Here is a 68,989-nt window from a genome sequence, read left to right as displayed (position 1 = left end):
TGTTATCTTTTTAGCATCGGTTGTAATGCCAGCGGTGAGCTCCTTGACGTTTCTTTCCAGAGCCAGTGAATTATTTGTTTCTCCTGTAATTTTTAAACTGGGGCTGTTTTCTAGTTTTTTTTAGCTAGGGCTTTCTTTGAAGAGACTAAGTTTCCTGTGGGGTTGCCAAAAACTGCAGTGGCTTTACTGAAATAACGAACATGCGCTGCAGTGTTTTATTTGGGATGCTAAGCTCTTTCTCCCTCCAACTATTAAGACTTGGCAATCTGTCTAGCAAGAGACAAAGATCCTTGGCTTTTTCATTTCCACGGTATTGTTCCCTGCCCACATTACATCAGTCACAAGATGAGCTATGCTGTATTCTGTTTCATCTGATCGTGTTGAGAGATAGTACAAAAAGGGTCATTATAACTATCGGGACAAAAGGGAGGTTTTTCTTGTGAATGCTGCCCTAAATTACTGAATAGGCGTTAGTATGGTTTCCCAGCAGACAGTGATAAAAGTATATTCTGGTGGAAGTCTCTGGAGAAAATTTGGAATTATGGTGGAAAGCATGTGTTTTGGTGGGAAGTCAGCCAGTTTTGGCTTCTAGGGATTTCCTATAATGTCTAGATTGAAAAGTCTGTTTCAGTGCCCTGAAGTGTGTTGACCTCACAGAAGATGTTGTCATGGTCCTTTACACACGTAATGGGCATTTTTTGTTGTTTATGTTTTTGGGGTATCTAAGTTATTCTGCTTCTTCGTGACTTGCTCTGCTTCATATATCTATATGTAGGAAATAGAGTGACCGGTCTTTCTGGGCTTTGTCCCCAGCCTGGTAGCAGTGAAGCTCTGTGTGTATGTGAGCATTAGGCATGTGTATTTTGGGAGGGAAGAATCAACGAATACCGTGTTAATGACCAGGAATTTGAATGCATATGGAAATAATTATTAATAAGGAAATGAAGATGAACCTATGTTGACAACCCTTCCTTCCCCAAGTATGAAATGTAATAATTGACAAAAACTTTGTTTTTATGACAAACTACTTTTCCACGTAGCGACTGGTTTAGGATGTTTTCCATTTGTACTGTTTGATACGGATTGTACTTGGTGATGGTGAATTTTCCGTACGTATGTCGTCTTGAAAGTCCAACCTAATTTAGCACATTTTGTCCTGTACAAATGAGAGAAGAGCCCCTCTTGAGGCGTTCATGGCCTTCTGGGAAAAGGAACAGACAAAACGGTCAAGGTGATCTATTGTATTTATTCCTTTTCTGCGTGGTCTCCAGAGCAGGTGGCACATGAAGCGTATACAAGCTTATCAAATTAAATATGGCATTGACATTTAAGTTGTCTTTTTTTCCAAACTTTCAAGCTTCTCAATGGATTCCTTGTTTCCTGACCAATGTGCTGCAAGTATATTAGTGAGTTCACAGAGAGGTGCTTGAATAACTTGTAAAAAAGTGAAAGCTGTATGTATGCTTGACCAAATAGTATTTCCTTTCAGTAAACCAGAGAAATCAGCTTATGCATTAATAAAAGGGAATTAGGCTATTTCAGTGAGGAAATCTTTGCCGCTATCAGACAGCTGATTAGCATACGGCTATGTTTTGCTGTCCTTACCCTGTTTTTCCTTTCCCTGAGGTCTCCTACAGATAATAGGATATGAATGTCTACCAGACCTGCAGTCATGGGCTGTGTAAGTGGTGGATTAAGAAGCATCGCCAGTGAGATTAATGGTTCTGTGCAACTTGTGAACTTAATTTCACTTTGCACGTCTCCTCTAAGACTCCTAGTATTTCAGTTCCATTGCTGTTCAGAGAGGTCTGAACCCTTACCAGTCTGTCCTTTTCAGTCTTCTGCTCGGAATAGCTTTGAGCAATGGGAGTAAAGCTGGAGATGTGTATTAGCAAACTCAAGAAGCTGGTCTGTAGAGCCAGCATTTTATGGTTAAGACACACCTGGCAGATTTTCTTAAAAAATGTAAGGTCTTGAAAATTGAATTCACACTTATAGGTTAAAAGTGAAATGATTTATGCCTAAGACATTTTAGGCTTATTCTTTCATCAAGGGAGGTGTTTTACATGGGGAACACAGGTGAGACAAATGCAAGCTACATTAGACATAGTATTTAATTGTGATAATGCTAAGCAGGTAAATATTTATATTTTTTAATATATTACGTGAAGTTTCAGTTTAATGTTTTCATTAAAGTTTCACTGAATGGGTTCAAAATGGGCTTTGTGTTGCCTTTTTTAAAAAAAAACAAACCAAAAAACAACCCAAAGTGGTACTGGAAATGACATCAAGAATTCTGATCTACTCCTCTCAGCCCCAGGAAGGATAAATTATACGTACAGTATTATTAGCAGATGTTTGTCTAATCTGTTTGCTTAATCTGTTTTTTAAGATACACTATTATGAGATGTGGTGAGCTGACATAACGCATTATTGCTGAAGGTTAAAGTCCTGACACTGGGCATGTGTTATTACTACTTCCTTTATGCCATCCCTGATGCTTGTCAGGTGTTTGCTGATTCAGTTCACTAAAACAGCAGAAAACTAAATATATGAAGGAAACTGGGTAGCCTGGGTAGCCATCTCTCTGAATAAAATAGGCTTAGTGAAGTTTGTCAGAACTGTTTTAAGGGAAGTGACGGTACCACTAGGCTTTTGAAACCCATAAAAGCCTCAGATAATAGACATTAGGCAATCTCACAAGGCAACTTAACTGTTAATAGTGCTTAACTGTTCATGTCCTACGAGTTTTTCCTGGTACTGAATATAGAGCTTCCTTGTGGCGATTTACACCTATTACTATCCCCAGTAATTGTAGAGAAAAGCTTACTCGTTTTCTCTGCAGTTTCTTTTATGTATGAATTGTTTCCTTGTAGTTGTCTTTAATTTGAAGGTATTAACAGCAAAAATAGTGAAAGTGACATCTATTACCTGGAGTTTATTTGTGATATTTATTGCTCACGTCTGATTGGGTGAAAAGCTGCTATGGAATGGGTTTATACAATTGTTTGAGTTAATAATTGTCTTTGAACATGAAATAATTTTAAATGCTAGTGTTAGAAGCTGTTTTTAAGGGCGCTTGAACGGCTAACTGTTGAAATGACTAGGACATTTCACACTGGTGAGATTGAGTTTAGGTTTGCTGTGAGATCAATTGGGTGTTAAGTAGTACCTCGGATCATCTCCAGTGTGTTCATTGAAAATATTACAAAGTAATGTTTTTAAAATTAACCTGAACTTTCAGAGGATGGTTTTGGATTCTTTGCCTCATCTGGTTTTTAACTTGTGTTGTTAATAGTAATAAAAAAGTTTCTAAAACTGTACTTTAGTATAAAAAATTTTAGTCTGTTTTTTTTTTAAACGAATAAGGATTTATAGTGAAAACCACTTCACAAACATAGCTGCAAGCACTTCTAGGTTACGTGTATTGTGTTGCAGTCCTCCCCACCACCTCCCCCTAGAAGTTGAATTGGCAAACATATCACACGTGAGTAGAGAAACTTCATAACCTGCTGTTTTGACTCCTTTCTATCCTTCTACCTTGTAACTGGTTCTGCGCTCTCTTCCGTGCCTCTCAAAATCAGTGTATCGGTGCTATATAGTAGCAGAATACAAACAGAAGGTCGTTTTGGCCTTTCTGACCTTTAATGTTTGAGATTGATGATGATGAAGGAAGGTATCTCCAAAGGATGAAATTGCATGACAAGGGAGCAGAGCAAATAATAGAAGACTGCCATTTGAATATTGGAAATGTGGGCACTAAGCCTCTACTTCAAGTACCGAGTATTACCGTGTACCAGGTTGTACCATGTACTGCTACCAGATATTTGATCATCTAGTGCGTGATGCCTCTTTATTGCATCTCCATTTCATGCATTTAAGCAATACAGCACCGTGCTTTGTGACTCTCCACGTTACATACACCTGAACAGTGGACTGCAGGTCATGCACGTGGAATCCTAGGTTTGACTTAAAGAAGATGCAGTGGAGGAGGAAAAAGTCGCTAAAAGCAGCCTGGAAATGTACTGCGCTGGTGGGTTCTTCAGTGAATCTCTGAAAAATGTATTCCCCAATGTCAGCTGAGTGCTTTGGCCACCTTCTGCTATGTAACCCCTCCTCCCGGTGTTTGTCACCCAGAGCGATCCAAACACGTTTCGCTCTGCGTGAAGCGTTACGAGACATGGCTGAGAGGTGTATTTTTGTAGTCTGAACATAGGTATTGGTCTGTAGTGCCACAGTTGCACCTTTTTGCTGGGAAAAGTGTTGGCATGACCTATTTTCCCCCTGCAGTTTCTCATTTCTGCTCCTGCCTTTTCCTTTTAGTTGTGTCAGCTTCTTTTATTTTTTTTTTTTTTTTAATCAGGTTATTTTTCAGCTCTGGCTGATTCATAGTACAGTATCACAAATGATTGTGCCTGTTAGTTAGAAGGAAGCAGTACACCACAGTGCTAGGCTAGGGGTAATGACGGGTGAGAAAACAGAAAGAATGCCTTAGGTTGGCCCTGATATTGAATGTGGAACCTTGCCCTAAACCCCTTCCTTTCCTCATCCACTCGTCTTTCATACCTTTTCTTTTATATCTCACTAATCCTCTCTATCAGTGTTTCTCAGTTGCTTCCTCTTTTATTAGCTTTCTCCTGCCATTTCCCATATCTCTGCTGCATGAATAATTAACAAGTTAAAATAATGAAATAATTTCTATGATGTGATTCCTAGCCTCTGGAATTAATTCTGTGTGTTGTTGCTATGCTTGCCATTCCCTTCATCTTGTATTTATTGTGTCTGGTTGCTGAGATTGCATCTATTCATATGAGAGGCAAAGACTGACTCTGACTCTCAGCACAGCACGGACAAGTTCTGATTGGGGATTTCATGCACTACAGTAATTTTATGTGGCAGCTCATTTTTAAAATGCTCTCTGAGTTTTATGACCAATTAACTCTTTCATGTGTTGTAGCATAAAGCAACATTGGTACTTTCATTCTGCAAAAGGTCATAGCAGCTTATTTCATAACCTATAATTGCCTGTGTAAGATCTAAGCAGAATAATGGTTTAAAGTCCCCATTAATTAGATTGTCTTAAATCACCAGAAGTCGATTCTTCTTTGTCCAGATTGTGTAACAGTATGGCTTGTGCTTTGCATGAACCTCAATTTTCTGATGCTATCTTTAAAGAGAAATTGGTTTGAAAAGAGAGATTGTAGCTATGTGCCCCTTAAGTTGTGAAATACTGAATTTTAACCATAAAACAATTCAACAAGAAGTCAGCATTAGTATATGAATGTTCAACATTGTGTATGAACGAATAATGTAGTAGCGTAATGCAAATACAGGTTGTTGGAATTAGAAGTGTTTTGTATGGGATGTCTGTTTCAGTAGCTTTTCCTAAAAAAAGCAAACCAAACAACCCCCAAATAAGTCAGTCTGTTTTTCTAGGTTACTTGGGAAAACCAACAGTATTCAAGTTGTGTTAAGTCTGAGTCAATCTGGTAATATGCTCAATTATGAGAGGAAATAAAGTATAAAATTCAGGTACTTTTCTGACATTTCTGTTGTTCTACTGTTTTGGCACGTGGAAAACAATGTTGAGGACAATCTGCAGTTTGAATCCTTATTTCTTCAGTTCTTTTATTTTCTGGAAAGCCTGTGGGGAGGGAAAAAGCCCTGGTAATAGAATGGTGATTTGTTAGAGCAGTTCTCCATCATGTCAGTGACCATCGACTTCTTGTGTTCTTGTTTCCCTCATCACTCAGTGTCTACAAGTTTCCATTTGTTTTCTGCTAAAATTATAGGTTTCTAAATATACTCAGTCATTTTCTAGCATGGAGGATCTCAGATTCATGACTGTATTCCCAGGTTCTGCCAGGTTATGGCTCAAATGTAAGAAAAACAACAGTTTTAGTGCAATCCAAAAGGTGTTGGCCTTTTTTAAAAATTCAGCTGAATCTGCATAGAAAAAGTGATTAATTTGACAGCTCAAATAGGATTATTTTTTCTTCCCAGAAGTGTGAAACCAAAGTAACTTGGTTGTCCTTTACAGTGTAAATCTTTATCACACATCTGTACTTTCCACATGTGAATTTATACAGGTGGTTGTCTGAGATGTAAATTCATGTATCTCAGGATATGATTAAAGGAATGTATTGTGTTCTGTTAGTTACAAGGAAAGGACGTTCTGACTGAAGGACTGACATGCTAAAAACTTGAGTTTAACCTTAATCTTGGAAATCATACTAAATAATGCATTTAGTGCAAATAGCCCTTTTTGTGCATTCACAGCTGAATGAAATGTTCAATTGTACTTGAGAAAATTGTTTTGTATAAACAAATGCAGATGCTTGGGGTGTGCATGCATGTGCACATAGGGTCTTACAGGAGGCTAGTGTAAGGGACCGGCAATTGGGCATAGACTGCTCAAATTCCAGTTCAGTAGTATGCATGGAAGTCCTCATAGGAAAACTTGGAAGAGTTTGTGTTTCATTAGTTGTGAAGCTTTCCTCAGTTTGTTCTGATTATGTCATTAACAAGTAACTGTGGTGTAAATAAGCACCCTGTGTAATCCAGCAAGGCAGCCTGCCAAGGACGAAATATTTTATGATAAAAATGCAGTTCTGGAAAACTGGATTTAAGGGTTAGTTGGGGAATTGTTTATTGGTATGTTTGCATCCTAGGTGTATTGTAAGGAATTTGTAGGCAAATAGTTTGTTTTCTTTCCGGTCGAAAATAAATTTGTGATTGTTATCTCACCTTCCCTGCCCTCCTCCCTTCCATACCCTGAGAATTCTTTATTTCTGTTACAGCAGTCTAACTCCTGTTTTCCTCCCACTTCCCCCTGCTTTGTACACCTGTGATACAGCAATCTGATTTATTATCTTCCTGACCACACTCCCACAATAATTATAATGAAAGAGATTCCTGGAGTCTGCTTTTCATTGCAAGGTAGAGGGCGAATTCTTTTCTCAGCTCCTAGCTGAAAGCATGAAGGAGCCAAAATTTGCAGGAGGCCCTCCTCTGCCTGCCGGCACATCAGAAAGAGTATGTTGCAGTGAGAATAACAAAGATAACTCTGTATTAGAAGATTTTACTATTTCTCCTACTCCTTGCTGCCAGGTGAGATATGTGAAAGAGTCTGTTTACCAGTGATTTTTGGGTTTTCCTCCCACCCCCAAAGCAGACGTAGCTGGAGGCTACTCTGACTGATAAAATTGGATATTTAATACATGTGAAATAAAACTGGTTGCCCACTGGCAAGGTGTCAGTTCTGTCCCAAGGGTGGGGGTGGGGAAGAAAAACAAAGGAAAAGATAAAGGAGACTATTCCAAGGCTGTGAGGGAAAAAGTTATAATGGGAAGCTTGAGACTTCAGTGGGCAAATCAGCCTTGATACAGGAAAGGTTTAGCATCTTTGTGCACAGTCTCCGTCTGATGTGATGGTTCTTGGTTGTCTTAATTGAGGTGTGTGTGGTGTTGGGATGTTGAAAAGCGAGTGATTTCCTGAGGGACTCGGTTATCATAGAACGGTTTGAGTTGGCAGGGACACCTTCCGCTAGACCAGGTTGCACAAAGCCTCATCCAGCCTGGCCTTGAACACTTCCAGGGATGGGGCATCCACAGCTTCTCTGGGCAACCTGTTCCAGTGCCTCACCACCCTCTCCGGGAAGAACTTCTTCCTGATACCTAATCTAAACCTCCCCACTTTCAATTTAAACCTGCTACCCCTTGTCCTGTCACTACAGGCCCTTGTAAAAAGTCCCCCCCAGCTTCCTTGTAGCCCCTTCAGGTACTGGAAGGCTGCTACCTAGATCAGAAAAAGTTAACGCTTTTACAAAAAACACTCTGTTTTATAATAGTGCAGCCTGGTGGGGGGGGGGATGAGGGACCACACCTGTCATGGCAGAAGTGACACCGGCCTGTGTTATTTCTTGCTTTATGTTTGTAGCTAATACACTCTATATATATTGATGTTACAGTTGGAGACGCGCTGAGGAGGTTTCACATTCAGTCAGGCACGAACTCACACTTCCTTTTTTATTTAAACTTTACTGAAAAGTTCCTGTACAACAGTAATCTGCTGAAATGTGTATGGGTGGTGAGAGTGGTGGGGTCATGCCAGTAGTGCCCTGCTTTAGTTTCCCTTTTGGGTTAGTAAAGGCCTGTAACCAGTTTTCAAAATGCCTGGAGTACTTAAATTTCCTTGTTTGTTATCTGCGGGATTTTAGACTTTAGATTTCACCAACTGCAGTAATTGAGCCTGTTCTGGTATAGAGCAAAGAAACTCATACTATTACTTTTACAGCTGCAAGGGTCATGGGAGACTGCTAACTACAAAATATCTATGTATCGAAGTAAAGGCGATGAGTTTTCTTTGTTGCTCTTTCTTATTGTGAGAGATTTACAGAGTAACTTTATGGAGTTTTGTTCTGTCATTTCTTCTGTTGTAAAGTCTGAGCTACATATCCTTTAGGATGGTGATAACAGGAATTTCTGCACCTTTCAGTGGACTTAAACAATATATTTAATCAGCTTTTCCTGGCTTGTTTTTATTTGGACAAAATAAACTGATTATATATTTCTCCAGGTAAAATATTTAGTATTTACAGAGGAAATGGTAGAACTTTATTGCCTTAATTAAAAAAAAAGTGAACGAGAGTTTTTACCTTGAGAATCCCATAATGTCCCAAACACTTCCAAAAAAATTGCTTGCGCCAGTTTTTTTTTTTCTCCTTTCAGAAAGGATACTGGTTCTTTTCTGAATATAGTCACCCTGCTTATAGCTTTATCACTTCAGAGGATTGTGAGAATTTTGTAACCTACCTTAAAAGACGACTAGAATTTAAACAGAGCAAATTGCAGGTAGTAAATTCCTCAAGTTTTGCTCACAGGGAATATCTTGGGCTTGAACTCTGTGTTCTCTATTGAATTTTAGGCTCCTTTAAGGGGGAGAAAACCTTCTTCTCCCTAGGAGTGTTGACTGGTTGAAGCTATGGTTACCTTGGTGTTCTTGATGTGATATTAGGGTGTTATTTTTCCCAGTGCTGTCCAGTTTAAGTTGAGGCCCAAAGGGGTGTTTTGTGTTTTAATAAAAGGCCCTTGGTTAATTTCTTCACCTATCACCTTTTGATACAATAGACTGCAAGTGAAAGAATCTGCTGTGCACTGTAAGGCTAATCCATTTTCACAAGCTTTTTAGGAAAGATGATTTGAGAGAATTAGATGAGAAGTTATTATTCATGATTGGTTGACTAAGTAGGAAAGACTATTATGACTAATGAAGTTTAAGACTTTTTTTCTTTATCCTTAATACTGTTGTATTCGTATGAGAGCATAGGAAAGAGGCTATATACTGAAAAAATGATTGCATTGAAACCAGTTTGGGAGGTAGGAGGTCAAATTTTCTGCTTATGGTGAGTGTGGTAGAGGGTCTGGTTAGGGTGGCAGGAGACAAAGATCAATAAGCTAAAGCATCCATCTTAAACTCATTTGTTACTGTAATAATACACGTCACTGAAGGTTTTTGTTTCTGACGCTCCTCAAATTAAGACTGTTAAAGTTAAGTATGGTGGGGTTTTTAATTTAATGTGTCATGAAAATGGAAGAGCATTTTCTTTAATTCTACCTTGTTTGGCTGCACTTAGTGCTTGGAGAAGCATGGTGGTTGATTATTGACTGGAGCCATAGTTTTTGTTACTAATATTATTTTAAACAGAAATTCTTTTTCAGAGAATAATTTTATTTAATGCCTACAGTTATCGTTCCAAGTTGCTTTTGGTGTTAAATGTAAGGAGTATTGCTTGCACAGCAATTGCTTTTAGCTGTGCATCTTTACTCCTCCTCTTATGCTGACATTTGCACTCCTCTGACCCTGCAGAAAACTAGTTTACCAGGCTACCACAGCAGAAAGCCTTTTGCTTTTTGTAGCAGTAATTTTCTGCTTATTTGGTTCTCCCTGGCTTTCTTGCAGGATCTGGGGAGTGTTGGTGCCCGGGAAGGTGCAGGGATGTGCAGTCAGGGGCAGCACCATGTGTGGCATGCTGACTCAAGTTGTTTCCACTGTGGTTGGAGGAATGTCCAGAACAGCTGACAACTGCGTGGAATTTTTTCTCTTTCTCCCCAAACAAGAGTGGGCTGAATAATTCACTGTTATTCAAGTTAACTAATGCACTGTGTTGTGCTGTTTAGTATTCTTGAAAAAGCGTTGTGCACCCTGTGTCTTTATACATTAGTATTCACATAACTTCAAAAATCTGTAATTTCATCTTTATTGGATGAGTCAATGCTTCTGTGTTTTTTCAGATATAGTATATATTTTATTTGGCAAAAAAGAGCTTTTTAAAAAGGTTGTTGTTAACCTTTGAACAAGTGCTTGATAAAAGATTAAGTCAGAAGAATCTCTATTTTTTCCTTTCTTTTAACTATAAAACATCCACTTTGGAAATTTGGGTTAACAGGCTTCTTCAAAACAGGAAATTTTGTTTTTGTTTTTCAGATGTGTATGAATAGTATGTTTGGAAATAATATACAAATGCAAGGTTATTTTCAGACGAAACCGAAAGTATCTTCTGTTTCTACATTTTTTTTAAACTGAAAAGTAGCTATGCTTGTTACAGTTTATAAATGAAATGTATCAGAACATGAGGCTCTATCCTGTCTTTTGGCTTTGGAGAATTGCTTAGAATACTTAAAAGGCTTGCTAGTGTCTTCCTGTATGTGGGTGTATGTGTGTTTATGTATGTATATGAAAATAAATATACTGAAAAATACATGAAAATGTGTTAACTAAATGAGGGTATGGTGGGTGCTGCGTAGGTTGAGAAAAGTGAAAAAACTCTATTCATTGTACCATTTGCCACCATGTTGTCCTGTGTCTGGCAAGTCATGGGACAAAATCATATCCTAAATGTATTAATTTCTGGAAGATCTGTTGCTTTCACTTGACTTTCTAAGGAAGAAGTGAATACTTTCTCTAGCCTTTATCATTTACGGTGAAGTTTTGGAAGCACTTGGTCAGAATGAACAATAGATAAAGACACAGTTTTATGCTGTTTTAAGTGCCTCAGGACGATTCAGGTAATTGTTGGGATTGTTCTTTTTAGTGGTGTTTTGGTTTTTTTACATAACAACTAGGAATCTAGAGAAAGGAATCTCCTTCAAACTTCGTAGAGCTTGCCCTGAAGCATGTCTTCGGCCAAGGACAGTCCTACCGTAACAGCGCTTCTCTGTGTTACTGAGTTGCCAAGTCAAACAAATTTGGATTGAACGAGTGCGTGTGTGCGCAGTTGTTCAGCCATCCGTTTGGGCTGAATTTAGTAGAGCACGCAGTATGCTGATTATGTTGATTGGCAGAATTATTTTGAATCCCAGCCTGAAGTGCATCCAGTTCTGTGGAAGTATTTGTGGGTGGGTTCATTAGGGGGCCTGTGTGGAACCCAACCCCTGTCCTAGGAGAAGTGCCTTGAGGGAGTTCAGATGCCATATGCCGGGTGCAGGACCGTGAGAACATTCCCGGGAACCGTCAACATAGAGGAGATAAGATAGGCTGTGCTGCTGATACATTTGCTAGATCGTGATAAAAGGGAAGGAACTGCGGCAATAAATGTAGCGCCTTCCATTTCATGCGTGCTGGCATTTGAGAGGAGAGAATTGATCAGTAGCAGATGATTGTTGTGCAGATGAAGTGTAACTTGAGGGTGGAAAAAGGGATGTGCCTGGGCATCCTTTCTTAGTAGCTCTTCATGTTTGCTTTAGAAGATGCTGTGTAAATGTCTTACCTGACGCTTGTGGGAGCCAAGAAGGAGGACTTCAGTCCAAAGTTAGTACATTAGTACAAAGGCAGTGTACTTACAAATTCCACTGATTTCCTTGCTTTGGGAAAAAGGAAGCATCTCTGGTCAGGGAGAGAAAGCTCTGGACTTCTAGAGCTTCCATGGACACCTAGGCTTGTGTGTGCTGTCACGTAGTAGTGTAGTCTTTCATCGCTGCTTCACATGAAGCAATGTTCTTTGGCTAGGGCCTGTGCCACTAATTCTCTGCAGGGGATGAAAAAAAGATCGTGCTGCAGAGTGTATGGCAGCGCCTACACAATACAGCGAGGCCTCCACTGAGGCAATAGTTGCCGAGTTACGGTTTCCAACACTGAGCTTGCTTCTTAAATCACTTCTTAGTGTCTCTATCAATTTTCTTACCCTTGCTGAAACCGTGTAGTGGCCTCTAGCACTGCTGGAGCAGTGAGACAGCTCTTAACTCTGGTTGCAGCAATCTTTTAAGCCTCTTTTGGGGCCTCACAAGGATGCGAACTGCTTCACATCCATTTGGTCAGTGGTATTGTTTCATAGATGATACAATTAACCTGGTCTCCTAGTTTGGCCCCCCTTCCTGTGCTGCTGCTTTGCCTTGTAATTCCAGCAGATCCAGGACTGCTGCCTGCACGCAGCTAGGATAAAGGGGCTGTGGTGTGCCTAGCAACATAATTTACCGGCAGTTTCAGCAGCCTTGCCTCTGGATTGTGGGCTGACTTGGGGTGGAACACAAGGAAGGAGAGAATCCTGATTTTTTTTTTTGGAAATGAGCCTGATTCTACCGAGCGTTCAGATCTAGAGTACAATTACAGTTTCTAGTTTCTGTAGATTTTCTCCAAAACCCTACTCTTCCTTTGGGTCTTCTGAACACCCAAGTCAACAAGTAGAGAGTGTATGCCTGAAATAGTTCATAAAGGGGGACTGTGCTTTTGTCCTTAGTCCATGGTTTAATGTTTGGAAGGGGTTTGGTAAAAGCACCAGAGCAATGATATCCAGAGGACTAACAAGGAAACTACTGATGTGGGTAAATTAGACCTATAACTACCTGAAATAATTCAAAGTCAGGTTTCATCCCATGTACAAACTTGACCTGGCAAAAAAGTCTTTTACGGAGACAAAGGAATTAACATCCTGTCATTGTAGTACTTTTTTTTTAATACCTTTTTTATATTCAATATCAGGCATTCTGCATGTTTTTACTGCTTTGTCAGTCCATGATCTTACATTTTCTAGTTCACGAAAAAGAAACATATTAGTGAAAATCCATTGGTGCATTTACAATGTGTTGTTTGGGTTCAACAAAGAGGAGATTTGCAGTTCTGAAGGCATATGAAATATTTGTGTAGTTAAAGTGGACATTTTGTGATTATATTCTTTAGTTTTGTAGCATGCAGGTCTAAATATTATGTGAATTTTATCTTGCCGAAATATAGTTCACGAAAAAGAAACATATTAGTGAAAATCCATTGGTGCATTTACAATGTGTTGTTTGGGTTCAACAAAGAGGAGATTTGCAGTTCTGAAGGCATATGAAATATTTGTGTAGTTAAAGTGGACATTTTGTGATTATATTCTTTAGTTTTGTAGCATGCAGGTCTAAATACTGTGTGAATTTTATCTTGCCGAAATACTTTTCCCCTCAGTTTGCAGTTCTGCACTAGCTACAAGTGTAAGTAGCTATCATGCACACTTGGCGGATAAGTGTAAGGGTTGTCTGCATTTTAAATCTCTCAGTGATGTTACGAAAAACCGTTACAATAAAATCGGGAATCAAAATACTGTTAAACTGCTCTAGGGCTGAGAAATTGTGCAAGGACTGTAGGTGAGATAAGGGACTTTGTTGTCTCTGCCCTAAGAGCAGTGACCTCTCATGTCCTGTGTGATCTGGTTAAAAGGTGCTGGTGACGCATCCATCTCCACCAGCATCTCTGTTCCTATCTTGGCTATGCCAATACACAGAAGTGTATCCCTTCACTTAGCTGTTTTTGTAATCTTTTTTCCTTCATATATTCCCTTTCCAAGTCTTACAGGCTCTTCTATAGGCTCTCTGTCTACCACAGAATATGCTAGTTCTGCTACTGTACTTCTGAGGGGAAGAGGGACTCATGCTTAGGGGCAGAGGGTCTGGTATGTCTGTAATCCTTCGCAATGCTGTTAGAGACAGAAAAGGGTTGAAAATGAAGACATTCATAAATATTCTGGGGTCTGATGGTGTGAGCCCAGGGTGAGTAATACAGAATTACTGGTACAGATACTGTAGTAGGCATTAGTGCTCGTCTTTTTAGTGTTGCTTACACTTTTAACTGCAGTGTACTCTTGTAGTAGTGTATGGCTTTTTCACTTTCATAATAGCTCTTTTTATGCTATATCTACAATGCATATTTAAGCTTCCAACAGCAGCCATGGGTTATTCTGATTAGTGGGCATCTTTTTTGCTACAGAGAGCAGAGATGACTTCTACCTCTCTGGACTGGAGAAAGAATCTCTGGTTGGTGGACTTTAAAATAAAATGTTGTCTTAGTATTCTGTGGACATCAAAATGCTGTTGGCCTGCTAAAGGAACTGCATTTATCTTTTCATAGATGTTCATCTTAGTACATTTCATACATTTAGGTATCAAATTATTCTGTTTGACTGTTTCAAACAGAAATAATTTCAAATTATTTATTATTGAACAGTTTCAAATGACTGTTTCATTCTGCTCAGGGAAGGCTGCTTGTTTAGAAAGTTTTCAAGCGGTGTTGGAATGAATCAAGCCGGCGGACAGATGCATAAGGGCTGTGCTTGGTAATGTTGACTCTCATCATCATGTGTGAAAAATCCTAATAATTGGTCCTTCTTACTTGCAAAATACAACACATAGAAGCTTGCATCTCCTACTGTCTTGTCTGAGAAGAATGTGCTTTTTTACCTCACAACTTCAACTAGAATTTATCAAGCAAACAGTGTTTAGGAGGACTCTGAGCAGTGCTTTTTGATGATTGCAGAGGTAAAATGTTTGAACAATAGTGTGAAAGAGGAAAAAACCTGTCTGAATATGTAAAACTAGCAGGAAAGATAGGTAAAATGCATAGCAGAACCTGTAATTTGAAGGGGGAAAAAACTGTATGTGTGTCCAGGTGTGTTCTTGTGTAGATCTTTCAACCATTTGAGATAGGAACTGCTATATAGTGGTGTTTAAGGACTATGCATGCATTGCTCTTGTCCTTTGATTCCTCCTTAGGGTACAAAAGGTGGCCCAAGTGCAGCCCTTTGCTGCTTTCTGTTCCCAGTGCTTAAGGGACAGGCTAGATCATTCGTTCTGTCAGGTGCACATACACAGGCACACACTTCAACAAGGATTGTAGGTGTTCAAATTTATGTATGGATGGACAAGCTTTGGAATTAACCATTTTCAGATTTCCTACTTTAAACTGTCCTGCAATCACAGACCAAATTATGGCAAAATCATCTTCTTGAAGATGATTAAGGAGTTTTAAATATTGTAACAGCTGCTCTTGAGGCCACGGGGCACAAATTAATTCTAATTAGCCCACGGTGGGATGTATCATTGAGGTTTTTAAAACTCTCTGTTCTATAAGGTAGATATCCTATGTTTCTCAAGATGTCTTGCCATGTTAAAATCCACACAACACCACCTGGAGGGTGGTTCTTTAAATTGCCGGTCTGCTTTGTGATGTGTATCTCCAAAGCCTGCTGACAACTCAAAGCAGTTGAACATCTGCAGGGACCATATTACATAAATGTGTTGGCACCAGTGTCAGTTCTTCCCACGCATTCAAATGAAGCTGGTATGGCTGTACTGTATCTCCTTAATCAGCTTTGTCTGGCCATCTAGGTGATTTGTCTTTGGAAAGGAAGGCAGTTACTTAAGAATTTGTGGTACCTCACATATGGGCAAGGAAAGTGGGGTCGTAAGAAGCTGAGCAGGAGGAACGGAAGCTTGAAGAAGCTGGTGATTTAAGTTCCCTTCTGGAAGATGAGACCTACAGAATGTCTTCAGTATTGGGTCTCTTTCTGGAAACTAGTTTCAGGGTATGCAGGTTAAGTGAAAAATAGATGTAGTTTTCCTTTGAAGTGAACTTCTAGGCTGGTTTTTGGTCAATCTGTGTTGTTTTTCGTTTGGAAAAGCAAAGTAACTGATTTTGTGGGTAATACACGCTGCCTTGGTGTTGCCTAGAATATAGGCACGGCTCAGTAACAGAGCAGCGCTCCAGCAGCTGTATCTGTACTGACAAATGTAAACAACTCTAGTTGCAACTTGAATATTTTTTTACTGTCTCAGGATTTCCAAGTTCACCTAAGCTGGTTAAATTCTTTCCTTAAAAGTTAACTCTTGCGCAAGTGTGATACATTCATTATAATTTGCACATAGTATTGATTTAAATAACTTGACTTAAAAAATGCTTTGTGCGTCACACCAAATAAAAATTATTTTTGTATCCTATTGCTTTCGTTAAGTACAATAGACGAAGCATCATAATTATAGCTATTGCAATACATAAGTGTTTTGTTTCCAGGCTTTTGTTCATATTAGTGGAGGGCATTAAAGTTAAGAGAATGCCTTTTAATTTTTTTATTCAGCCCCTCTTTTTTCAGCCTTCATTTAAAGATAGCATGTTTCCCATAACTAAAGATATCAGATCAAATGCTCAGTACTTCTGTAACAGTGAACTTTTAGTGTTGTTCTGTTGGTGGAAAAAGAGGAAGTGAAAGTCTTATTTTAGTGTCTTTAAATTATAAACATTGGTAGATGTTGCGTCATAAGGGTGGGTGATTATTATGTCTTCAGGTGTTATGTGCTTTCTAAAATAGGTTTTTATCTTAGCTGTTAAATTATATTTATCAGAGTTATATAATGGTTATATTGGCATGGGTTGGTGCTTATTGGCATGGGTTGGTGCTATTCCTGAAAAGAGCCTCTTGATGGAGGATTTCTAAGAGAGTTTGAGGATCTGCTCTTTTGGGTATGGCTGGGGGACAGAAGGAGCCTCACCAGTTAATGCCCACATTTCTTCTGTAGTGTTACAAGAAACTTTTTGTGTGGGTTAATGATTTTGGTTCCATCAACAGACAGACTGTTCTTTTACCAGCATAATAACTTAATGGAAAGTCATCACACAGATCCATAGTTGGGCATCCTTGATACCTTAGAGACCTTGGTTGTGACATATGAATTAAGTTGCAGGCCGTTGAGCAGCAATCTAGGCTTGCAAAGAAAAAAATTGATGGCATACCTGAGGAAGATCCTGTAGGTCTAGGAGGCATCTAAATCTAGGTAGTGAGGATAGTTTTAGCTGGATACTGAAGATAGTTTTATCAATCTTGTTAAAGATTAAACTGTCTTTGTAGGTAGTGAATTAGCCTTTTGTATCAGCAGATATAATGGGACGTGCTAATTCTTTGATAATAATTTCAGAATTGATATGCCATTTAAATGGTATTATCGTTACTTGCTATTTGGAAAGCTTAAGATATGGATCTGTGTAATATTTGAAGTCATCCATTAGTTCTAGATACTGCTTTTCTTTCCTGATCTGATGATGCTTCGATGCTTTTAGTGCTGGATACTTTTTTGGTCCTCCCCTTCCTCCCAAATGTGTTTTGTTTTTTCGATGCTTTTAGTGCTGGATACTTTCTTGGTCCTCCCCTTCCTCCCAAACGTGTTTTTGGTTTTTTTTGTTCCCCGCCCCAGGAACATGGATTAATATCAGGTATGGCAGATGATTGTTAGCAGGACTATTTTTGTTTCAAGGGATGTCACTGGTATGATGTTGGTTTGGTCTGATGGAGTTTGACAACACCTACAGTTTAAAAAGAAAAGGAAAAAAAGGTCTCTTACCTGCATCGTTTCAGCAGAGGTACACATCAAGGAAATGAATCACCACGTATTCTGTTGGAGAAAGTGGTTAGGAATCTGAGGAGCCTTCTGCACACGTGTAGCAGGCTTTGACATGCACAGATGTAGTGCATACGTGTAGGTTGCTCCCATATTCATAAGCTCACTGCATCTGTTCTAGGCTTTATCGTAACCTTATCGTATCAAATAATCTCAGTGCCCGGCACGTGCACTGGCTTGCAGTTAGTTAACTGTCGGTTAAAGAAAAGCCCGTGGATGTTGTCTTCCCTTCTCTTAGGGTCCATGTGCTGTGTACATTTATGGATTCATGAATTCAGTCACTCCTTTTCTCCCATTCCGAGTTTGCAAAACGTTTGCTCATCTTATTTCAGGAGAGGTTGTTACACCTTGTTACAAGCCTGAGGTGGATTTCCCCAGCGTCCCATTCTTCTAAACTCTTGGTTAATGAACTGTCTTACTGTCAGGTTTCCTGAGCAGTTTGCAGACCTTGTTAAAATCGTTTCACTGCGGCTCGAAAACTAAAAGTTAAGAGCAGCTAAATAGCACTGTTGAACAGGTGGTTGTTTTTGGGCTTGAGGAACGTTCATGTATACTCTTCAGAAATTTGTAGGTTGGTTGTACTTTTGCTAGTGCAAGGAAAAAGTGGGAAGTGAAACCCACTGAAGTTGAAACTGAGCAAACAAACCTCTATCAAATAGATAACGTAACATGGGAGGGGAAGAAAACAACCCCAAATATAGTTCCTTGAAAGTTATATTTCTGTCTCAAAAATCAGTTCAGACCTTCTCCCCTCCTCCCACTTTTTCTGTCTCTTAGGTGCCAACAAAGATAAGCAGTTCTGATGTTTAGCTTTCTCACTTATTTTTAGTCTCACCTGAAGTGCAGCGGGAGGGTGTTCAGTTTTGTTGGGTTTCTTACATTTTACCCTTTTGTTTTGTATGTCTGAAATACTGGCAGTTATAGGAATCACCACCCTTTTAATTTTGAAAGAAGAATCTCAAACTGTTGCACACACAGATGTTACGGGGGAAAAAAAATTCAAAGTAATCCATCAAGTGAGTTTGTCAGGATATTTTAATTTTTCCCGGACATTTTTTACCATAAAATATAAGACACCTGGTTAGAGAATAACAGTGAAATTCCTCTTTTGTGGGGTTTGGGATGTAATTTATAGGGAGGAAGGGGTTGGGGGCTGATAAGTTCCTTGCTTAAATTTGTATATGGAATTTGATTTCATATGGAATGACTTCCATGAAAATATTGTGAGACTATCCAGCTAATCTCATCTGCCAGTGGAAAATAGTTTATGGTCTCTTCAGCTAGTTTTGTGGGGGATATTTTTGTCACTTTTATAACCTTGTGTTCAAATTTTTTACCTTCCAGATGTTTTTTTTTTTTAAAAAAAAAAGTGCTATAGTATTAATGTGAGAATGTACTGTTTTGATGCAAACTGAAATTTATCCTGAGTGTTTCACAGGTGTTTTTTATGCTGTTTTTTTAAACATAACCACATTTTTCTTTAATGCAGTAAGAGACTTGCCTTTCTAACCCTTGATGAGGTTACAGTTTCAAAGCTGTTTCTTGGTCTGTTCCAACATATGATAATAGATACCTACTTGCAAAAAAGTAAGAGGCAATGGAGTAGAAAACTTCAGGAAGCTCTGCATTTTTATGAGTTTATCCCGCTCCTTCTCAACATGTCTGGAATAAGGAAGGAGTGGAGAATACATACTGCCTTAGGGTAAGCCATGCCTGCTGGAAGGTGTGCAGCTGAAGGGCGGTGAGCCTCCTGTATCATGCATCCATGGTATGTGGGAGGCTGGAGCTAGGAAAAGGAGTTTAGCTTAGTAGTCGTACTTCTTCCTACTTCTCAAATGTTGAGTCTTGTCATATTGTTGTATTGAAACCTGTTTTGCAAAATCAGAGAATAAAAGGATTTAATGCCAATGGATTGAGGTGCAAAGTCAACGCCAGCCCTAGGTGTTGTACCCCACGCGTACGCACTGCAGCAGACGGCATAGCAGTCTCTCGGTTCAAGGTGATCTTGAAGTATTTACGATAGTAGTCTTGTACCAGTAAACACAAGCCATAACCTGACAATGAGAGACATCAGTCTTTCAGATAAACTGCCCTATACCTGTGGATTTTAAAACATTAAGCAATTATTTTTATTAAGCGAGGAAACCTAATTATAGCAATGTTTAGTCTCATTGTAATTATTGTAGAGGGGAGGCTCTGGATCACTCTGCTGTGCTCTTGTGGCTAACCTGTTCAAAGCTTTGTATAATGTTAAATTTTCAGGGTCAAAGGCATTTTGGCACGAACTGTGCACTTGAAAACTTATTCTCATTGCTAAGGACAGATTGCTTTACGGCTGACGCCCTGTCCACGCCTAGCCCCGATTACTCTACCGCTTACAACTCTAGTGGGCATTGGGTGTTGAACTAACCTGCCTAGAGAAAGCAACTTCAGACAAGTTCTAAACCCAGGACTTTTAAAGATTTTTATTGGACTTTTGGGTCTGTAGAGAATAGAAGCAGCCAATGAAGTATAGAATGTTCTGTTGTTCAGGGAAAAGTGTAAGTAGCTGCTCAATCAAGAAGGATAAAAGTGAATTGGTGTACATAAGTGTATTTTTTTTTTTTGGCATTGCAGTGCTTTCTGTAAAAAGTTGATTCTTGCTGGTTAAGAATGATTGCTTTAAATCTGGGCATTTGTTTCCAAATACAGCTTATATACCGAGTCTGTATATCCATATATAAACATTCACTGCTCGGGGTACATAACTGAAGTTCTAAAAACAGAAAGAAAAAGAAAACCTATCAAAAAATAGTAAGTTGAAGATGTTTTTAGTTTATATCTTAAAACAGCAGAAGTGGCCTTTGAGATTAATATAGTGTTGCAACTTCTTTGGGAAATTATGTGGGTAAAGTATGTTCTGACCCAATAGAACATAATAGTTTGGTTGTTTTGTTTTGTGGGTTTTTTTAATTGAAAGAAAACAAAAAACTGACATAAGTTTTATTCTCTCATGTATGTAATTCTGAAGAGAAATACAGCACTTAGGGAATACACATTTGGATTGCCTGTGCCAGCCATCTTTACGTCGATGCATTGTGAGGTTTTAATTCTAGCGTTTTCCAGAAAATCTGACTACTTTATTGCATAAACTGTACTTGCTTGTGTTGTGAGAAGTATTAAACCATGGATCGAGGATTGTGAGAATGGAGGATTGTGTGTACTTATAAGGAAATTAAATGTCACTCTGGAGAAAAAGATACTTCTCATTCTTCCATCTTGTAATTGCACATTAGTGCAGACATGTAAATCAATCTTTTCTTAGATCATGCTTGTATGCTTCTCATTTGTTAAGTGCTTGGTGTGAGATCTTGCAGCCTGGTTTGCCTTTCCTGCCCTCTCCCTACCCCCCACCCACTCCCATCAGAGGAGGAAGCTCAGGCCGGGGAGCTGTGCTTATATTAGGGCTGTATGTGGTTAAAAAATTGGAAGAATATGATTCTAGCAATCTTAAATTGGATGCCCAGAAGGACTGATGTTGGGGCTGTGATCTCTTTGAGCTGGGTTGGGGTTTTGAAGATGAACACTTGTGAAGCGCTCTGATATTTCTGAGTGCATTAGAGGAGCCACTGAGAAAATTAATTCTGCCTTCGGAGTTTGAGCACTTGGCAATACGTGAAGCCTCTTGCCCTTTCAGGACTTTCACTTTACTTTTTAAGTAAAGAGTTATGACTTAATTATGGGAGCAACAACCTATGTGCATAAATTGACTTGGGAGCTCTGTGGAAAACCAACGACTCTTGGTCTGTTAAAAACCAAAAAGTATGTGCTCTAAGAGAATTCACTTAAGACACACCAGTCCTCTTTTTTTAAATTTTTGGGGCCAAGGTCAAAATTAAAGACATCATAAGTGTGGATTATAAACAGCTGATTATATTGGCTAATTATTTTTTCCATGAATACCTTTTGGTGCAGGGTATTTTCCAAAACATCTGTGTCACTTGTCTAGGATGTCTGTGAAAGTTTCTTGAAAGAAATAAAAATGCTCATATCTCTTAAAGCAGAATGAAAATTCAGTGTTAAAATTTGGTCTATCATTTTCAGGGTTTGAAAAGTTTTTCCTGTTCACTGTTTGGAAAGCAAACGAAAGCAAGAGTTAGGCTTTTCACCAGTGACTTCCAGGGCGAGTTCGCGGGCATGGTATGCAATAGAACTTGTACCGGGCTGATGGGTCAGCCACAGTATGTGCTACCTTTCTTTTCCTGTTCTCCTACGTTATTATTTGGTGGGCTGTGATGCAAAAGAGGGGACGATGGGATGAGAGCGAGTTGTTTCGTTACACATGGAAAACTTTGGTTAGAGGCATGAGGACAGTTTGTAATTCTGTGTAGAAAGCAGTAAAGAGAAAGTTGGGTAATTGTGGTGGAGCGGGACTGATTTAAAGCAGGACTCTGCTGTGTATGTCACAGGTCAGCTCCTCATGTCACCCCCCAAAAAAACAGAGATCTTGAACTACAGGTGGGGTTGCTTTTCTTTGTTTTTTCTGGGTAAGTCTTTGGAGGTAGGCTCAGCGCTTCCAGTACTGTTCCCTTCAGGAGCAATGACATCCATATTCAGTAACTATTTTAAAGCAGAGAATGTTTTTAGTGGTTTTTATTATTCCTTTGTTCTGTTCTTTAGTTCTCCGTGCTCATCTATATTTCCATAAACCTTTAAATTCCTTCATAAGGTGAGAAAGGCTTTAATTATATTGAGGCTCGTGTCTGTCTTCCACCATATTTGGAGAAGTAACTGACAGCAGATCCTCCTTTCCCCCAGAGAGTGGGGCGAGCGATGCTGTACGCTTTTTGATCTGTAAACTCCCAGCTCTGACAGAGTGATGAGGAGCCTGGAATTAGGCTACAGTCATGCAAGTTACTCCGCTCTTTCTTTTCCCTCATTTTCCAAATGTGTTTTGGAGGTTGTTTATGTAGTTTAATTGTTTTGTCATTCTGCTTCTTTCCAAAATTCCCTGTATAAAATAAGATGGCTACATTCATAAAGAAACTATGGTCCAATATACTAGACTTTCCCCTTACTGCCTAAGTCATGTAACATTAATGAAATTGTGTCTTGGTATTCTTAGTTTGTTGCGCAGAGACAGCAAAAATTTAGTACTGGAGATGATCCTGTACCCAGCTGAAACGGCTTCTCACAGAACAATGGGGTGATTTGTGACGCCGAGTTTGAATACAAAATTGGATCTGGTACTAAGAATTTGTTTGATCTCTATGTACCTGAAACACCAAATGCTTTCAAATGTACTGAATGACTGCCCAGGGTTCTCAGTTAAAATGAAAGGTTTTAACAGTAGTTTCTGGGCAAACAGAGAATACTGCCAGTGGACTAAACCCAAGATTTCAAATAATAAATTCACCCAAAGTAGCTAACTGTTGCCTTAATTAGATATAGCTTCAAAGCGTATGCTAAGATTTTTCCACTACAGCTTTTCATCACTTCCACAAGTTCAGCATGCCCTATACAGATGCTTAATTTGTATGCTGGGCCCTGTGATAAAGCTATTTCTGTCGATGAGATTCCAAAATTATAGGCACTGATGTCAATGCAGATGAGGTTAGCCTAATTTGGTCAAGAGAGGGCTTTGCCATGCAAAATCTTCTTTACATGGGCACATAAAGGCCAGTGCCAAGACTGACAGGTGTCCAGTGGGTGGCAAGGAGCTTCAGAGATAAACATTCTTGTTGGTACTGCTACAATTCTTGCTTCTTTAAGAAGCAATTTAATAATTGTATGGCTTTTTTTCAGCATCTCTGCAGGATAACTAAGTAAAATGGAACTTACTTTTACAAATGTAAATCTTTTAAATCCTATTGAAATAACTTTTTCTATGCTAGATTGTTAAATCCAATTTCTGTTTGGTGTTAAGGCTTGACAATGAAAGTAGCGTCTTGTTACCTTCCAAAACGGAATATTAGATTCGGTGGTATGCTGCGGTGAAATCCCTGCAAGAAAAATTACTTGAAAATGGTTTATAATTGTTGGAGATCTTGGAACATAGTAAATGCGATTAAATGCACACTCGGGTTTAATGTGAAGTCTGTACAAGGATATTGTGTTTTTGGGAAGGCTGTAGAAGGATATTAGTTGTAGTTGAAGAAGTCCCTAGAATTTTTTTCCTACCAGCTTTCCATCTTTTTTCTGTGTCAATGTGTCAGCTGTGAAGTGTATAAAAAATGTATTAATCTATTAATAGAACACTTTCTTTATATATGCCTGTTTCCATATCTCCTTCCATGCTGCCCCCTAACAGGGGATTGCTGACATATGGAATTTTTTCCTGGGAATTTTTTATATTAGTTTTGAGCTTGTAATTCTTCTGTTCTTTTGTCAGCTCTCTCTTTCTTAGTGCTGATGTGTTAAAAAACCCCAGCCTTTTTTGTATATATAAAAAAAAAATCTTACGGTGACATCTCTGTAATAGAAGGCTGAACCTTTTCAGTGTATTTCAGTCTCAAGCACAGCAAGCTTTTTCAGTTTAACACCTGCAGACGTAAGCCATGCCAGTACTGAAAAGCTCTCTGTTACTAGGTCAGCTTTATCTAGTGGGTGAGATGCCGAAATAAATAGATTTGGGTTTCGATGAAGTCTTCGAAGGCATGGATTGCTGGCACCCACATGCTAACAGATTATTAATGGAAGGCAAAAATTACGTTTTACAAATGTGTAAATGTCTCTAAAGTATCAGTTTTGTGGGAAAATAGCTTTATTAACATTTATTAGCAAATTTTTAAAGCATTCACTGAAGAAATTTGCATCTGCTACAGGTCAGAGAAGGAGAATTTGGAAGCATCTAAGGCAGGGTTGTATCAGTAGCTCAATAAAATGCAAGGTGCGCAGCTGGCAATAATGCGCTGCAGCCCGGGAGGCGAGGGAAGGTGTTGCAGAGACAGGTTTTGAACTGTGGCATTTGGAAGGTGAGGGTTTTCAGCTTACCGTCTTATTAGAGACTTTCTGAGTTTAACCAGTTCAGCTGAAATTGGTCTGCTTAACCAGTTCAGTTGAAATTGGTCAGCTTAACCCTAATGGGCGTAGGTTTAATTAGTTCTTGGGAAAATGCATGGAAGACTACAAGCCTTTTTGGGTATGGTGCATGAGTTCATTCTAAAATAGATGTTTAGTGCAGATGAGTCTCCAGATAAATTTTCTCTGGAAAGAACATTGTAGCAGAAACTAACTCTGCTACTGGGTTTTTATTTATGAGCTTAAGATGTTAAGATTTTGGGGTGAAAGAAGTTGAATGTAGTTGGCCAATGTTACCTTTTTTTTATATTTTGGATACTATGTGTTGCTGCTTAGTTGTGCGCTTTGTGTTTTTGTGGAATGCTTGGGCATGGCCAATAATGACTCTCTTTGAATCTCTTTAATCTTTATAAACTCTGTGATGACTATTTAAGTTAATTATTATTTTCATTTGTAATTCCATCATATTATAAATAAAATACTACATTGATTTATGGATTTGACAGCAGATGGTGTGTAACCAGTTTCAGTTTGTCCTGTGTTGTTATTTGGTTATTTCAATGGAAATGCGCACAGAATAAGAAAACAACAGCTAGGCTTGATCTATTGCAGATGTTCTGTTGCCATCTCTGCTTAATTTATTAATGTGAAAGTTCTAGCTTTCCCCTTGCAATTGAATATTTTTGACAACATACTATTTTCATGTTTTTATATGATGGCTAGCAAGGAACCAGAAACACAGATGACTTTATTACTGCCTTTTTAATGTTTAGTATATTTTTGGAGCTTTAGCGTATGCTTGTTTGCCTAGGGAAATACTGAAATGTGTTTTCTTCTGTGGGACCAATCTTTTTAATTGGAAAATAATATCTAAAATCCGTGCATAAATACCTGCTTAAAATAAATGGAAGCTGTGTTGCCTGGGGAGTCTCAACAGATGACGATACAAAATTAAAAGTATAAACTACTCTTTAAATACTTCCTACAGAATGAAGTGTGTATGAGGGAAGGTTAAAAGCATCTTGTAGCAGTGCTGGGGTAGCAAAAACTTGATAGTCAAGAACCAGGCAGGCAGATGTTTCTGAGGCTTAGAGGGAGGTGAGCCCTCATGGTTATGGGATATTACCCATCACGGAGTCAAATAGAAGCGCTTAGGTCTTTTGATTCAATCTATTAATTTTTGATTGATTGCTTTTCATATCTGAATGAGAGAGAAGCCAGGGAGCAAGTCAAAAGCAGCAGCTCCTGCTGTACCCTGCCTCCATGCCTGTTAGCCTTCATTCACTGCACGGTGTTGCTCTCTTCTTTGGGCTCACGAGCTGGACAGACGTATCTGGAAATTCGTGCATTCAGCTGCTGTCTGGGAAGGCCCCAGTTTCTTCCTGTGCTCCCCCTTTCCACGCACGCTTCTAGGAGCTGTGGAGGGGAGCTACTCGTGTTCATACACGAACCAAAGTTATTGGAGAAGCTTCTCTCCAAGGAAAAGAGCTTAACCCTCAAATTTGGAGGAGAAACTTCTTATGTCTTTTGTGTCTTCTGTAGATAATTAATTTATGAAGAATCAGAAGATGCAACTACTGTGACTTAAATTTCTGTAACTTCCTTTTCTGGTGTTGTGATGTGTTGGCAATTTTGTGGTGATTTTCATTTAGGTTTCCAGGTAAAGATAAGACAGGCAGTAAGATAGACTTACACCATTCAAAGACTGTGCTTTAGAAACAAAATATGTTTTATTACGCAGTCTAAAGCATCGGTAGCCTTTCTTGTCACATATTACTGTTCATCTGTTTTCATTTACACAGACAGGTTACTTGCAATATGTGAAGCATGTGGGAACTGAAATGATTTATTTGCTTCCAATATACCATTCAGTCTTGGTGGAAGGTGCGTTTAATAATGAAGTATGGTATCTCAGAGCAGCTAAAACTCAACTTCTTGTACCTCACCTTCAGAACAGTCTATCTTGAGTGAATGGATTGCAGTCTGAGGCACCAGTGGTACTTTGTCATGTAACAACTCTACTAATTTTTAACTCTTCAAAAACATGGATGAAGGCATTCATAATGAACTCTAAAACCGGTTCAGTTTCAACTCTTCAGAGCAAGAGTTATGTGGTACAAACTGGCAAAGTGACCAGTGATCTAATTTAGGTCCTTTAAATGTATAATGCTATGTTCTTTGTAGAAACTCTGAAGTTTACTATGTGAAGTAAAACAAATCACCAGAAGATTAACTAAAGTTCATTATATAACAGAGGCACTGGGGGTATTCTATTGGCAAAAGAAGCATTTTAGAAAGAAATAATCGGTTACTGGATGTTTAATCTATGCAAGGAGATTAAAAACGCATTCTCATCCACGCCTCAACTAAGATACTGCAGTTTTGCCAAATCACTTTTTCAGTGTTTTACAGCCATTTCTATTAACCTGCAAAGCATGATATTGAGCGAATAAGATGAAAGATTAAAAACAGCCATCAGAAAAATGCAGTGTTTAAATCTTTGCCAAAGCAAGCACATTATTATAAACAAATCACATAAAATACAGAATACCTCTTACCCCTTCTGGAAATGCAGTGCACATAGGATGATCCAGATAGTTTTCTATTGCTGTGTTAGAGTACCTGATGAATGAGTGGTGGTATAGAATGTAGGTTTGTTGGCTTCCTTTAATTTGCTGAGATTGATTACTTTCATTTTAAGGGGCAGAGGTGGTTCATTCTTTTTCTATCTTATGGAAGACTGAAATGACATGTATAAAAATAAAAAGTGCCCTTTAAGGAAATGGGTAAATTCAGCCTTCTGGATCCGCATATATCCTTGGCTTTGGAAGTTCTTATTCTGGAGTTCTAAGCCCTTGGTTTGAGATCAACCTGTTTTTTGAGTTTAGTTGCAAGGAATTAACTAGTAATGATGACTTATATGCAGTAAAGAAGGGGAATTTTGCTAACTTTAATTTGTCGTATTTGCTTATTGCTTTCTAGCTGCTATGTAGCTTTATTTAAGCAGCTAGAATATTTGGAACCTTGTACCTTGTTGCAATGTAGGCTAACATGGCAAATGTTTTAAATAAACTGAATTGAAAGTAAAATGCTTAGATGACACTTTAAAGTGAGATTTCTTCAGAAGTAGCATTTGTAAAAGTTAGTTACTGTGTATGTGTATATGTTGTGAAATTCTAAGACTTGTTCTCAATATTGGTAAAACTAATGGTGTATTCCCCTATTTTCCTTGAGTGCCGTGTTTAGTGGTTGGGTTGGGCTGCAGCAATAGCTACCCACATTTCTTACAAGATTACTGCTCATGGATTACTATTTAATTATTCTTTGTGAGTGGAGTCTGCTGGGGAGATGATAGATAGATACACATGATAGATAATGAGACAGGGAGAAAAGATGGAAATGAGTTCAGAACTGTGGATTTTTTTCACTATGCTGATGAATTGGTAAATGCTGGGCTTATTCCTCTGCTGTCTTTACATGCTGTTAATATAAATACATTGGGGTTCCCTGATCGGTCCATACGAGCCCTGCGCCAGGCAGAAATGCGTCCTAGAAATCAGTTTGCCACAAACCACTGTTCTGTGCCTGTTCTGGGAGGGGGTGTTTGAAGGGCAAAGGAGAGACTCCACAGAGACCTCATTTCTGGGCCAGGAGTACAAGTGCATGCATGCGAAATTGGGTCATTCTGGAAAGTAGGAGTGATTAGCAACAGGCCTCGAACTTCTGCATAAAAACTCACATGGTGATGGAGGTCCGGGAGGCCCTGATGCATTTAAACAGGAGAATCCTATGAGACCAAATAATGTCTGTGAAATATGGTGCTGTTGCTTCAACTCTGGATTTCCTGTAGGTGTTACTGAGATGTTTTTTTGAGGGAGTATTTGAAGACACTTCTGTAGATAGAGTAGCTATGGAGGTTTGTAGGGCAACACTGAGTCATTCTTCAGGACTGCTGAAAATTATTAAAAAAAAAAAAGGATAGGAACAGATGGGTATTTAGAAATGTACAAGTAAAGCTGGGAACTTGTACTTGGTACTTCACACAACAGACTACACTAATAGGAAATAATGAGTTTTCATGTGGAGCCTTGCGGAGCTCTAGGAGCGTATATGGAAATAATTGGATCCTTGCAGCTCGCGGTGGCATATTAATGGGACGCTACTTTGAATCATTAGGAGCTGGTCCCATGTGATGCCAGTTTCACAATGAGAGCAAACTGGTATCTTTAACAAATTCCTTGGTGTGGAATCTTTGTAATAACTGTTGTAAGACCCCGGGTGCTTTCTGCTCTATTGATAATGAATTCTTGTCTTATATGGAATTACACAGAAAGGTTTACTTAGCAAATGCAAAAATTGTACCAAAACGTGCCCTTGACTGCTTAGATGCATCTACAGTGCCAGATACCATTAAGTTTGCATTGCAGTCATTGGGATATTTATGTTTCTTTGTTTGGAAACAGTAAGAGTACTTGCACATTTGAGCTGATGGTAAGTACAGAGGAACTAGATAATGACTTGTATGCTATATTTGAGTGTTAAGTACTGGAAATCTTGCCTTATCAAACATAGTATCTCTGCATGCATTGGGAAAATAATTTTAGAAGAACTGAAAAAGAATCTGCTAAAAAGCAGGGAAGAAAAAGAGAATAAAGAATACTAAACAGCCATAGGAACCTCCGTGATTTAAAAAAAAAAAAAATTGCAATATATCATACCTGTTCTTTTTAGAGTGCTCGTTCTTTTCAAGGTGAAGCTGAGACTAGTGGTGGTGTCCACGGCCCAAGGGTCACTGATAGTGCTCCCAGAACTTAGGTAGTACAGTAGGTAGTAAGTTATCACACATAGGGAATTTAGTGTTATCTTATTTTAAGAAGTCTTGTACCTGAGGCTTTACCATTCTTGCTAATGACTTTGAATAATGTCTTTCATATATTTGTAAAACCTAATCTATTTCACCTTCACCTTAGAATTGTTAATGGTGTTATTCAAGGCAGTATTTCCCCAGAAGTGACACTTTAGCTTCTTTGTTGATTTCTCATACAAACCAGGTCACTTCCAGGTCTTCCTTTGTCCCTAGATTTGGAATCATATTTCTGAAACAGTCTTTCCCTTTTCAAGCCATAGTTAAAATAAATAATGCTGTAGAGAGATGCTTAACAGAGAGGCAAATAATTTATTTCTGTGTTCTGGTATTAAAACTTATGCATGAGACAATAGTTTTAAGGAAAACTGTCAGTAAGAAAAGGGTAACTAATTAAACCATTTACTATTGGAAGACGAAAGAGGAAAGGGCAATTACTTTGTGTCACTAGGCTTTCTAAGATAATGTGTGTCTGATATCAATGGAAGAAAGGCTTGCTCCAGGCACCTGGGATAAGACCATCCACACACTCCAAGAACATCTTCATGTGTTTCGAAACAGGAAAACAGAGAAGGCTGATCAGGGATTGCAAATAGTGGTGACGGAGAGAAATGCTTGATCTTACAAAGAGTGTGAGGCTGTCTTTGTGGTAGAGTTTTATTTGGAGGAGAGTTCAGTCTTGGAGTAAATCACCCTATTGTCCCTGTTTATCATGCCTATTTTGTTTGTTTTCCAGAGTGGCTTTGGTATGTGCTAACTAGGCTCCTTTCAAAAGAAACTAAGCCATTCCACTCCTTGCACCACATGTACTCTAATCCTTGATACGGTTGTAGAGATTTGGCCAGTTATTGGTCACTTTTGGCGGTATTGAACCTCCTGTGGTAGGGTCCGGTCTAGGAAGTCTGAGTAAATATGACCTCCAAAAAAACCCTCCTGGGCTTCATACAGAATCATAGAATCATTTAGGTTGGAAAAGATCCATAACATCATCAGGTCCAATGGTTAACCTAACACTGCCAAGTCCACCACTAAACCATGTCCCAAAGCACCACATCTATGCCTACATCTACATCTATGTCTTTGAAATACCTTCAGGGATGACGACTCCAACACTTCCCTTGGCAGCCCAGTCATAGTTCCTGACAACCCTTGCGGTGAAGAAAGTTTTCCTAATATCCGATCTAAATCTCCACGGGTGCAACTCGAGGTCATTTCCTCTTGTCCTGTCACTTCTCACTTGGGAGAGGAGACCAACACCCACCTCTCTGCAACCTCCCTTTAGGTAGTTGCAGAGAGCGATCAGGTCTCCCTGAGCCTCCTCTTCTCCAGGCTAAACAACCCCAGTTCCCTCAGCTGCTCCTCACAGGACTTGTGCTCCAGACCCTTCTTCAGCTCCGTTGCCCTTCTCTGGACACGCTCCAGCACCTCAGTGTCTGTCTCGCAGTGAGGGGCCCAAAACTGAACACGGCGTTTGAGCTGCGGCCTCACCAGTGCCCAGTACAGGGGGCAGTCACTTCCATCGTCCTGCTGGTCACACAGTTCCTGACGCAGGCCGGGATGCCGTTGGCCTTCTTGGCCACGCTGCTGGCTCATATCCCGCCAGCTGTCAACCAACACCCCCAGGTCTTTTTCTGCTGTGCAGCTTTCCAGGCACTTGTCCCCAGGTGTCACGTGGGGCTGTTGTGACCCAAGCGTAGGACCCAGCACTTGGCCTTGTTGAACCTCACACTGTTGGCCTCAGCCCATTGATCTGGCCTGTGCATATCTCTCTGCAGATACAGATCCCTCTGTATATATAGTATAGGTGTAAAGACCTCAGCAGCAGCTGTGTTTTGATCTGCTAATGCAGATGTAGCCCAATACCATTTATTGTGGTGGTATTTTTTTTTGTAGTAACTTCAGACTGGTGATGACTAATTGTCAGAGTGCCTTAACCTTACCGACTGTTTGGAGTTGGCAGTGTTTTTAAATCTATCTCTGTGACAGTTTGCATTTTGAGTGGAACTTGACAGATCTGTAGATAAGCACTTTACTCGCTAACTGAGGTACCAAAAGGTCCATTGTGAATGTTCTTGCCTTTTTTTTTGTCTGACTGGTTTTCAGGGGCGTGGGGAGGGGAGAGAGCAGAAGATATATGTTTGGTATGTAATGGTGCTAGAGTAACCCTGGTACCAAAATCATGTCCGCACAAATATTAGGAATCATCTTATAAAATAACGAAGAGCCTTATCCTTGTTACTGAGCCTTCTCCTTCATTCAGTAAAAATCCATTGTGGTATGTGTCCCCTTTTCATGTGGATAGGAGGAAATTCGTTTCTTAGTGCTAAAGTTACTCCTTTGGTAATCTGTGCTCACTTTTGTATCTTGTGCACATATGAGAATTTGCAATATGATCTTATAATAAAAAATTCAATTATAGGAAGAGCAAAATCTTCATATAATTTCCTTTTCAATTAAGCAACCTCACCTTTTTAAACTCCACAGTATCCCCCCTGACTCTGTTCCTTTTTTCCCCTCTGTGGTTACTTTTTTCCCAAACTATTTGAGATTTCTTTGTATTTCTGAAACGAAACCTTTCTGTCAGCTTAAAATGGCAAAAGTTTAAAGTGCCCCTCAAAGCTCCACCACATATATAGGACTGCTTGGCTGCGTAATCGGTGCTCTTGGAGGAAGTTGGTCTGCTTTCCAACCCTGGGAAGTGCCGGGGCGGGAGAGGGGGATTGCAGGCAAGTTCAGCCCTTGGAGCAATGAACCGAAGCAACATGCCGGTTCAGGCATGAGTGTGTGTGGCTGGAAAGGCAGTATGAAGGGTGGCTTGGTGTTCAGTGGACAAAAGAGATTAGAGAACTGTGATTGGTTTCAACAGTTGTGTACTCAGTGCACTAACTTGCTTTCATTGACAGTATTTATAGTAAGTCACTATAAAAGCGGCCTTGAAATAAGTTTTGGAGTTTGGCTCATAGCAGCTCTCCGGGCAGAGATGAAAGGAACTTGTTTGGTATCGGCTACAGTGAAACCTGATGGAAACTGGCTCCTCATAGCATTTAAAAGCAAGGCAGTATCCTGAATTGGCTCAGGTGGTGCAAGTACTGGAGGCTGATTCTATAGTCTAGCAGGGTTAGAATATGTGTTATAAAAGCACCTTATCATCGTTTTTCGTTTCCTTTAGTGTTTCTGTAGGAAATGTAGTAAGGTTTTACTGTTTGTCGCGTCCTCTGGTCGTAACAGTGTCTGAGCGTGGAGCTGGCAGTGAGAGGGAGCAGGCTCACGCGGGGCGAATTGCTGGGCCGTCAGGTGACGGCAGCCTTGGTGCAGCTGTCGGCAGCGCCCGCCTGCCCGCCTTCTGCCTCACCGCTGCTTCCCGGGCCCTGGGACTCTCACGCAGCTTTCAGCGCTGGCCGGGATCGGGGAGGAGATTATGCTTCAGGTCATCAGGGTGATCCAATGGGAATTGCATTGATCTGGTGTTTAGGTCTGATCCTTATCAGATGGATTACTTCTAAGGTAGGCCATTTTATTATTCTGTTTTGACTAACTGGGTTTATTAGTAGCCTGAGAGAAAACAAGTCATTAAGAACTTCGGGTACTTAGTTTTCTTTTTTCTAACCTAATCTGTTTTGGAAACACATCATTCGTCATTTAGGATTGTGTTTCTTAAGTGTTCCTACATGATTTTGTAGCTCTCGACTTTTGCCTGCCTTGAAGTGGGAAGAGTGTGTTTGTAGCAGTGCCAGTTAGGAGTCGGGGAAGAGGGATCTGAAATAGCTTCTGAATGGCAGGGGCTTGCTTGCCCCCTTTGCTCACAGCGCTTCAGTTTTATAGCGCTGTAAGGGTTTCGTGAAAATAAGGAAAAATAATTTTAGACATAGTGAGAATAATACAAATGAGCGTGTTTTGCTTCCTGAACAGGATATCCTTTTTGTATTGTTGATTTCAGGGTTACAGTAGTGGAAATACCCGTTCTGTTTGCTTAGGTGAAATACCAGCTCCTTCACTTGCTTTGTGGCCTTTCCATTTGAGGTGCTTGTGCCTTGAAAAGTGTGTGCTCGTGTTAGAGAAAATCAGGAGTTCCCACTCTCTCTCTCTCTCTCATTCTAAAGGACGTCAGTGTTCCCGTAATGTATTCTGTGATAGTAAATGTAGGTGGGATTGGTGCCTGGAGATGAGACCAGGCTCTTCTCAGCATAGCTTGCTGCTTAACCTGGAATTAACTCCAAAAGGAGGAATAAATTTAAGTTCAGGATTTTGAAGGAGGACCAGAATTATTGGAGAGAATGAGAGGAAAATGAAAGAGAAAAGCCACTGGAGTTCATGCATTTATATAGAGATTTTTAAAAAATAATATACAATTTTAACATTTTTGTACAATTAGCATGAGAATCTGAGCAAACATGAATATGAACTTGCTGTGGAAAAAAGCTTTGCCAGGTATCTGTGCATGTACATTGCCAATAACACAGTTCTAAATTTATTAAAACCAAAACTGGTCAGGCTTAGTTGCTGGCACTTGTGATAACTTTTGTCACATCAAGGAAGAGACCAGGATACCCTAATGGATGTTCACTTGTGACTCAAGACAGATTCTAAATGTCAAAGTTTTACAGCATGCTAGTCTAGTAAGTCATCTGCAGTTTACTGGTATGCTATTGAATTGCTGGTTTTCTGAAACTTGACATAAAAAAACCTGCTTAGTTATGTCTGTAATTCAGTTTGGTCAAAGATTGTGTTAAGGTGGGAAAAATAGGAATTCTGGGTAGCTGATGTAATACAGTTAAGCATAAAACCTGTTATTCGTGGTTTTTCTTTGTCATGGTTTAACCTCAGCCAGCAACCAAGCTCCACACAACTGCTTGCCCGCTCTCCCTGCAGTGGAATGTGGGAGGGAATTGGAAGGGTAAAAGTGAGAAAACTCATGGGTTGAGGTAAGACAGTTTAGTAGGTAAAGGCAAAGCCATGCACTCAAGCAAAGCAGACCAAGGAATTCATTACCTGCTTCCCATCGGCAGGCAGGTGCTCAGCCATCCCCAGGAAAGCAGGGCTCCGTCACACGTAATGGTTACTTGGGAAGACAAACACCATCACTCTGCCCGCCCGCCCCTTCCTCCTTCTTCCCCCAGCTTTCTATGCTGCCCATGATGTCATATGGTGTGGAACATCCCTTTGGTCAGTTGGGCTCAGCTGTCCCAGCTGTGTCCCCTCCCAGCTTCTTGTGAAGCCCCAGCCTGTTCGCTGGTGGGAGCGGCCCGGATGAAAGAAGAAAAGGCCTTGGCTTTGTGTAAGCACTGCTCAGCAGTAATTAAAACATCCTTGTGTTATCAGTGCTGTTTTCAGCACAAAACATAGCCCCATACCCCAGCTCCTGTGAAAAAAATTAACTCTATCCCAGCCAAAACCAGTACATTTCTAAAGAATTTTTTTTGTGTTCATCCAATTATCCTATTTCACTCTTGGTTTTGAGTCCTTCTGCCATTCTGACTTAGCCTCTAAAGGTATAGTACCCCTGCCTGTTTCTGTCCTCACTTAAGTAATTTATGCTGCTTTTGACTATGCTTTCTTTTCTGATCAATCTTCGATCTTTTGTTTTGTATGGGGTTTTTTTTGTTAAATCTTGAAGTACTTATGTTGATTAAAAATGTGGGTAAATCTTATTATACCACATGATATACATCTAAGGTGTATAAGAGAAGAAACCTTACAGATGCTTGTTAGATGTAGTTATCGACAGTGTTGATAGCTATCACTCAACCAATAACGAAGTTTATAAATGCTTGCCATCCATCTTGGGAGATGATGATGTGGAATAGTTTTATATGGAAGAAAATAGTAAAATTACCACATTCAGTGGCAGTTGAAGGGGGGTGTGTGTATTATTGCTGATTGGTATTGCCTTCTTGAAATTAAATACATTTTCTTATCACTGGTTTGATAGACTTTCCAAATCTTGCTTTAAAAAACAGTGAAATACTTAAAAAATAATAGAAGGACAGTGTTGCAGTGGCTTGTCTGAGTTCAACGACAGCTACTTAAGTGCTTTGAAAGAACATTTTCCAGGGCTTTAGTGAGTAAAATCTTGGTGTTATCTTGTGGAAAACTGTAGATCTTACATTAGTATGGAACTTTGAATTACTGAAATGATTCTGAGAATTAGGATAAATGGCAGCCTCACTTTTGAAATCCAGTAATAGTTGGAGAAATCTGGTCTAATTAGTTTGTCATTCTAAGGACTTGTAGTTGATAAACTGTCTTAGAATCTGTAGTAGTTTCCAAGTGTGTATATTTGAGGCAGTGTAACCAGTAAATTGCAGTTGCCATGATATAACAACTTCTCCAAACTTGTTAACAATTTCTGTAAACAATCCTCTTATTGTTGGGCAGAAAAGCCAAGTAGGTAAAATAACACCTGACTGTGGTGCTGCCCTGGCTTTTCCTTGCCAGCTTCTGAATAAAGAACCGAGTCGCAAAATGTTCTGTACTCCATCAAAAAGCATAGAGAGTCCCTTCTGATGGGATGTATGGAGTTTTGGAGGTCAATAGCTCTACTGGTTTGTTTCTACACTTAGAGTGAGACCAGCAGTTGTTTCGTTTGACAGCCCAAAAGCTGGCTAGCTGGCACTTGCCAAAATGATGTGCCCAACAGTGATGCTGGTGCTCTGCTCTGAACTGGATTGGGAAGTCCTTGTGATAAAACTTGACACATCAGTGGAAAAGTGTTTGGCACAAACAGCAGCAGGTGCTTCAAGTGTTACATGCATGTGCTGTACTCCATAGCATCCCTCAAGTGTTTTCCCTTTGAAGATCCAGCTGTGTGCTGGTTTGGCATGCCATTCCTGTTCCATGGCCTCTAATGACTTCCTACACTCTTGTGGAAAGATTTTCCAAAATACCTGACTTAAATCTATCTCTTGGTAGATACTCCCTTCACTTAATTTTTGTGGAGTCCTTGTAAAACTGTTGTTCTTAAAGGATTAATGGATCTTCTACTTCAGTGTGACCTTTTTCCATTCACTTTCTATGAAGATGTGATAAGAGAGGGGAGAAATGAAAACTTTTTCTTCCAGAGGGCAATACAATAAGAAAAAATGACACTCCAATATGAAACTCAAGTTATAAGGTGAGGTTTTCGAAGTGGGAGTCCAGTGTAAAGAATCCTTCCCAGTCATCTTTCTGACACTTGCTTTCACTGCTGAAGCAAAGCAGTCCACCCAGTTCGGGTGGCTGTGCTCATGCCTGGAAAGGAGCAGAGTGGTTAAGAACCTCACCTAATCATTTGAGGAATTTGTTGAGTCACTTGGAGTTCAGCAGATATTCCCACTGCACCAAATTGTCCTTGTGCTTGAAAAGGTAACCTGCCTAAAGAAACTGGGGTTGTCTTCAGTTTGAGAACTACCTACCTGTTGGAATGATGCTTATTTGTTAGACGTGAGTACGGAAGGGCAAGGAGTTCAGTATGCTTTACGGATGTTAACAGGTAGACCAAAGATGTGGCAGAGATCTAGAAATAAAGTTTTTATGCTAAATGAGTTAAAAGTATTAACAATAATGTGGTATTCTGAAGTGCCAGGAGTCGAGCTGTGTCCGTGATGCTGTAGCCAAGGTCTGTGTCATAGAATTACAGAATGGTTTGGGTTGGAAGGGGCCTTAAAGACCATCTAGTTCCACCCCCCCTGCCATGGGCAGGGACACCTTCCACTAGACCAGGTTGCTCAAAGCCTCATCCAGCCTGGCCTTGAGCACTTCCAGGGATGGGGCATCCACAGCTTCTCTGGGCAACCTGTTCCAGTGCCTCACCACCCTCTCTGGGAAGAACTTCTTCCTGATATCCAATCTAAACCTCCCCACTTTCAATTTAAACCCATTCCCCCTTGTCCTGTCACTACAGGCCCTTGTAAAAAGTCCCCCCCAGCTTCCCTGTAGCCCCTTCAGATACTGGAAAGGTCTCCCCGGAGCCTTCTCTTCTCCAGGCTGAACAAGCCCAACTCTCTCAGCCTGTCCCCATAGCAGAGGGGCTCCAGCCCTCTGAGCATCTTCGTGGCCTCCTCTGGACTCGCTCCAACCGGTCTATATCCTTCCTACGTTGTAGGTAGGCTGATGCCGTGTATGCTACAATTTTTTTTGATTTTTGATTAGCAGTGAGGGAGGTGGTATTTTTGCAGGTCACTAAGGGTAGAATCCTGGCCATTAAATTGCTCGTACTGTTGGGTGATTTATGGAAACTTTAGTTCTTCAAGACTCATTTGCCTTTCTGCTTCCAAATCTGCCGTACATAACAGCTCACATCTCAGTAGAAGTTGAGGCATTAAATCTGGTCTTTTTCTTTACTGGATTTAAAAAGTGGAATCTGGGCAGAGTATCTTGAAGAGCCACAAGCAGGGTAGATTAAATTACTAAAAAAAAAAAAAAGAAAAACCAATTAAAAAAAGAAAAAAGTAATGTAGGGGGTGGTATAACTCATATGCTGACAGTATTATTTGAAGTGGGAAAATAGGGGATATACCTCAACCTGTGGTACGTAGTCGGTTACCGATTTGAATCATGAGATGACGCAAAGCAATCAGTGGCTGGATGAGCGTATTATTTAATTTACTTACATATCACAAGTTGCTAAAAGTCTCCCTACTGTTAGCTCCCTCCTCTGTCTCTGGCTGCCCACTGCAGTGCTCCGAACTATCTGTACTCACTTATTTGCCTAGTCTAAAGGTACGAGGTCTGACCACTCATGACCCACCCTGAATGTGTCCCTTGGTGGAACCTGCTAATAAGTGTTTTCCACTTCCCTATTTTATTTAAGAAATTTCAATGAATGAAATACTTTAGGACCTCTACCCTTTTAGTAAAATTAGATGAAATTGACCTACTACTTTTGAATTAGTAAGGTTTACACAATCAGTTGTCTCTTTTTTTCCTTAGGTAACTGAACTTTGAAAGGTAATTTTAAAAGGATTTGATTGTTTAAAGATTCCTACGAGATCTTTCAGAGTCCTTGCAGAACAAAATCACTTGGTATAATCAATTGGTTTGTTTTTAATCATATACTTTGTGTTTGATATCGTACATGGATGTACTACTTTATCTAGCAAGTAATACTTTTAGATTTCAGAAAGCAAGATGCTTGATATTCTGGAATATCGAAAGGATTTATTTTTCAGTGAATTTTTACGCATTGTTTTCCTTCGCAGAGACTACTGCTCCAGTTGGGCATGGTGGTTCTAGCTGCATGTATGCTTAGCGTTCTCCTGTATTAGATTACAGAACGGTACTGGACATGTCCAGATATCTGTGATAGACAGGTGCAAATTGCAAGTTAGGACTAAATTACATCACTGATTGTGACTAGTCAGTGATGTGAAATGTTGCAGGCTACTGAAAATACATTTAGCTGAGATTTACTGAAATTCAAAGGTAGGTTATATGAAGAAACTTGAAAAATAGTAGGAAATCAGCATAATTTTCTGGCTGATGAGATTCATTGCTGCCTTTCCTATCAGGACAATCGCATTGCTGTGAGAAATGCTGTACAAACATATTTCAAGGGAAGGATTATTTGCATGGTTTATGATATGCTGAGGAAATAGAGAATAAAAGCTAAGACAGCATAAAAGTGCTGTATCAGGAATTCTTCCTTGCGGTCTTTACAACAGCTACTACAGTTGGAACTCCTTTGGAGCTAGGTCTTTGGTCATTCCTGTAATTAAGCTTACCTTTGGAAAAACCTTTCTGACTGCAGGTGTAAGGTTGGTGTTTTGTTTTTTTTTTTTTTTCCTTGTTTTAACATGAAAAATACTAAAACAATTAAGAGTAACTTCTAAGTTGGGCATCAACACATCAGTTGTACCAATCATGCTGGTGGAGGTTATTAATCTTTGGTCTATCTTTTTGAACGTGTACATTTTCAGGTGGTTGTGTGTCCCTGGTGTAGTGGTGTTCATGCTACGTGGAAAAAAAAACTATTGGTGTCTGTGTTCAGCAGTTCTCAAAGGGTTATGATAACCTTTTGTGACACCAAGGACTTCACTGTCTTCCATGTAAATAACAACTGTGTTGGACAGGGAAAGGTCATGGGAGTTTTTAACAACAAAATCTTATTTCTTTTAAAGAACAAGAGTTGTCAGCTGGAAAAATTGAAGTCTGATTGTGAAGGCAATCCTCTGATCCTAGGGTTAAGTAAAAACGTTAATGAAGGCCCTAGGATGACAAGTGGTGAAAGATGGTGAAAACCCAGTAAAGGCAAGGCATGAGTCTGGGTGCTAGGTGGTGCTGAGCTTTTGACGACTATGTGATGACAATGTTGTTTAACGATGGGAACATTTTTCCAGTTCTTAGCTACTAGAGGACCAGTTTGCCACACTTGTGGGAGACTTCCTGGGCTATAGCTATTACCGCATTAGCTGAATATGTATGGAACCTACATATTTTGGGTAGGTAAGAAATACAGCCTATATGGGAGTATCTCAATGTTGTGCACGGATAGCTTGATGACTCCTTTAGACTTTTCATCATCAAACGTGAAATACAACTTGCTTGTTTTCTCTAAAATACCTCTATGTATTACATCCTGCTTCAGTGGTACCTTGATTTGACTACAGAAAGTACTGTGTGGAATGAAAAATGATTCTGCCCTTGCAGAATATGGGTTGAATTCCTATGAGTGCAGTAATGGTGTAATTTGAGTTTTTAGTTCTTGTTTTAAAACTACTTTTATCTTTGAAAGCTGGAAATACCCCATAGGTGAAAGTAAGTAAATGAGTAGACCAGGAACTTCAAGTATTTATTTTTAGTATTACACTCTGGAAGTCTGAGGAGCACATTTTGTTGTGTTTGCTTAAACTTGTCCTGGATCCTTTTTTGCTGTGAGGAATGACTGATGATCATCTGGAAAGAAATTTAGGGGGGATATTTTTTCCAAACTCTGGTCCTGTTTTTCATAATCTCTTCACTGCTGATTCTTGTTCTTCCTTTGCTCCCACCTAGAACCAAATTTTTGTCTGTGTGTGTATATATATATTTCTTTTTTTGGAAGAGGTGTGTTCAAATTTCCAAAGTTAATTTTGGGAGTTGAATTGGCAATGGACAATTGATACTTCATTTTCATTGCAGTTAAAACATGATTCGGTTCTAATTTGCATAAAATATACCTTTTTTTTTCCTTTCAGAGACGTGGAGCAATTTCCTATGACAGCTCTGATCAGACTGCGTTGTACATTCGTATGCTAGGTAAGCATACCAGTTTCTATATTGCAAAGTTCTAATGTTTATGATTGATTTAACATCATTATTTTTTTTATATTTGTGTGTTGAAATTTTAAACTTACTGGTTCCTTTCTTCTGGATAATATTCTGGTTAGATTCTTCAGAAGAGTTTGGGTTGTTTTGTGTTGACTTGGGGTTTTTGGTTGTTCGCCTTTATTTTTTTCTTCTGAGTTAATCATTGTATCAGATGTTTTACTCGTATATTAAAAAAATGTTCTAATTAATGTAATGGGTTTGGTAGAAATTGAGTTTTCCAGCTGACTTATGACTGATCGTCATCTCTGTATTAGAATTTATCACCTCTGCATGGTATCCTTCTGGTTAAAACTGTAGCTTAGAGAACATTTATGTGAGTTACCATACACTTGTGAAACTTAAGTGGTGAGGCTATGAAATGCTCAAGGTGTTCTTAAAATGATATGATTTTAAACAATACCTCTGTCTCTAATCCTAGAAGATGACTTGAGAAGGGAAAGGACGTATGACAGGGCCAGTAGTGTAGTCAACTTACTGAAGAATGTGTCCAGAGCAGCAACTAGATAAAGGGTAAAGCTGAATTAAAATGAAAGAACAGTACTGGGAAGGGCAAGCTTTTGGGGGAGACCCTCTGTGACAGTGCACAGAAGAAGGAGTTGAGGTCAGTCTTTGGGAGGAGAAAAAATGCTCTTGCAGATCTGGCTGCAGGATTCAGAGTTTCCCACACCTCTTCTGGAGGATGCTGGTGGTGCAGATGGCATGGGGACTGTATATCCTCCAAGTCTGTTTCGCTGCAGAAGTATGCCACTTAAATTAAGCCATCTTGAGCTGTGATTTTTGTGTTGAAATGGACTATGAATGCTTGCATGATGTCTCGCATGGCTCGATGAACATCAACAGCAAGTGGTTATAAATTCTTGACTGGCTCCAACTAAATCAGACAGTATGTGTCTTTTCATGCCCTGAGTCTTTTCAAATTAGTTGTATATTGTACATATTAAAGTCCCCAGAAATTCATAACTGCGTTGTCTGTGAATTTAAAGTTTAAAGCTACATGCATGTCTAATAGTGTGTGTGGATATCTATGAATTTATAGTCATAACCTACATATGTAGGCATACTAGTGTATTACCTATAAATACAATTTTGGCTTAGCATCTCAGTATTTTTCTTTAATTATTTTGATTTAAGTTTATGAAGTGGTTTATACTCTCTCACTGTCTACTGAGGGATTTTTGATAAGAGAATGTAATTACTTTGGAGACTTGTTCAGAAAAGGAGGACAAGATGCTGGCTTCTAAATGTTTATTGAAAAAGCTTCTGGGTTTTTGTTGTAGTTGTTGGGAATAGTTATTTTAACTCTTGAAAATGGAATAAACCTATTTCATATTTAATCATCCTTTTTGCATGATGAACACTAGAATTCTTCAAAATGTAATTTTTTTTTTCCTGCCTTACTCGTAAGAATCTGAAAGTAAATTCAGGCCTGAGGTAGTTTTGTTTCCTTGATTTTGTGATACTACTTTTAAAAACAATTTATTTTGTGCTACGATGAGAAAATACAATTTTTTTCCACTTCAAAACCCTACAAATTGAGTACTTTTAATTCCACAACAGGGGAAATGTGTATTAATTTATTAAAAAAATGCACTGATATGCTTGAATTAAAACCAGACTTATGCCTGCAGTACCTTTTATCTTTTTAAAATTAATCTGCTAGTGACAGAAACTCAGCTTATAAGAAAATTATTCTTAATTGCTGGGAGAATCATCTGATTTCTTTTGCTACTTTGGAAGTTTAACTGTATCATTAAGTAGTTAGGCCCATCATTTCTGCAGAAGGGTTTGTGATAATGCTCAAGTAAACCCAGAGGAAAGCAAAGCATGACTTCCTGTGGCTGTTGGTATATACACCCGAACTGGGGGGAAAATCTCATTTGTTCTGCAGTCTTGGAAAGCAAACAAAAACTTACTCATTGGATTTTTGAATCGGTATGTCAAATTTGTATTACTGTCTCACTTGTTGGTGATCACTCTGTTTTCCCAAATGTTACGTACACTATACTGTACAATTAGCAACTGTTTACAGATTTATTACTGTTGTACTTGTAAATGGACTGTAAAAAACCAGCCTGAAAGCTGAACAGTTGGACACATCGGCATGTAGAAACATTCATATCGGAGTAGATTAAAGTATTAATGTTTTTCAATTAGAATTTGTTGCAAGAAATGTGAAGGTACTGCATTTACATTACAGTTTTGAGTGTGGGTGGGTTTTTTTAATTTATCTTAGTACACTTCAGCAGAGTAAGCTGTAAGGAATCCTCAGCTGTAACAGCGGGAAGTTAGGCACAGTCATGAGAGGTTTTGCCTTTTACTTGGTTGGTTGTTATTCCAAACAGACCATATTTACTAAACTGTACCTGGATAAAGTGTTTACTTTAGCAGACCAAAAATACAAAGCTAAGGGTATCTAGGACATCTCCCTTTGTGTCTCTTTAGTTGTGCAAGCCATAGAGTTGTTTGCTTTAATGTGTTTAGGCTGTCTAATGGCAATCCAGTGGAAATCAATTTGCACCAAGTAAATAGAAGTTCCTGTGGTATGGCAGTGTTTCCAGGTTTAATTTAAAAGATCAAATTTTAGGGGCACACAAAATAAACAACTAACTCTTAACTGCCTTCATCAGTGTTGATATAAACAAACAGCATTGACTCTGACTCATCTGTCATACACCATTCCCAAAATACACACTAAGCCACTCCCAAGTGCCTTATTTACTATTTAAAAATACAGATGCAGCATTGTAGAATTTTTCTTTCAAGACCTTCGAAGGGCTAATATCTCTGCATCACCTCAGTCAGCTAATTCTCTCAGCAGCTATGAGGAATTCCCAAAATTTCTTGTAAGTGCTTCTGTGTAATCTTGATACATTCTCGATTTTACTCTGCTTTTGCTTTTCTGGTTCCTTTTTCTTGTTGTTTTATATTGCCTACAAGTTTTGCTACTGTGCATGTAGAGTGGGAAGCTGACTGTATCAGTAAGAATGTACCTCAACTAATTAACGGGAGCATTTTACCCTCCTTTAAAGGTTTTGATCACTTCACATAGGAAACAGTGGAGGCAAGCTACTGTGTGATGCAGGTGCACACTGTTCTTCCATAGCTGTTGTTGTATTATATTCCTTTTGCTTTAATTCCGGCATATTCGGCTGACCTGTCATCTGTTTCTCCATCAAATTTAATAGGCGCTTTAATCTATGAAGCCAGTAATTCTTTCTGGAAATCCAGCTCTTCACAGCTTCATGGCTTTGACTTGGGTGGTGTGCCTTGAGGTGGCTGTCGTAATTTCTGCTCCCAGCTGTCCTCTGTGATCTCTGAGGTTTCTGCCCCTGCTCCAGAAGGCCTCAGCTCCCCAAGCAGCTGCTGCATTGTTACTGTGCCACGCTGGAGTATTAGGGTAGCATGAAGTATGTGCTGCGTAACCCTCATGCACAAGGATGTCAGCTATTTCAGCTGCCTCGTAAGTATGAGAGCTGTCCTTGCGGCGTGAGCAGGAACCTGAGAGAGGGTTAGGAATGAAACAATCTGTCACAAGGTAAGTTTTGTTACAGCCCTGATTCCTTTTCAGTTGTAGCTGCAAACCTCCCTCTTACATTCCTCCTTCCATTATTTATTCAGTCTTCAACTGAGTTTCTGCCTGTATGCCTTTGTCTTAAACGTGCAAGCAATCCTGGTCACATAGAACTATTCTGGAGAAAAATTCTAGTTACAGACTCAGCCAGCAGGTATTTTGTCATGTTTGTGCCCGAAATCAGATTTTTGAATGGAAGCCTTCACATTTTCTAAATTTTTCTCTTGATTCTTTGGATTCAGAGAAACTCTCAGGAAAAAGAATTGTTCTTGGAAGTCCACTATAATTAAGATACTGGACTTGAATGTGTTCCCCTAGGGAAACAGAGGAGTCTCTTCAGGGTGGCTAAAGAAGAGGCGCTGGAGATAACTGTCAGCTTGCCACCACTTCTCCTCCCTCACCCCTACCAGGAAATTAACCTACAAGCAAACAGTGCAATCTGATGGTTTCAAAAGACTTTGTAACCACTTGGATTTTTTCTTTTTAAAGGCCTAAATAAATGGAAACTATTCATACGTTCTTTTGGTTTAGGTGTTGAATTTTAATTATCTTTCAGCTACCATAATAATGAGCTTCAACTTCTGTTGCTCTTTGAAGGAATCGTGTTAGTGTCCTTTTGTCTGATAAAAGTAGTCTTGCATCTGAAATGTCTTGTGTTTTTTTTAAGATACCTATGATGGTAACATGTCTCTGCCTTAAAGTGAAATTCTGTATCCTTGCAGAGTCACAGGGTTACCCAAGCAAATGGACGAGAATGTGTCATGTGTGGAAGCACAATGAAGTGGGTGCTTTTTTTCTGACCTGCAAAGATCAATAGATTGACTGAACAGTGGCTGCATAACAATGGTCCAGTATTTCTGGATGTTTTGGGACTAACCATACATATGCAATAGAGATTATGAAATGATGTGCTACTAGCACAGTAAGACTAATGTGCAGCCACTTTGCTATTCCTTTTTATGTTTCTATATACATAGAATCATAGAAACTTCAAGTGGGTGTGTGGTAGCTTCAAATTCCACTTGTACCAATTTTTTCCAAGCATACTTATTATCTGGGATCTTGAGAAATGCAGTATTTCTGTACAGTGATAATGGAGACAGCTCTTCTGCCTTTGTTTTGGCCCAGTAGGAATTTCTGCTGGGTGTACTGTGATGAATTCCAGTCCTGTAGAAGTGACACCTTTTCCAGAAAAAAAAATCTAATGTATTCTTAAAAAAAAAATCGATTGAGATCTTGATTCTTAACAAAAGTTGCACTTCTGCATTTCACTTGTAGACAGTTTTTCTTGTTTTACTACTCAAAATCCACTTTACTGTGTGCATTTCAAGGGTAACAGGTGTACTGTTGTTCTGTCTATGCTGTTAGACTAGGTACTAGTAAACAAAAAAACAAAGCAGAGAAATTTTCTATGTCATTTATCAGATGAATCTGCTTGTTTTGTTGTTTGCAGAATTCCATGGTTATTCTTCAGGTATTTTTCTGTGAACTTTTCCTATTGGCACTTTGAACAACTAAATTGTTCACCAAAACCTAGCTGTACACTGGTGGGAACCACTTGCTAATTCATGTTATGGTTTGTAAATTTTGAAAGTTAAGACTGCCTTGGAAACTAAATATAACTTTTGTGAGTTATATCACCTTTTCTGTGTTTTTTTTTTTTTAAAAAAAAACTCAACTAAAAAGCCTTTTTATTTTTCTTTTAATTCATCTGGTGAACTCATTCACACAGCTGTAGCTATGACTGATTTTCCAAATAAATATGAATGACAGGTAATGAAAATTTCGTTTTCCTCTGTGTAAACTGATATTTTCATACACAGCTGCTAATGTATTTGCCTCCTCTTTTCCAAAATTTCCTCCCTTTTTTCCTTTTTATTGACTTAACTTTTTAAATAAGATTCACCAGTTGCTTGTGCCTAACAGAAGAGTTCTACAATTTGCTGCCTCTGTATTGCCTGGAACAAAACAAACCTCTTGCACTCTGCTCAGATGATTGCTTGAAACCTTTTTAAGTAATACATTGTCAGTGGTTTCAAAAATAGTATCTACAGGTAGTAACTGGTTTACTTTCCCATGCAGCTCCGTGAAGTTTTTCAAAGAACCAAAAGGGGTAATAACTGAAAGCTACATGTATTTGGTATGTTTTTACTGATACGTAAACTTAGACTCATTATTTGGGGACCCCTGGGCCGCCTTATCTGTGGTCCTTTCAGTGTGCCTCGCAAGATAACCTTCATGTGGTGTGTCACTACAGATATGCTAGTGTGTATCTTCATGTATCTCTAGAAAGGTACGTGTGAAGTATTAAAAGTATGTTACTGAAGTTTTAATCAATATCTTTAGCTGTTTTCTGACAAGTTGCCTCCTTCAGCATTACAAACTAGCAGGTTGGAGAGGAAAAGGAAAAAACACTCAAGATGCTGGAAATTAAATAGCGATGTTTTGGTTTTGCTCTTATAAAATCAGTCTTAGTTCCTTGTGTTAAATACTCAGTTTTGATTCATATGGAAGAAAGTTGCTGTGTTTGAGGAGAGGAGAATGCTACACTTGAAGGATTTTCACAAATAGACACCAGACCATTTTCACATCTTAAGTTTCACTTATTTGGTTAGGATTTGAGGAGGGAAACACCATTGCATGTGATCCTCCAAGTTTTGTCCAGTTTTGAATTGCTAAAGGCTTTTAAGTGAAAGCTTTTCATCCCGGTGAACTACTTAACATTACTGCATACAAATACCGAACAAAAGTATACTGATCAGCTTTCAGTTGGTGAAATGCATAAGTAGAAATCAAGTAGCATGCTAAAAGATTCAGGTTGAAGCTAATTGCAGTGCAAAATAGTTTGATATAATTTTAATACTGAGTTTTGGTATTTTAATAGGCTCTTGTGTAATATTCAAACAGCTGAGCACAAGTAAGTAAATGCTAGTGGAAAAATATTCTATTATGTACTCTAAAACCATACTGTAACTAGCTTATTTGCTGAAAGCTACCATTTCTAGAAGCTGAATCTTTTTTGTACTCTACAAAACGTTATTGTTTTATGTGTGTTACTGAGGAACAATTCAACTTTCAGTGTTCTTGTTTCCTGTCATATTAAGGTGCATTTTTACCATACTGGTGTAGCAAGCTGTTCCTAATTTCATCTGAATGCTTATCACATGCTTCTGGCAACGTATGCTCAGGCAGGAGAGACTTTGACAAGAAAGCATGCGATTGCATGTTTAACAAGTCTTCAAACTTTGTTTTGAATTTCACCTTCAAACCAAAAAGCATTGAAGTAGGCCTATTGTTTGAATAACCCTCATCCATTAAGTACATGAATCTTTACCCCCCCAGGCTATGTTCATTTGCATTTTATCTCTGCCACTCTTCCACACTTTTATTTCACTCTTGACCCTGTTTCTAGGAGATGTGCGAGTAAGAAGTCGGGCAGGATTTGAAACAGAGAGAAGAGGTTCTCATCCATACATTGATTTCCGTATTTTTCACTGTAAGTATTTAAAAGCAGATAAATGACAAATAAACAAAGGCTTCTGTTAAAATTAACTACTGAGCCTCTAAAAATAAAGTTAGCAGCTTATATAGCAAGACCATTTTTATACTACGTAGGAAAACCTTTCATGCTACTTGAGTATCAAAAATAGAACAGGAAAATCTTCACTGCAAAATTTTTTGTTTTAAAAGTATAGTTTAAACTCATTGAATTCAGACCTGAATCCCTATGGAAATTAAGACTTTTATATACAGCTACTGATGTGTGTGCCGAGCTCTTACTTGGCAGACATAATCAGCTGAGAAGAATGCTTTCCTGCTTTTACAAAGCAGCAGAAGGGCATGGTCTGGGATGATGCTTGAGAATTACAGTAGATGTCAGTATTCTTGACCTCATCATAATTAACGTTACATTTACTCAAGTATGAAGCTAGGACTTAAATTTTTTGGACACAGACAAATCTTGAAGTGCTCTATGAAAACAGCAGACTAAATTTTTAGATTGTGTTTTAGGAAACATTTTTTCTCAGAAGTGTTCCAAGAAGACTATTTTGGATAACTTCACTTTTTTCTCTACATCCATATTATTATAACTAAATATGTCAGTAGTTGTAATATAAAAGCTTCAATAACCACCAAACTGATATGCAGCAAGAGTGCAGGGGACTTAAGTCTTAATTAAATTATGCCAATAGAATTAATGTATTAAGCATCATAAAGTATCTATACCAACATTGTATCAGCACCATTCCAGGTATTCTGAATGCATTGGGGAAATTTAGAAAATCTATTTCATGGTAACAAGTGTGGTTGTTGTAATTACCTTATTAATAAAAATGAGTGGCAGAAACTGGTCTAATTAATATTCTGATATTAACTGAAGTTACTCTTTTTAAAAGTAGATCACTACTTAATTTTAAAACGCTTAAATTTTTAGTTTTATTCAAAAGTTAATATCACAAAATAGGTGAGAAAACAAAGTTTGAAGAGTATGCTATATTGATTATTTTTTAATAAAGAGGGTAAGAATTCTGTTTCACGAGCTGACAATTCTACTGAATATAACAAATTCTCTGTAGAAATGGCATGCAATTTATGAATTATGTAACTGTTCTTGTTTATATATATATATGTGGCATTTCATGCTAATACAGGAAAATACTAACTGAAGTGTTACAAGAGGTATCTGTTAAAAAGCAGTCAGGTGTGGTACTATTGCTGTTGTCAAATCAGCTGTGTTTTCTCTCCTGCTCCTCCTTTCCATCCGGATGATTGTGCACCAGGCAGATCATGACTAATCAGGAGAAGGATTTTCACACCCTTTCTTCTTGCCCCTACTTGTTCAGGCACAGGCACCAACTTTTAGCAGCATCAACTGTGGTGTCTGATGACAGCAAAGAATGTTGCTAGGAGGCCCAAAAAATTCCTTGGCTGTAACTTCCTTCTCGAGTCAGCTGCTGTGGCAGTTTTCAGAGTTGCCATATTATAATCAGATTTTCTTTTTTTGCACCTCAGGATTGTGGCCTGTTGCAGTGTGGCAGGAGTCTTAAGTCAGAGAGCTACTCTGTGGAGTTTCTTTCAAAGTCAGTGAGGAATTCAGCCTCATCTCTCACCATATCACTGATTTAAAAAAAAAAAAATCTGTAAATTCATAGGTAATCCAGTAAGATGTTTCATTTTTCTCTGCAGTGCTAATTGAGTCCTGCTCAGTCATCCCTTAGTTGTTTTAAGCAAAAGAGTTTCAGCATTGTACTATCAGACTGCAGGTAGAAAGAAGTCGTGGGAATCTGGTTTGACTGCATTTTTTTAGGATATTCTCCCCCTTCTCTCCTGTTAACTCCAGAAGGATTTTGCTATGTAGAACTACATGGCTGAATAATGCCCACCAACACAAGCAATATGCAGCATGTGCGAGGAGCCATCCGAGCCTTCATGCTGTTTGTAAAGTTGCACTCTTTCTTCTACTACCCGCTAACTTCACTCTCTGGCTCTCAGCATTATGTGACCATCGTTGTTCACCTGTTTTGCAGATGGTGCATATACAGGCTGTGTCGTTCATGGTGTTAAAGCATCACTGCCATGTTGCATTTTGCTTAGCTAACTTTTGTCATTTGGCATTATTTTCTTTTTCTGTCAACCGTGTTTTGTGAAGAAGCTGCACATCTTTCAGGAAGTCTAGTGAATAACCTACTGACCTGTTCTCTTCCAATATTTTATTAATAGGCTCCTAACCCAGTATTTTATTGGTAGGTTTGAAGAGTACTGAATTTTAAATGCATTACTTTATTTTTAGGAAGGTACTGTCTTTTTTTTTTTATCACTCCTGTTTCATAACTTTGTTTTTACTTGCAACTTCAGCTAGTGTTACCAAAGTAAAGTTTGTTAGCATTTAGTTCCTAACACCACTTTGTTTCTTCTTAAGGATAAGTTCAGTCTGTGCATCTTCATCCCAGAGTTCTGTAATTGGCACATGAATATTCAACTTTCTAGAAGTACTCTTAATGGTAACTTCTTTCAAGGAAATTCAATTTCCCAGAAAGCCAACTGTATCCTGGGCTATATCAGGAGAAGAGTGGCCAGCAGGTCGAGGGAGGGGATTCTGCCCCTGTACTCTGCTCTGGTGAGACCCCACCTGGAGTGCTGCGTCCAGCTGTGGTGTCTACAACATAAGAGACGTGGACTGGTTGGAGCGAGTCCAGAGGAGGCCACGAAGTGCTCAGAGGACTGGAGCACCTCTCCTATGGAGAAAGGCTGAGAGAGTTGGGCTTGTTCAGCCTGGAGAAGAGAAGACTCGGGGGAGACCTTATAGCACCTTCCAGTACCTGAAGGGGCTACAAGGAAGCTGGGGGGGGACTTTTTACAAGGGCCTGTAGTGACAAGACAAGGGGTAACGGGTTTAAATTGAAAGTGGGGAGGTTTAGATTGGATATCAGGAAGAAATTCTTCAGGGAGAGGGTGGTGAGGCACTGGAACAGGTTCCCCAGAGAAGCTGTGGATGCCCCATCCCTGGAAGTGTTCAAGGCCAGGCTGGATGAGGCTTTGAGCAACCTGGTCTAGTGGAAGGGGTCCCTGCCCATGGCAGGGGGGGTGGAACTGGATGGGCTTTTAGGTCCCTTCCAAGCCAAACCATTCTAATTTTAAAAGGTTTGTTGGAAAAATGTCATTGTTGCTGCTATAGATGGTGGTGTGGGAGTCATGTTTTAGGATTATTAAATGTGGGATTTGAGTGATGATCAAACTGAGTTTGGGTGATAGTTTTCCTTCTGTATTATCCATTATTCCCGATGTCACGTTTTTATACCTAATCACAGCAACTAGTCAGGAGGAATAGCTCAAACTAATTTTTGCTTCAACAAAACTCTGTTCTTCATGCCGATTGGCACTTGGTTAACATTGCGACATCAGTTAGTAGTTTCTCTGTTACTGTGTGGTCTGTTGGTTATGTCTGTCTTGGACCACGGGCATAAACTCAAGTTAGCAGCTAAAAGCTGCCGTGTTTGGAGAGGAGAGAGCATCCACCCTCGGAAGTAGATTTTTACCTTAAATATAATGATCTGGTTTTGTTCAGTGGATGCACGTATTTCACAGTTGCATAGTAAATTGCATACACTGTAATAACATATTGAGTATAGAGCACAGGATCTACTTTTCACTCTTGAGGTAAGGAAAAGGGAATTTGGTAGAGTACTGTCTGACAACCCATCGTGTACTGTTTGATTTTTTTCAAGGAAATTACTGCAAAAAGTGATTGCAGTGGTTATGACCACTCTTGCTCTCTGCTGGTTTACAGGTAGATTATAGTGAATGTGGTTGCTTTTAACTTACTTGGTTTTTACATTACTCGAGACATCAGATGATTCAGTCTGCAGTGTTGACAGACTGTGTTGATAAAACCTAATGCAAACCCAAATCTTTCATAGAGGAATTGGTAATTGATTGAATAATTGATGGAAGGGGACTTTTTACAAGGGCCTGAAGTCACAGGACAAGGAGTAACAGGTTTAAATTGAAAGCAGGTGGATTTAGGTTGGACAACAGGAAGAAATTCTCGACAGATAAAGTGGTGAGGCACTGGAACAGGTTGCCCAGAGAAGCTGTGGATGCCCCATCCCTGGAAGTGTTCAAGGCCAGGCTGGATGAGGCTTTGAGCAACCTGGTCTAGTGGAAGGTGTCCCTGCCCATGGTGGTGGGGGTTGGAACTAGATGATCTTTAAGGTCCCTTCCAACCCAAACCGTTCTATGATATAAATCACAGTATAAAAATATCCCCCTCTTCAGGAGTAGCAATCTAGCAATAAAATTTTTGGTGTTGTTTTCTTGCTATTGAGAGGTTATCAAAAATGTTGGGTATAGGGTGGAAGAACCAGATAAAACCCAAATACTTTGGTTTTGTGCAGAGCGAACATTTTCTTTTCTTTTTGCTTTTCCTGTATCTGCACCAGTAGTTTTTCAGAATTCTCTCATGCCCTGCTAGCCTGAGCATGCTTCCATGGGGAGACCGTGGTGTTGCCAACATGTGTGGCTCTGTTTTGTGGCTTAGAGAGAATCAAATAAGTCACATTTGTGAGTAAAATATCTTGGATAGAGGAAAGGAATTTTTTTTTTTAGTTAATCAGTACATTTCTGTAAACATTTAGAAATTATTCAATTTTGAATCAAATCGGTGCTCTCAGACAGTACAGTGATTCACATAGGGGAGAAAATGGTATCAGGGAAACTTAAGACTTCATTAGGACTTAGGTAGATGTTTCTTCTCCTTAGTTGTGTAGCCCTTTTAATGGGGAAAGGAAAGAAAAGAGGAGTATAGGTGATAAATTCAGTTTCCTTAAGAGTGCAAACACGTGAAGAATTCCAGGCTATCTCCAGTATAGAACTTTCAGACTGCTTACTTGGAAACTGCAGTTCACAGAACTTTTTATACATCACTTTGAGATCTGCCAAAGATACCAGCATCAGCCATTTGCGATGTTGTTTTGAACTTTCCAGTTTTTCTACTGATTTGTGAGTGAAAAGGTTAACCTTAGACAGTGAATTTAGACTTCCCTTGGGTCAGAGGCCAGAAGTCAAAAAAGAGAGCAGTTCAAATCCAAACCGATTGCTTTAAACAGTTTGGGAAACCTTTGTATACCAGCACCTGATCATGCTTTTGACAATACCATCTAGAACTTGAGATGAAATGAATGTAGTCTAGATAAAGTTGAATGCTTTTTTTTTTTTGTTTCAAGAAACCAGAGGAATTACCTGGCTGAATATGGCTTAAGGGTAATTGTCTGTCTTGTTCAACAGCCTACTGTGAAGAAGGGTGAGTTTCACAATGAATAGTCTTCATGCAGGATGATTTTTGTGTGGTATAGGTTGAATGAAGTATTTGTTTCCCCTGTGAAAACACCAGTACTGTGGGGTGAAAAGCTTGTACTCAAGAGATCTCTCTGAAGGCTGCCTTTCTGTGAAAGATGCATTCTGAAATTGTCATCTAATTATTCACAGTCCAGATTAATCAAAAATCGTTTTCTTCAGCATGAGAGAAATTTTGACTTTGTTTTAGTGTGGAGAATGAAGTCTCACAAGAAGTCACAGAAAATGTTTTAAATACAGCCAAAAGAAAGGAGTGAAGATCAACTTGAAGTGAAAAGGGAGCTTGAAGTAATCTTGGTTAAGGAAGATTTCAGGCTAAAAGCTTCTAATTAAGAATACAGGATAGATTTTTTTCCTTTTGCTGTCCTAGATGGTTGGTTTACCTACAGCTGCTTCTTTTCAAGTTTCTGTAAAACCTGTGCTCTGGAGTCTGGCACTGGTACAGCTCAGTGTTTTATTGCTGAGGTAAGTTTGACCGTGGGAGAAGACACAGCCACATTCTGGTTTCTTTGCTTTTCTGTTGAACCTCTCCAATGTGTTCCTTCTCCAGGTAGTTTATTTTGAAAGGCTTTTTTTAATGTTTTTACTGTGCAATTTGTCATAAAACATGTGATAATTCTTTTATTTTAATCTCTACTCCCAGTTTGACTTCTCTATTGACAGTCATGCAGACTCTTAAAGGATATTCTTCTTTCTCTGTCAACCACGGTTTTAATCAGGAATTAATTTCTGGGGGTGAAAAACAGCCATAAAAAATTAATTGATGGTTCTGTCATTCCATTGGTGTAGAACTGTAGAAATCTAGAACACCAAAGAACAGTAATTTCTTGGAAGACATCAATAAAAATATCTGGTGATGGTCTGGAATGTATTACTCCTCTTCGTGGGAAAAGAGTTGAACCATTATGTGTCATGTAATTGTTTGTTCTTCAGTGGCATCAGTATTTTGATAACACAGCATATACCATTTTAGTGAGGGATATATGTGTGTTCTGATGATGATCCTCAATATTTTGGTTCAGTGGTGTTTGTTAGTTTGCACTAGGCTGTGGCGAGCTACAGATTGGCCTAGCCCAGTGGGTGGGTTTAGTTAAAAAAGAAAAGTTCAAAACTGCAGGATTGGTGGAGCTAAGAATCGCTGTATTGGTGGGGAAAGACTCTGGCTTGTATATACTGTTTCCGAGGCCTAAGGTAATTGCAGTTCAGTACAGGAACAGCATTGTTCTATTTACTTAATTTTGTATTTTTCCTGGGGTGTTTACAGCTTTTAGGTACCTTTCACAGTCTGTCCTTTACACTTCGGCTGCCTTATTGTTCAGAGGCTTATAGTGCCATTGGAAAATGGGCATGTAATTCCTACTGAAGTGGTCTAATCCATGCACTTTTGAGTGAATTCTCTCAAGCTTTGCCTTCAGCAGAGGATTGGACTAAAGGGCTAGCAGAAATCTCTTCTGTCTCTTCCAACCTAAATTATTCTAATATTCTGTGATTCTATAGTTTGCTACGGCAGGATTTCTTTCTGTAAGATCTTCCAGGATGGGAGTTATCTTTGGAGGAGGTGATGCCTACCAGCTGCCCTCCACGAGGGAGGATCTATTGAAAACTGCTGGAGTTTTTACTGGAGTTGTGGTACTACTACAGTTGCTTAAAACTTAATAAATTTGTCTGACTTGCTCAGAAGATACTTGCAAAGCCATGTTTATTTAACTAATCCTTAACCCACAGTGTATTTTGTGGTCATGGTTATTATTTAGTTAAAAAAGTATAAATGTGTATATAAATGCCCTGCCCATGGCAGGGGGGTTGGAACTAGATGATCTTTAAGGTCCCTTCCAACCCAAACCATTCTATGATTCTATGAAATACATATATGTGATATATTAAATGCTATATATGATATATTAAATACAAGAGTCTGGCTTAATTTTTTTCTTTTAAGCAGAAGAGGTGGTATAGTGCCTTACAGTGATGCTGAGCAGGGCCTCAGGGTGGTTCTGAGAAAGACAGAGTGTATAATAGGATAATTTAAAATCCTGGCTGAAGTTCCATCTTCCAAACAGAATCATAGTTTAATATATGACTTTAGTGCTGAGTGTCTTAAAAGTGCTTTAAAATGCAAATCATGAGTGAAAAAAATGTAAAGAGCTAAATAACAGGACAGGTTTTTTTAAATGTGCATCGATCTAAGACTGCATTTCTTAATGGTATGACGGGAATAGATGTGGAATTAGAATGCTTACGGGTCCCTCTAGTGGTGTGAAAAGCTCGATAATGCTTTCAAATTATTCCTAAATAGAAAATGATTTGTATCCTGGAAATCCTTAGAAATATGGTTGTAATTGGCATATGAAATTGAATATTTCTTTCACATGTGTATATTTACAGGTAGTGGAAACTTTCAAATATTATGTAATTTTTTGGTGATAGTATCTGCTGTGTAAAAAATGGTAAACGTGTAGCTGGGTTTAATATGGAAAAACTGTGAAGGATTACTTCCATGAAAGAAGAGATTTCCTTGACTTTTTTTTTTTTTTAGGAAAAAACCTTGTGTGGTGGACACATACACCTAAAAATTCAGGTTTCATGTTCAAACATAAGAAAGATCCATCCTTTCAATTTTTTTTTTTTAAATTCCGTTTTCTGTGAGTGGCAGTGATGCCTGAGATCCTTACTGAAGCCCTTTACATTGGTAACAGCAACATTCAGTGGTCTTTATCATGGATAATTTCCTGGTTACCTTTTGGGCTGCAGCAGGGAAGAAATGGAGGTACAGTTCTTACGTTGGGTAAGCCTTGTTTTGACCAGGACCCCATCAGAAGCTGTGAGGGAGTCTTTACCTTTGCATTAAAAGGCAGTTGAAGGAGTTGCTAGGATTTAGGATTTCTAGTCATAAAAATAAATCCAAACCACAATTGTCATTCTTCCTTTTTTTTGTCTGTCCTCATTATATGAAAGTGCAAAAATTTTGAGAATAAATAGATCAGTATATTATGATTTTTTAAGTGATGTTGACTTGTGTTTTCTCTACTGATTTTTCTGAAGCTGAAATAAAAATACAAAATATTTAGTACATCTGTGAAATGCAACAGAACTTTTTTTAGGGTTTCATGAAGTACAACACTTAAAATATTTGGCGTGGGAAGAGATTAAAAGAAGTGTCTTGGAATACAGATGAAATCTGTTACATGAAGAAAACTTGCACTGTTTTATTTTCTCACTGTATATGCGTAACCTTAGCAAAGTAAACAGATTTATCCCTTTTTATTTTAGAGAAAGGTATATTTTTAATTACACCAGCATCTCACTTAAGATGCTTAGAAACAGGAGTATAATTTTAATAAATAAGTTGGAAGTAAAAAAATATCACTCTGGGCAACGTTCTGGCTTCAGGTAGGGCATGAGGAGTTAAGAGAAGACCGACGTAGGAGGGCTGCCGTTGACTGGCACAGTTTCAGTCTGCTGGCTCCTTGCATCGATGGCACTTGCGAGGGCTGTAGCTTCCTTCCTAACATACATGCCCAGAATCCTGGCTTTGCTTTCATTCCCTCTCAGTTTGCAAGACTGTAAACGTCACCTACGTTTATTTTATTTTCTCATTCTAATTTGTCCTTAAACTGCCCTTATCTCTTCAGAGCAAATGGCCACTGTCGGGTATGAGAATGGCACTTAGCACACTGAAAGCTCCAGATGAAGTGGAGGGCTTGCGGGCTGGGAGAGGAGGGATGTTTTTGCAGGATGCTCTCTCTTGAGCGAACGTAATGCGCTCTTCACCTTCTTCTTTCCATTATAAATACCTTACTGAACCTTGCTGTGGTAGGGTCTCTGAAATTAGCATCTCGTTTCGTGACTCATGATGGAAAAGAGTAGGCTGGCATTCTCTTATTAATCATGCATATGAAGAGAATGAGTGTTCTGCTTGTGCCAGGAGGGAAGTACCAGGTGTCCATTGCACAACTCTTATCGTTCGGTTCACCAGTCCTTCCCAGGAACTTGTCTTTGCTGGTCTGCCAGAACAATGAAGCGGTTGATTTTTGTATCCTTCATAATAATTTATCTGTGAGGAAAGGGAAGCTGCAAGCATGGATGCTCTCAGTGTTCCTGCAGCTGAAGAAATCCTTTTTCATCCTCCTTTTAAAATTACCTGTCAAACCTCCACATCTGACTCACCTATTCTGATTTATCCTGTAGCAAATGTCTAGCTGTTAGAGTAATTTACTTACTGGGTTGGTTTAGTCCCCCTGAATTCGGTGTTCTGGAACTGCAGGGGGGCTGGGAGGGCTCAAAATCCCTTTTCTCATTTGGAAATAATTTTAATAATTGCAGGTCTCAGTGATAGGATGTTTGTAACTTGGGTTATACGTATGGAATAAACGGTAGTTCCAAGGGAAGTGCATAGCCCTGTCCCTGGGGAGGACCAGCCACAGGCACTGGTACATGCTGGGGGCTGTCTGGCTGGAAAGCAACTTGGCAGAGAACGTCCTGGGCGTCCTGGTGGGCACCAAGTTGAACATGAACCAGCCACGTGCCCTTGTGGTTTCCTGGGCTGCATTAGGATTGTTGCTAGCAGGTCCAGGGAGGTGATCCTGCCCGTCAGCTCAGCACTGGTGAGGTCACATCTGGAGTCCTGTGTCCAGGTCTGGGCTCTGGAGTACACAAGAGGTATGGACATGCTAGAAAGTCCAATAAAGGGTGAAGAAGATTTAGGGAGTTTAAACACGTTTTTAAGATGAATTTGTCAACAGCATATTGCAAAGTAAAGAGTAGTGACTGTTCAGCTTCACAAAAGACTAACTCATTTGCCTCTGTACACACATCATCATCAGAAAAAAGACTGAGTCAAAAGCATGTGCAACCCCCCAGATTACTTCTTAACATAAATACAAGTTGAACACAGGCCTATGCTATCAAATTACTGCATTTCTCTGTTCTGTTTTGTGTTTTGCTGAGAAAAGCTCATTTTATTGCCTACATCTTACTGTTGTGCTGAAGATTAGCAGGTGGCATCTGTGACAGACTTATTGTAGCATGACAGCGTTAGGTTTGTATTAACTATAGATCTGTAAGAGTACTTACGATCAAGAAAATTATCTGTTCTTCCAGAAAAGTACTCATTTCTCCTACTTTTTTGTTGTATTGTGATTTAGTGAAGTTCCTGGATGTTGTTACTTTGTGGACAATTTAGATCGTTTAATGACCTAAATATTCCCATTTTATATTAATTTATTCAAACCCTAATGACTTCTGTTTTGAAATTTGGATTTTAAGGGAGTGTGTCAAGATTTCAGGTGGAAAAACTTCTTACCCGAAACCTAGGCTGTGTTACCAGGAGCAGCTGTACTGCTCCCTCCATCTCTGTTGTGCAGGCCGGCAGTGCTCAGAGTCTAACCTCACGTTAACAAATGTCGTTAGAAATACTGGTAGAGTAATGCAGCACGGCAGAATCTCTTTATTTGCCTGCTGTACACGTCAAAGTTGCTTTATAAGCAGCCTTCATCATATATAGTACATCTGCTTACGTAACTGGGAGAGATATATATATGTAATGTATGTACACACACATACATATACACACAGTGTCTCCAGAGGAAGTGGCCTTAATTGTGATGACTTGAAGAAAGACATTTCATGTGAAGTCACCTGTGTTAGCCCTTTGAAACTGGTGGGAACTCCAGTATCTTGAAGTGTTTCAGGCACGTCTGAAAAGAATATTCCGGTTTTGACAACTTTATCCCTGTTAGCACAGACATCTGATGTGAAATTCTGCTGCATTTGGTGAGATCTTTTATGTCCGTGCAGTTGTCAGTCCTGTTCAGAGGTGTTTTATTAGCCTAGGTTGGAAATCAGTATATTAATGAGTTAACGCAGAACAGAAGGTATGTTGGAACTTCTGCAGGGGGAAGGATTTATATGGAGAAAGATTTATCTTGGGTAAAATTAAACTGCTTTCGCTAGAAATCACTGAGGTTGTTCACAAGGCCACACCTTCCTGTCTACAATATTTTTGGCCAACTTTAGCAAGAAAAATCGTAACTGCTTCCTTCACCAATTTCTAATATGCCTTGTTCTTGGAAGGGTTAAGGGGTCTTTACTATGAGGTTGGCTCATGTTGGTTTTGAGGATCTGCATTTTTTTGGAAAAGAGCATGTGTGCCTTGAGTTCCTTAATACCTTTTTTCTTTAAGCATAAGTCATTTTGGGCAGAATGAGGGAACATGAAGATTACTGACTGTCTGTTGGTTATATAAATCTGCTTTTGGAGGTGCTGCAAAGAAAGTAAAAGCCAAGTTTGGCCTTAAGTATTTCAGAATGAAAATACCTGGCCTGTTGCAAACAAGCTGCAGCTGTGCACAGTCTGATCTTCCCGTTTCTAAACACTGCAGGCACATCAGGTGGGATCGAGCATAGGCTAGCATCAGTCATTTGAGTAGGTGAAGCTGTTAACCTACTAGGAGTGCAGCAAAACATTTGGGTTAGTCTTTGGCAACAGGCTTAAATGATTTGCTGCAGTGTTTTCACCAAGAACTACATATGTTGTGAAAGCAGACGTGGTACTTGCTTGGCAGAGGAGAGGCTCTGAGCATCATTATCTGCAGAAGTACCAGAATGACTTGAGTGTGTTTAAAACTTTGTCAGTAAGTTATGAGAATTTCTGAGCTTTAAAATCTGTGTAAAATTTCTTGTACGTGCTCAAAACCTACCTGTAACGTGTTTCAACTCACAGTTACGGATACTGTCTTACTGGCGTACATCTCTCGCGTGATCTGCTGGGGATGCGGCGTGGGTGCGTATACGTGAGAGCAGTTTTCCAGAAAGTTGTTATTTGGGATACTGTGTGTTCTTACACAATTTCCATAATATTTCTGTGCTTTCAATAACGGAGTTCCTTAAATAGATAAGATACAGCTACTTGTTTTTCCTTTACAGGATGCTTACACAGAAACTTTTCCAAGCCTTGGCTCTGTACTTCTCATTAATAAAAATCTGTGGCTGAAACATTTGATAACCCAATTTAAAAAAAAATAAACCCAAACGTTGTGTCACCTTTGTACCAAACTTTCCTGAGCGTTCTTGTTTTTTTGTAAAGGCTTATTAGAGTATTTATTTTCTTGTTTTGTAGCAAATTCTGAAATTGAGGTGTCTGTATCTGCGAGAAATGTGAGAAGGCTGCTTAGTTTCCAGCGATACCTGAGATCTTCCCGTTTTTTCCGTGGTATCACTGTTCCGAATTCTTCAAACATTTTAGATGATGATTATAATGGACAAGCAAAGGTTGGTTGCTTGATTTTTTTCTTTTTTTCCTCAAGTATGTTTTTAAAAGTGTTTGCGAGTGTATAATTGTATCTTATGTTAAGAGAGTGCAGCCAAATGCTGATTTTATGCATGTATTTTTCCATATACATATGTGTGTTTATGTATATATGTCTTAATAAAGTCCAGCCAGAATTACCTGGTTTCTAACAAACCTCCTGGGATGATTTTTAGAGCTCATATGGCTAGCATTTTTTTAATAACTGCAGTTTATGGAGGATGCACTGTAATAACTGAAGAAAACTGCAACTGCATTTAAGAAACGTGGTGGAGCAATTTGGACAACTACTACACACCCTGCCTTTTCCTTTTTAGTCTAAGCTCATTACTGAACAGCCCAAGAGTGACTAACTACTACTGAAAACTCAATAAAATGCATAAATGGATTTATCAGAAGATTATTATGCCAAACTGACTTTGATAGGTAATTCTTGCAGAAAAGTGTGGTAGGTGTAATACAGCCACGCTGCAGTAAAGCCTTTGGGAAGAGGGGCAGCACTAAAAGAATAGCTGGATGAAGGGCTAGTGAGCTTGGGGATAGGGGATGGATAGAGCTGAAGGGGAAGGAGCAGGCAAAGGTTACAGGTTATTCAAGACCCCTGTGTGTCTTCTCAGAAGGTTACAGGTTATTCAAGACCCCTTCCTTGTGTGTCTTCTCACTGATCGTGTGTAAAGCTTCTTTTCTGTGTCAAGGTTATGAACAAGGAGCACGCTTGTAACGCGGTGTATCCATATGGCATGTAGTCCGTGCAGGAAGAACCTGAAAACCTGGAGACTGGATTTAAAGAAATGCTCGTTAAACAGCAGAAAGATCTTGTTAATGCTGTTTGTTTCTCCTGGTAGCTGAGTTACAGTGAAGAAAAGCTAGAACCTAGTAGTAATGGGATCACAAAACAGCTCTCCCAATCTAATGGGAGCAGGAGGAGGCAAGTGACTGTTGTAAAACGTGCTGGGCAGGTGTTTCCGATGGGAGTAGGGGAAGTGAGGATGTGAGTGCTGGACTGTGGTGAGGTCTTGAGTTTGCTCCTCTGGTTCATCCCAGCTGCTGGAAGAACAGTTCACGTGGAGCAGCTGTGAGGAAGTGCTAGTTCAGTGAGGTGGGAAGTCAAAAGCCAGGTTCTTAAATAAGAAATTAAAAGCTTGGCTCATGTGTCTAGTAAATCATCTAGATACTATTTCTCTTCTACGAACAACAGGGGAAAGAGAAACCGAGGTGACGGACTACACAGAGGTTTAACTACAAGTTCAGTGCAGAAATTAAAAGTGGAAAAGTCAGAACAGAGATATTCTGTCATAATGTTTTGGGTTTTAACATACTTGTTTTAAATTTTATTTCTTTTAAGAAATTGACTGAAGAGTGAAGGGAAAAATCTCAAGCCAGTACTGTCAAGACACTTCTTGTATTTCAGTTTTTCGATTTGCAACATGTATTTTTAAAGTTTTCCAGTTATCTAACAAATTTCATTATTTTAATACTGGTTTTATATATAGAAATCCTAAGACTTGCATCAGTCTCTGAAATCTGAAATGCTCCTCTGGGCTACAGGAAGATAGGCGTATACTGAGAAAGGTGACAGCTTTTGTGTTCTCTTTCAGTGTATGCTGGAGAAGGTTGGAAATTGGAATTTTGATATTTTTCTTTTTGATAGACTGACAAATGGTGAGTTTACTTTGGCTGTTTCATTTGTGCTTTATCGCTCAGCATAACTATTGGTGTTAGGCCGTGGTATGCGATTGCTTGTTCGCTAAAACGCACAGATTTCATCAAGGTGCTACTTTTTGATTTAACAGTCTTTAATCTAAATCCTAGTTTGCCTGGCCACTCTGTTAAAATACTGTTACTGTCAGTACTGATGATAATCACTGATTGTAGAGGAGGCCCTTGTACTGTGTAGGTTGCTGTTCTCTCTAGTAATTTGACCTAGTACTTTGATAGAAATTAATGAATAATTTTGCTAACTTTGTCTTTTTTAATTACGGAAGGCTGGTAATTTATATGGTTGTGTCCAAAAGATCATTTATATTGAACAAATATTTTCTGATAACTTCAGTGTTGATGGAACAGTTCTGTTACGTTACAGTACACTAAGAAGACACGTTGGTATGAATGCATTATAATCAGGACATAGAACACCCAGAGAATTAGGAGCTGAGCAGATAGAAGCTCATCTTGCACAAAATACAGAAAGGAAGAGAATATTATGGTTAGCTTAGCGCACCCATTACAGATGGTTAGGGAACTACAGGAATGGTAGGAACCACAGAAATAGTTGACTTAAGCAATATTTAATTTGATTTTTTTTTTAAGTTATGGACAGACAGTTGGTAAAGAGATCTGTGGATGTTCTGGAAAGGAGGAGGGAAGGCTGCTGCAGTGGCTAGGGTGAAGTTTTGTATTACAGACACAGCAGTGGAAGCTGAATTTTGACTGGAATAGAAGGAGGAGATGAGCGAGTCCATCACGGTGACGATGGAGGGCAGCTCTTGGAGGTTTCACATCAGTCAAAGGGAATCGGTAGCAGAGATGCAGTTACCATATTTAAAGTTGGCAGAAAGAAAAAGAAGTTAAGTTTAGAAAGGAAAATACGGCACTAGAAGATAATTTTTTGTTCTCTCCCGTTTCGTTGAAGGGATGTGTGGCTTAATCTAGTGTAAAAGTAGTATCCTCACAGCTTGATTTAGTATAGAAAAGGGTATTTAAAAAAAAAATAAAAACAGGGAGGATTTTTGCGAACAGAATGTTTATATAGGTAGATAAACTTGAGACTAGGTAACAATGAAAAATCCTATCTGTGGAAGTGAACCTGTGTGTAAGCATAGCTTACATCAGATTAGTTATCAGATGGGAGTAATTTGAAATAATTGTTTTTGAGGCCTTCTCTACCTTTTTAAATACACTTTTTGCAAATACATTTTCTATAGTACCAGTATAGCTTCTGTTGTGGAAGCCTTTGTATACATCCCTCTTTGCATCCTAATTCAGTCATTTGAGGAGGACTTGAACCAGGCAGTCTTGTTCTTGAAAGTTTGTAAAGGGGGAATGCTGTATATAAAACTCTGCCTGATGAACTGCCTTGCACGGGCCTGTAAGAAACAAGCTACTCAGTAAATGTTGTTCGAAGAGTTGTGCGTCTTGTGGCAACAAGGTGGTGTGCACAACCAGGTGCTTCAAGCCGAATAGCAAGGGAGATTTAACAACTTTTGTCCTTTTGTACCTCAGTTTCTGTCTGTGCTGGGTCAGCTCCTGCTAAATGAAGACGGTCAATGTACCAGAACTGAGTTATCTGCCGCTAGGTATCGTTTGCAGAGTAAATCAGCAAGCTGTTTCAAGTACACATTTGCAAACCACTTGTCTCAGTTTTACATGTTTTACCACTGCGAGTGATTGTAATATTACAGCTCTGAGTAGGCGAAGTACATTGTAAGCTTGTAATAGTATACATTCCCTAGAGAAACTTGCTACTTCTTGGTGAAACAAGAAGTAAGTTTAGCAGAACACATGAGGGGAATGAGAGCAAGCATATGTACAGTGTACACTAACTGTGATAGTGCTGGTTAGCTTTCTCCTTTGCCTGGTTAATTTTGTATTCGGGTTTAAACTGCATGTCTGTGTATGAAAATCATGATGCAACCTACCACAAAATTGAATATCGTTGTAGCAGGTTTGCACGTTCAAACCTGCTGCTTCTCTTAATGCTCAGTAATGTTCTCCTCTTACCAGTTGACAGTGGAAAAATTGGTGAGTGTGTTATAATTATGCAAAAGCACTGGTGATTACTAGAGGAGATAGCTAACGGGGTCTTGTCATGCAGTAATATTTATCATAGATTGGTGTAGAGAAATTTGCTTGTGTAATTTTTTGTGACCAATTTGTTTGAAATAATACATTTCTTATGAAAGAGTCACTGATTTCATGGCTTCCAATGAATTAGTATTTTCATCTTATTTTTAGGAAACAGTCTAGTCAGCTTAACCTTTCATCTGTTTAATCTTCATGGACTAATTGAACACTTCCAGTTAGATACGATGAAACTTCGTAGATTTTTGGGTAAATACAGCTTTTTATTATGATGAATATTGCTGTTTATCCGCATTGTTATACCTTAACTGAAGTCCTGGTTAGAGTTTTAGCAATAAGGTTTGAAGGGTACTGATGCAGTCCAGATTGTGCAGTGATTTAAACTGTATTGATTGAGACAACCTTTACAATACAGTAAATATACAATATATTGTAGAGTGTATCGACAGTCTGTACAATATAGAAATCTCCATGTTGGAGCCAGGCAAGTATTGCCACATTCACTAGTTTTGTAGCAGATGCTGTATTGTATTTATTAAATCTAAACCATCCAGAAATATATGTGACATTTGTATTGGGAAAGGCTAGACAGCTCCTTTCTTTGTTTCATTTTTCAGTTCTCTCTTACTTTCCGAAGTTCATGACGTGTTTTTTTTAACTGTATGGAACGTGCCAGCTTGGCCGTACTTAATGGTGCCAGGTTGATGCAGTCTCTGGCTCCAAGTCTCCTGCGAGTAAACACTGTGCAGCGTGGGCATACGTGCTCCACAGAGCGCAGGGCGGTCTTACTCCGGTGTTGGGGCCTGTGGCGGTGGAACCCTTCAGCAGAAATAAATACGCTGTGGAACATCCAGGCTACGCGGTGCTTTCACTTGTCAGCCGAAAGAGCTGCCTTCCTGCATCCCCGATCCGCAGACAGGCACTGATGTGACACTTCCTTCCTTTGGTTCTTTTGTGACAGTACCTTTTGTTTAATTTTGTGAAGTGGGATGTTTTTTAACTAAGCAGGAGAAACAAGATTCTTGTGCCTTTTAGCAGGCTTCACCAGTTTTAAAGCAAACAATTTTGTGGTTACCAAGCTTCTCGTTTAAGAGAGGAGAAATCACACTTGGAAGGCTTTTCTCCCCTTTCAAATAAGGGAATGTTTTTGTGTTTATTATTTAGTTCTCTTCCAGCTTCTGAAAAATTTAGTTCTGTCTTGCATTTCATGTTGTTTTAAAGGGGACTCAATTCCTTCTAGTTTTGAAAAAAGATCAGCTGACCTTGAGGACTGAATATATTGGAATGTGAAGAAAATTATCATAGCACTCTGGTCTCGGGCTGCTCGAGTCGTAAATGAGTGTGTTCCATCTTTCTCATCTTCCTTGTTTCCTGGTTGGTTGAGATTTTAGCAAAGGACAGTACTTGAAATGAAAGAGCAGTTAGGAAGGACTGGACCACTTAAATGGTAATCGGAAGACAACGATAGCCGTTAACAACACGGGACCACTCAAAGCCCTGCGTCACTGAAATGAGATTAGACTTGGAACAAGGCAAAATTTCATTCTAGCTTTGAAAGTCACCAATTTTCCCTTTCCTTCTACTTAGTAGCAGGAAGAAAAGTGTTTCTCAGATCTGTCCTAGCCCATCTGCCCAATCAAGAACCTTTCTTCCAAACAGCTGCTTCACGTGAACACAACTCATTCTTTTCTCTTGCTACCTCCTACACCCTAGTCCAGTGCAATCTGAAGATCACATGCCAGAAGACTTAGGGCAGCGGGAGTGATCCACAGTGCCACACAAAATTCACTTTCTTTGAGAACTTACTGGAATCTTTTTAAATCTTTTTCAGGAGACAAATCTGACTTTAGTCCTCATTAGGATCTCAACACTTATTTGTGTGTGTATAATATCACCCATGTACCGTGTGTGTGTGTATACATTTTTGTTTATACACATACACAATCTTTCTGTGATTTCCAGAGGTTACCTGGAGGTCTGTCTTCTCCAACTGTGCTTTCAAGTTCTTATTCAAAACCTGAACCAGGAGAAGGAAAATCTAAAGTACTATGTGCCTGGAAACATAAGGTGTTTGTGCCATTCTGGTTCTGGCAAACTATGATCAAAATATTGGCCTAGGTCTGCTTTATTAAAATTTGCTTTATTAAAATAAATAAATAAAACTTCAGGCTAAGTAAACTTCAGGTAGCTGGAGCAGCCTATGAGGCCACAAAAAAAAAATATCCTGGGTAAGCCAAGGACATCCTTATTCATACAGTGGATGTGAGGAATAGGTGGAAGGGAGTTCAAGTGCAGATTAATAGAGCCCAAAGGTGCTTATTTTTGTTATTTTCCATCTATGTGTTAAGTACTTCTGGGATTACTTGCCGGTTACAGTATTTTGAGTTCTCGTGAGCCGCAGGTCTTCACAAACACCACGACAGCAATGCCGTGACATTGCAGTCAGAACTACACGGAGGGCACTGGCTTGTAAACTGGGTGGGAAGAGAGGTGGCGGGCAAGTCCGTCCGAATGGGACTGGCAGCCTGTTAGCCAGGAAAACGTTGTTTTGAGGTTTGCTTGAAAGAGCCGGTATGTCGTATCAGGCAGAACTTTAGGATACAGTTTGAGTACTCTGCTTTGGATCTTCTCCCCTCCATCCTTTCCATAGTTCTTTTCCATACTTGAGCTAATGTGGATGTCCTTTGAAGTATTCTACCTGTAATGTTTAAAGACCGCCAGGAAGCTGGAGGAAAGAGGACAAAAGCAAGGAGGATGTTGAACAGGGAATATTTCATCTAGGAGTATTTGTCGGGCCATCATCTAAATGAGGTTCTTCTCAAAATTGCATATAGGCTTAAATTTCCCTGCGTACAAGTGTGAGAAGATGCCTAAACTATGTAGAGGTGGCTTCCCATGACCACTCTCCTGAAGGGGAAAGGAAAGCAGTGCCTAATTCCTCAGATCCTGTCTGTTTTCAAGGCCTGGTATGAAGTCATCCCGATGCTTTGGTAATAGTATCACCTTCCTCTTGCGTCCTAGGCTGCCTCAGCATTCAGACAGGGTGGATTGCCAAAGGGAGCCTTTCCTAGAAAGTTGTCAAGTATCCCAGTTCGCATATTGCTTTCAGGTTTAATTTTTGCTCTGAGCTGACTTTACATGTAATTGATTTCCTTTAGAAAATATCGTTTCTTCACATAAAAAAATCTTTTATACCGGGGTCTTGATTCAACTGATGATTTACTGACTTCGATGCTTTTATGTGTGTGTTACGTGTGCTACTGCGTAGTTCTGTGCCTAACAAGGACATACAAAAATTGCTGTATTTAAATGTGGGTATTTGTTACTTTCCTCCGCAGTTATGGTTCAAGAAGATTACCACAGTCAGAACCCTTACCATAACGCAGTTCATGCTGCTGACGTGACTCAGGCCATGCACTGTTACTTAAAAGAGCCCAAGGTAAGGGAGCGCTCTCATTTCTACATCACGTGTGCAAACGGAAATACACGTATTTCTGCGTGTGCCTCTTGGTGGGCTGTGCACTCACGGATACGTGCACGCGCCTCTCGGTGGGCCTACGCACACACACACACACAGAGGTTTCAGTAAAACAAGCAAACCCCCAAACCCAACAAACCCCGCTCTCCAAACCCGAAAAAGGGGGGGAGGAATCCCCATGTGTGGGCTCCCACTTCGCAGTAGGCTTGCCTTTTTTTTTCCCTTTGTCCCAGCTGTGTTGTCTTCTGTGGCACCTCACGTTGAACCAGAGCGGGGCATCGATTAAGATCACGGCTGTAGGGCTTAGCGCAGTGCCCCGAGATACCTACGTAGAATCACAGCCTGAATCCGAGCCGGCAGTAATAAACCTGTGCATTCATAGTTTGGGGTGGGGTTTTTTTGGTTGTTTTGCCTCCAGAAACTATAGTTACCCTTGCTTTGCTCAGCTTCGTTAATCAAAATTATGCTTCTGCTAGAGGCACCTTACAGCAAGGCAACAGGAGTTCTCTTTGGCCTTTCTTTCTAAAAAAAGGGCAGTGTGACAGCTTAAAGAGCTCAGCTTGTGTTTTACTGCTTGGTCTGCTGGCAATCTGCTCCAGGTGATGTCTAAGACAATTTTGAGGCCAAATCCCATCCTTCTGTGTAAAGTGAAAGCTGTGGCGAGAAGTTGTCTTCCTTGATGCAGACCGTCACCAATCTGGTATCCTCTGGAAGAGCATAGCTCTTTATTCTGCTTCTGAGGTAAAACCAACGAAGTTCTGGTTCTATGGATGTTTTCCAGAGGCTCTTTGCCCACTCCTCCCACTCAGTGGTGCTCTCTGGTCAATTGTTGGTGCAGTGAGCCAAATCGGAGCTGATACCTGCTGAGCCTTTTTTTATGGCGCGGCCTTTGGAGGCTCCGAGCGCGTGCTCTGTAGTACTCATGGTGGAAGTTTTGTAACGCTTCCGACACAAGTGCACGCCATGTTTTTAGTAACACGTACAGCTACTGGTTCTGTTGCACCAAAGCCCATCATGAACATGCGAGGCACAACGGGTGGCAAGTGCGACGGAGAGTCCGGACGTGTGACCTCGCAGGGAGCGTTTGCAGCATTTCTCTCTTGTGCAGGTGGAACTGTCCTCTCTGTTTTGGGACTGTCGTG

At 39.4% G+C, this 68,989-nt stretch overlaps 1 protein-coding gene across 1 annotated transcript; it reads left to right on the top strand.

Annotated features, from left to right (window-relative positions):
* Positions 1 to 33,000: 33,000 nt before the first annotated feature.
* On the top strand, positions 33,001 to 67,808 carry LOC104509399 (high affinity cAMP-specific 3',5'-cyclic phosphodiesterase 7A; the record flags this gene model as incomplete). Its single annotated transcript, XM_010151331.1, has 7 exons — positions 33,001 to 33,060; positions 40,707 to 40,767; positions 47,823 to 47,906; positions 60,380 to 60,531; positions 62,167 to 62,230; positions 64,523 to 64,618; positions 67,708 to 67,808. Coding segments are annotated over exons 1-7 (618 nt in total), but the record flags the coding sequence as incomplete, so codon positions are not given.
* Positions 67,809 to 68,989: the final 1,181 nt, after the last annotated feature.

Source organism: Eurypyga helias, unplaced genomic scaffold, assembly GCF_000690775.1.
Source record: "Eurypyga helias isolate BGI_N326 unplaced genomic scaffold, ASM69077v1 scaffold7145, whole genome shotgun sequence".
Lineage (NCBI taxonomy): Eukaryota > Metazoa > Chordata > Aves > Eurypygiformes > Eurypygidae > Eurypyga > Eurypyga helias.
Note: the sequence above shows the minus strand (reverse complement) of the source record. Positions and strands in the feature narration are given on the sequence as shown.